Source organism: Tyto alba, unplaced genomic scaffold, assembly GCF_018691265.1.
Source record: "Tyto alba isolate M040663 unplaced genomic scaffold, T.alba_DEE_v4.0 Super-Scaffold_10, whole genome shotgun sequence".
Lineage (NCBI taxonomy): Eukaryota > Metazoa > Chordata > Aves > Strigiformes > Tytonidae > Tyto > Tyto alba.
In genome coordinates this window covers 20,387,685-20,459,621 of record NW_024881262.1, presented here as the reverse complement: position 1 = coordinate 20,459,621, position 71,937 = coordinate 20,387,685, and the positions used below count along the sequence as shown (strand labels likewise).

Sequence of the window (71,937 nt, the reverse complement as noted above, 5' to 3'; positions counted from 1 at the left end):
TATTCTATACAACTTTATCTATCTAATGGGGGAGTCTCCCTGAAACCCAACAGAAGAAAACCTGGAACAACAAAGAAGCTTTTCTCCTCAGTGCACTTACATCCATTGTTGATAGTAATAGAACAATAATATTGTCAGTTGCACTACCATGTCATTTTTATTTATTATTTATTTATTAATACCAGATGTTCAGTTCCTACATCTTCAGCTTTGATTGCATCCCCTTCCTTCCTCCATGACAGGGGAAAACACTGTAAAGGGCAGTAAAAAGTCCGGGGTGGGGAGGAGAGGAAATGAGTCACCTCTCCAGTAAGTGAGATGTTCCATACTGCTTCTTTCAGTTACTTACAATAGCAGTCTTCACTTAATAGCATGTGAGAAGACAATCCACTTCCTGGTTCTCTTCAGCAAAAATTCAGGATATTGTCCTATGTTTTTCATTTTCATTTCAGGCATTAAATAGGAGGTAAAAACCTGCCAGCACTACTACCAACATGTATTTGGAACTACTCAAGATCAACAGTAGACTCCTCCTAATCAAAAAAGTCTGTCTTCTATTCTTATGTGCATTAACACATATTTGGAGATACCCTATACCATGATTTGCTAGCTAACACTTCAGAGGCAGTATGATCATCATTCTTTAAACATTTAGTTTCTTTCCTTTTGGATTGGGCTTGATTATGTTTTACCCATAAGTTCTGAGACATCACAGCTGTTTTAAGTTAACCATATTATTTAAACTGTATTAAAACTGTCTATTATTTAGAAGATCCCTTGATTATTGCATGCAGATCCAGAAGGTAAATGGCCACATCTTATTTTCCCAATCGTAGAAGTCAATTCCTCGCAACTACAAAATTTCATAACATCACAGAAGTTCTGAAGAGAGATCATCATGCTGAAAATATTAGGAGCATCACATACAGCATTCGGTGTATTTAAGGTTACAGCTCAACACATGTCAGAAAACAGTTCTTCATTATGACACTCGCCTTTAAGGAAAAGCAACAGGGCAAGGAAGGCTGAGCCTCTGTGGGTGCAACCAAAACTACCTCCTTTAATTATGGTTTAACCAAAGACAGTAGTAATATACATCTTTTCAGCTCCTATGATGGATATGAACTGATGCAGAAATAATGTGCAAGGGAGGCTCAGTTGCAATGTACTAAGGTCTTTACAAAAAATGTTCGCATGGCAACTGAATCTCTGGATTCTGAACTGCATCTCAAAACCAGCATCTCCCTTCTTTACCTGCTTTGACATGAGTTCAGAACTTATTTCAAGACTGTTGAAGCACATTCCATTGGTTTCTTTACTACAAAAGCTTGCCTGCTTTAGAGTGTTCCAGCAGCAAGGGCTGTAGTCATTCCAGTGAAACTGTTGTCTCATTCAGAGAAAACTCTAAGCAGCACCAAACCTGTCCTGGGAATCCATCTACTACAATGCAGTATGGACAGCCACTAGAACAGAGCAGGTTTTAATAATATCACTCGGTCTTAAAGTTTCAGGCAATGTGAGGAGAACAGTCTGCAGAACTGACTAAGCAAAGCTCCATCAGCCTCTGAAAAGAGAGAAAAAAAGAAAAAAAAAGTCTTTGGCCTAGGACATGATCTTACCTCTTCTCGGCTGATATCCATGTTCCAAACAGCAATTCCCCCATCAGCTGAACAAGATACCAGCTGCCGTGTCAGCTGGATGTAACAGATAGCCTGCACCTTGTCACTGCAAAACAGGTAGAACACTATTTACCCATAGGTATTTAAACACAGCTTAGTTTCACAGCAAACCCTGATTTATCCTTAAAGCTATCTAAGAAGCCGAAACTTATTTCCAAACGCTTTGCTAAGTCTAAGTGAAACTATGAAGATGAGTGAACAGATGCTGTCACCTAAGCACTACCCTAGCATCAGGATGTTGCCTAGAACAGTCTTCTTACAGGCTGACCAGAATACCAGAGGTACAGTTCCCTGCTAACATTTGCTGTCAGTAAGCACTGACAGTCAGCTGAATGTCAACTGGCTCAGAGTGTGCGTGCAAATACTCTGTGTTGGCAAAGACAGCCAGTTATCAAAACACAGACAATGGGAAAAATGAAGAGAAATTTTTGTTTAAAGATACAACTAGGAAGCAGACAGAGCTTCCACATTTGCTAACAAATCATAGTAAGTCTGTAGCTGCAAAACAAAACATGCACTCACCAATAAGACAGTTTAATCCTAAATAAAGTCATGGCAAAATAAAAGTCTACCCTAAGAAATTAAACAAAAGATCTCAATGGTATTAGGCTGCTTTGAAACATCTAAATTGAATTTTAAAAGCCATTCTGCTTTCAGAAGAACTTACTTTCCCATTCAGTATGAAGTTTGATGCTAAGTGTGATGTTTGAAGAGAAACTAACAGTGTTATAAGTCTTCACCAGGACACATGATGCAGCAGTAACAGCAGTATAAAGTCCTCCAGTCACTGACTTCAGTTCCTTTTTTGTAACCAGTACTCTATTATTAGTTCTTTAGCCATAAAACTAAATCCTCAAGATTTAACAAGAGTTCTAGGGCTAAGGCTATCAGTCTTGATCAAAGGTGGATGGAGGCATCTATGGAATTAGACAAGAGGAGAATGCACTATACAAATACATCTTTAAACATAAACAAGATCTCTACTACCACCGCATTTCTAAGTAGAATATATCTTCAGTGGTGAACTGCCTATCAGACTGAATTAAGGCCCTAGATTTTAAAATGGCAGCTAGCGTTGTGTCTCTGTAAAAATAAAGAGTTGATTAAATATAACTAACTACCTAGTCCACAGAGCAGTGGAGATGTGACATGCTTTTCTGAAGTTGAGGGACCACCTCTGTAATTTAGCCAATCAGTTTATCATCTCACTGATAGAAAGAGACCGAGAACAGGAACATACTGAAGCTTATTCTACATAGGTGCACAAACATGCTTACACATTAGGTTTCTAGCCCCACCCTCAGTGGGTATTTACAGGCAACTCAGTGAAGTATTTACAATACAGAAGCATGCAACTTTTACATAAAGCCCAAGCAAGATGACTTAGGATTTTAACCCACCTCTTTCTATAGCCTACTTTTATGTTATGTTCTCAATACGCATGGTTTAGAAGTATCAAACATAAGCAAAAAAGATTAATCAGTAATGCTGATTATTCTTCTTCCCCCTCGAAGTCCTCAGGGTTCTGCAAAAAATTTTTCTCTCCAATACTCAAAGATTCAAATATCCTGCCATGGTACTTAGTCTTCCCGGGACTCTGTGTTCATTATAGAACATGTCAGAAAAATAAGACACCATTACGTACTGATGGCCTTGGAGCAGCAGTGTTCGCCCCTTTCTTCCACCAATATCCCACATGATAATGCTGTGATCAGAGGCACCTGAGAAGAGCAGTCGTTGAACAGGATCCCACCACAGGGAAGTAATACTTCCTAGGAAAGAATATTCTGCAGTTAGATCTAAGGGAGCCACTTCAACACAGTGATGCTCTTCTGGGTCATTAAAGCAAAACCTGAGGTACTCCCTTTCTACAGTAATAGATATTGAAAGCCTTAAGGCAAAGGACAGCGTGCAACAGCAAGATACAGTCCTGCTAGAGAGGCAAAGAGCATTTGACAACAGAACAAAACATCCCTAAGATTAGATAGAAAGCATAAGCCAGAAAGTTCCAGTTGCTAGCTTTCTGCCCCTTGTATTTAGGGAGTTGGTAGGCTGCTATGCAATCTTTGGAAGATGAAAAGTACCCAAACTTGCCAAGCATAAACTAGTATCTACAATACAATAAGGTGGTTGGTCAGTGGTTGCAGAACAGCACACAGTATTCACAGGTAAACCAACTCCTTTACATAACAGTTTACAACCTTAAAATAGTTGGAATAAGAAACTATGTGACAGTTTCACTGCTGTTAGCAAATCTGGCCACTACATACTAAATTACAAAACTGGATTTCAGAAGGTCCAACCTGGCTTTGCACCTCATTAGTCACATATAGAAAGAAATGAGTCATCTGGCAGTAGCAGTCTTATACTAAACCCCTATGCATGGTAACGTAAGCAGAAGACTAAAGAAGTAATTTTGTCATTCGTGCCGCCTATAGTTTTGAAGTTACAGGAATATTTTATTCCCTTACAGACATCCTTCTCTTTAAAGCATCCTTCCATTGCCCAGTTGTCATTAAAAGCCTTGTTAGACTGAAAGCAAGATGGATGGTAATTACAGCACAAATCAGTTCTTTCCAGCTCTCTGGAGAGCAGTGAGCATCTGCACCATAAAAGGTAGTTCAAGTATTATCTCAGCATTACTCAGAGTAGGCTGTTAAATATGGAGAATTCTGGAAGCTGACTGTTGAAGGACAAGCTCTGAAACCATCTAAACTGCAGAGCAAACACTGCTTGCTTATGAAGCCGCAGTAAAGCAGGAGCTAGAAAGGAAACAAGATGAAGTCACACTTTTGAAGTCTGGCAAACACAGCTGCACAGAGAAGAACTAGATGCCATTAATGTTTAGAGTTACCAGGACTTAAGAATATTACACAACTACTGTGGAGGAAAAAAGGTTACACATCATCTGTCTTGTTTTTAAAAAGAAAAAGGGGGGGGGGGGGGGGGAGAAATATGAAGTAGCTACTATTACACCAACTGAAGAAAAACTGTTTCTGCCCCTCAGATTTAATCATCTTTTATACTAGATCAATTCTTGTTTTGAGGATCACAATCCCCTTAGGGAACTTTTATATAAGTTAAAGTTGTCTGCTATGCAAATGCTCAGCACTGCTGAAGTCGGTGCTCAACAGATAGAATCCACACTATGTAGTGCTGTGTCGAGATGTACTGCTTTCAGACTAACAATAATATATACCAAGGAGTTGCATTTGAACAGACTAGTGAAAAAGCACACAGGGGTAAAGGAGTCTCTAGGCCCTTAAAAATTATTTTGCTCTTAACTGAAACAATCTCTAATTCTGCTTGAAAGCAGAAGTAGCATTTATCATTTGAAAATCTCAACTTGCCTCCTGCATTTGAGACCAGCTTTATCATTTTACAGTCATCTGTAAATCAGGAGTCTACCCAGCTTTAACCAAGTCTACTCTATACTTACAGCTATTAAGCAAGTTAGCCTTTTCCAGTGGGTCAGACACTCATAACCCAGTAACTCACTCCTACCCAAACACAAACTAGTAAGCTGATTTGAAAGCTGCCAGTACCACATGGGAACAGGTATTAAGTTTTGTTTATTTCTCTCAGCATGTTATTAAATTACAGAGTCTTCTGTGATTTGCATTCTTGCCTTACTCATTACAGCAGACAGTGGCTCCATATCATGTTACAGACTATTTGATTCTTCATCTGATATAAGGACTTCAGCTATACTACAGAGGATGAAGCATTTGTCTTTGACTAGATGGTTTTGATTCTAAAAGGCTCTCTAGATTTCTTGCAAACAGCTCAGTTCCAGCTACACATAGGAAACTGAACTAGAGACTTATAAAGACTAATCAGAACAGCAAAGTCTCCATCAGGAAGAATTAAATGGCTTTTTGGAATCTAGACTGGGGGTTGCTAAATGTTCTTTAGTTATTATTATAGTACTACCAGGTGTCCAGAACAAACAAAAAGGCAAACCAAAACAAAAAACCCCCACAGTCTCATCCTTTCTTTTTGATGTTAAGGAGACTAAAGTTTTCAAAGGTGGCCATCTAGTGGCTAACTTGTGTTTAATCAAATGCATATGTTTATTTTTCATCTGTAATAAAAATACCTGTCAGTATTTATAATGCTAAGATTTCCCCTCAGCAAGAATGCATCTGATGTTCAAGAGATAGTAATATGCACAGCTCTGCACAGCTTTTGATAACTACTATCATGCACTACTTGTTTAGCTAACATATATCCTTAAGAGGTTGATATCCAACTGAATGTCTTACCTCGATTTACAAAGAGGTACTATAGTCTGGGTCAGCTGGAATTAAGAGGAAGAGTTACTTTACCTTCATGCCCTTTGAGTGTTGTGATAACTGAGCATGTATTCTGCTCAAGCTTCAGGAGAGTGATCTGTCCAGAATAATCACCAACAAATGCATGTCGAGTTTCATGATCATATCTGAATGCCAGTCAAGGAGAAGCCTCATTCGCTCTTAAGAGTATTTTATGGGACTGAAACAGATAGCACAACTGTCAGCTACAGAGTCTGAACAAATTGGAAAAAAACATTTTAATATGTCAGATAAATATTTACATAACTGCTTCTAAGGGGGGTTGGAGACTGCAACCGTTAAACCTTTTTCATTCCTCTTTTCCTCACACTTCCCCTACATATGCAAGTAAAACAGTATGGAAAATAAGTGAGAAAAGTTTTAGAAAGCCACTGGAGAAGCCATGAGATAATCCATTCCCTAGTTTAAGGCAAGCCAAGTAGATTTAGACCGTATCTAGCGGATATTTACAGCACATGCTCATGATCTACAAGAGATGCCAGAACTCCTCAGGCTACTTGCTGCAGTGCAGAGCTACCATTAGGAGCACCTCACTGGACGGCATTCACTCTTACCTAGTATCTGCTCCTACCAATTCTTAGTTTTCTAGCATGTTATACTAGTTGATGCCCCCAGGATAGGAAACTAAGATTGAAGGATGGTGACTCTCCACAGCTAGTTTACCTTATAGTGGAAGTATACTCTCAATGTTTTAGCTACTGAGAAGGTGAGACCATCTAATTTCTTATTCTGTTTTCTGCACTTTCAACTCTATTGATGCAGGTCCTTGAGTGTGGTATTGCAGACCAAACTGTATTTCAGAAAGGATTCTGTCATTTAACACTGACATAAAAGCCACACCACATCCTAAAATGTGATCTATGGTGGCATTTTTGGCAAAAGCATTATATAACAGTTTTCTGATATTCAGTTTTTGTCACCATGTTAACTACTGTCTCCAGAAATTAAAGCATAGCAAGCTAGGTGGGACTACGTCATTTGCCACCTTTATATGACTTTTGATATTCAGGATATAAGCAAGAGCTATGAAAAACCCATACAGCTGATACCACATAATCCAAGAGTTGTGTATAAACTCACCTGTTCTCCTGGAGTCACACACCACCACAAAGAGCAGCTAGGCAAAGTAGCCTATTCTATGCAATTGAAAAGACTAACTTTAAAACATCAGTGTACCAAAAAGCCCACCACATTAAGTGAAAAAGCAGAAATTTTATCATCTGATGACATTCTGGAATCTCTTAAGCCTTCAGAATCTTGAGATAAACACTTCACTTTCAACAAATCCACTACGTCCCTGAACACGTGATACTTTCTTCATCTTGGAAGTTCAGGCTAGCATTAGCCTCATTAATCCAGTAAAGAATAGGCACTCTGCTGTGTTTTTCAGAAGCTTACACATAGGATCATTAACAAATAACTCCTAAGGAACCTCCTGATAGGGAGACCAAGCACCTAGTACACACACCAGAAAGCTAGTTCTTCCAAACACACGTCCAAAGGCAGGATCAATTACAATGCATTTTCAAATGCCATGGTATTCAGTGGAAATGTATTTTTATCTTGATATAAAAGGTCACCATCTTTTCTCCACTTTCATAATAAACTATTTCATTATTTGCAAGTGTTAGATATAGAACTCAATGAATTCAAATAGTGAGGCTCAGATGCACCAGACTGTTCTGTGAGCTAGTCTCCTAACACACACCCCCCAGTATTAACCCAGTTCTGTGCTGCATTCAGCTGAGGTGAGCTGTACATGAAATGCTTTGTGGTACACAATGCCCCTGAACTCTAAAACAAGGATAGCAAGAAAGAGCAACGGTACAACAATGCAAACCCATCTGCTCTTCAGTCAGTAAGGCAGGGTCTGCATAGATGGGAGACCTCAGAAAGTTAGACAGGCTGCTGGCAACCAAGCAGTTAGCTTTCCTCCCAGTTTCTTAGCGCTGCACAGCTATATAGCAATTCTAGAGAAGTCTTTATTTTTTTCAAGAGATGCAGTTGACCTCTTTCTGGTTTTGAATCATGCCACTTCTACAACATTACTGCCATTAATTCTCATACACCAACCAGTACCTCCAATTACTGTCCAGGCAAATCCGAACTGCCATCATTAACAAGTGCTAAAAAAAACAGTTTTAGAATTTAAAGTATTTAACTCATGCTCAAAATATTTTATATATGAACTACATTTTAAGCTACTGGGTAAGTCTTTTACATAGGATAAAGAATGCCCTGAAATACTAACAGCTGAATAGACAACCAGAGGTCTTAAGCTACAAATGCTACAGTTAAATGCAGTTTGCAGGAAAGCAAATTGCACACAAACAAAATACTAGTAGTAATGAATAAAGTTTCAGTGTACCCCATAGCTTAAAGATAGAAAAGATTAACATGAGCAAAGACGAAAAATTAAAGCAGTTCAAAGGGTTTTCATGATGTTTTATGCTCTAGGACTCAAATGCACACTGGCATCTGTTGAATAAAGTGACTTGCCTAGGAAGTATACAGGCCAGGTTATAGATACAGTTACTAGTCCCTTCCACAAGATGTTACAGACAAACACCTCAAAATTAGAAACTAGTACACACTGCAATTTCTGTAAGTCAAGGTTACAACATCCCCTTCTACTACCTAATAACAGCTATCTGAAACAAAAGTAGTCAACACCTAATCAGAATAAGGGTTTGCAGACTTGCAAGACACCTCAACTCTAGATTTTTACATGAAAAGGAGGAAACAAGTTGAGCTAAAGGAACAAAGTACTCTTCTAGTTTCAGGGTAGCAATCATTTTTCAAAGGATACTGTAGACATGAAGCCCAAGAGGTGAAATAATGTCTCCCCAGCATACTCCCGCTCCTGGTGCACATCCAGCTGATACACTTGTCATGACCAGTGCTGATGACCCACTCTGATGTCAGGCAGAAAGTAATAGCAGATACTCGATTCTGATGAGCTGTGGGAAGAAAAAGATTGTGGCTAGTTCTTCCTAAAAATCAAAGTGATGTGTTCTTATGTTCTAATTCAGAAACACAGGTTGAAGAGGATATCTAAGCAATTCCCCAGGGAGACGTTTTTACCATATTATTATACTTGCCTCTAGGCTGAACTAAAAGGTTACCATTGTTCAGTTTGGAGTTTGCCTTCTGAATACCTTTAGTGAAACAAACATGTTAGCTAATTTAAGCCTTTCTCCCACAGAGAGAGAAGTGAGGTCAGCCCAGATATCCAAGATGCTCCAGTTAAGGAGCAAGCAAACCCTCAGCTTCCTCTAGTTAGGCCAGGACTTCTGGGGAGTAATGTAACACATCTGAAAACTTTAATTGCTTTCTTTAAGTGCCTACTTTCCTGACCCCAGGAGAGCTATGCTCAGATTCGTGCTTTTAAGCACCTGGAAGTGTATCTAGTCCACAGCATTCAAACTGCTACCTGTGACAGCAACCAAACCCCACTCAGCTTTGTTTAGAATGCTTCCACTAAGCAAGAAGTTACATGAGCATTAGAAAGAAGCCCCATCTGTCACCCAAGATGCAAGTACTTCCCTTGACTGAGTTGTCAAATAATCTTCCTTAAGATACAGGGGTGTTTTGTTGCTTTAAGAACAAGGTCTTTTTCTTCTAAGCAAGAACGTTGCTTCTATCAGTGTCAGGGAGTCCTAAGACAAAATGCACTTTGTTTTGCTACATAATCTGTAGTCTTTAAGAGTCTCCTTCAGGCCTTTCACATTAATATTCCATTTTTTACCAGCAATTGAGTTCCGTATTTCTTTTAAGAATCTGCAGACAAATGCTGAAATTCGCATCTCCATAAATATTAGAACAATTCCTATTCCCTATGTACCCAAAAAATAAGAATTTTTTTCATCCCTATTGCTCTCCTAAGATGACAGCGAAGGCAAGGACTCTTACCTTCATCTAGAAGTAACCAAGCCAAGTGATTACAGAAAGTAAGGATGGATATTACCAATACCAAAGTGCATCTTTAGAAAGCTCTTACCCTAACATTCATGCACTCTAACTACTCCACTTGAAGAGCAAAATCCGAACTCACTAGTTCTGGCTCATTACACTCGCAGGCTGATGATGTGCTGAACTTAATGATAATGACTGCAACTCAGACTCAGCTGACTGAGGATTACTCAATAACACAACATTTATCTTAGGGCAGTTATCCCCAACTAAGTGACAACTAGAAGGTCAGTCAGATTTAAAGCATATTTGGACTTGATTAATCTGTGATGGTGTCCAGTTTCCCAAGCTTTTTAGATGCCTCCCCTTCACACAAATGTTAGTGTAGACACTGGTTAACAGTTTACCTGGATAGGTCTTCACAAAGTTCATCTTATTAAAGTCCTCTGAAATATGAAACTCCTAAAAGCAAAAGGGAACCATTAGAAAAGATACTGCAGTGACATATGCAATATTGATACCCAAAAAGGAGCAGTAATCTCACAGGTCAAAATTTGCATAGCAGCAAAATATCTCACTAAAAACTCAGGTTCTCAGGCTAGAGCACAGCACACTGACACACCAGTTGTAAATTAAAGTTATTAGCTACATTTTCAACAGGGAGCTTCCTTTCAGAACCAAGTTTGCTGAAGGGAGATTATTGGAAGAGGTATGATCTCATTTGTCCCCAGCAGGAACAAAAAAAACTACCTTGTAGTATTTAGGATTTAAGGATCTGAGACTTCATAGTGGACAGATACTTAAATAAGAGTACTCTCTATTTGATCCATCAAGCTTACTGAAATTTTAAAAGTCTCAACTTACAATTTCAAGTAGTTATCACTAGAATCATTATTCTGTGTAGTTTTGTGTAGGCTATTAACAGTAATTATCAGTAGAATCACTATTTGTGACACTCATGCAGTACCCTAGCTCCTTATAGGACTGTGATTATTTTGACCTTATTTTCACACAGAAAGAAGACCATTAAACATCTGAGAGTCACAAGATTCACCTCCTTTGCCAAGAAAAGAGGGGAAGAAGACAGACCCACTTTTTGTTTTGCCGTATGTATCTGCCCTCCAGGAAAGTGAGAGCAGTTACAACAAGAGTATTGAAAGAGAGAAGGAAGACCAACCCTGCCTCTTGTAATTTTAGAGTTAGTGTTGACATTTCCATATCATAAAAAGATCTGCAGCAAGAAAATTCAGACATGTGCATGGCAAGGTACAGGCAGATCTGTATTTCTGGCCAGATACAAACCAGCTGCAGTTCACCACCCCTGTCAGTGCACTGCCATGGCACTCTGCCCAGTTTCACATACTCCTCAAAATAATTCCTTGACGAAGTATAATTGTTTGGGCCCACTGCTACATTAATGGCTCAATGACTTCTTGAGGCTTGCTGGCTCACATCTAGCCAGAAGAACCATTGTTTATTTGCAGTCCTCCCATGTACATCTCAGGTGAACTGCCAAGAAGTTCAGCCATTTAATATTAGTTGCATTCCAAAAAGAAGGGAAAGAAAACAGATTATCAACTGCCAACAATACCTGGTGCTCACACACAATCTAAGCAATTCTAATATACATTCTGAAGAAAAGTCACAGCAACTTACCATGATAGCTCCATTATCCTGGCCTACAAATATTCGTCTGCTGTCATGATGATAAGCCATGGCTGAACATGGTGCTGTCAAAAAAAGCAAGTACATTACAGCTATTGAAATAGAAGTATGAGGATACTCATGACTTCTATTAAAACCAATTCTTTCACTCAGAACAGAAAGCTGTTTAGAATTAAGTAGATCGCTAGAAATTAGTCTCCATAGATAACATCCCCAGTAAGACAGTTAAATTCCCATATGTGAAGCTGAGGAAAGGTACCCCAGATATAGCACTATGAACCACATGCAAGCATGACTTCCTGCCACAAGGTGCAACTCATTAAGAGGAATTTTACACAGACTGTAAGCCTAGCTAACAGCAAAAGCACATGCAACTAGTCACATTTAAGAACTTGAGCTCACTAAAATTATCTCAAATGGAGCCTTGAGTTGTATACAAGAACAGTGTTCTGTTCTTTACATGAGGACTGTATCAGAGAGAGCAAGTTGCTAGACAGAAATATGTAATTGCATGTCAACTTCATATGGAATCCTGTCTCAACATATGCAACTTCAAGGAGACTCCTGTTTGAGATTACATACAATCTCTTTTAGCAGAAAACCTCTAAAGACCTACATCCCTTTTTGAAATTAAGAGGTAAAACAGATGTGAAAAGCAATGACAGCAAAATTACAATAAACTGTCATAATGAAAACTTTGCAAAAAAATTTCACTGAAGAATGTACTCATTAAACTTGCGGATTACTAGAATAAGAAGGATACAGTGTTCTAGACTAGTGCTGCCTTCTCCAAAACGCTCAGAAATTGTGGCCTTGAAGGTGTGTTTAAAAATTTAAAGCCAGATGGGACAGTTTGGAATATTACAGTGGTCATACTGCATAAAGACAAGTCCATCCCTTGAAACTACCTACAGGTACACTTAATTTTGTATAAACCTTTTCAGAGCACAATCTGAATAGTCTGTTTATAAAACTGATAAATGGAGTAACTGCTGTAATTTAGACCAACTGTTAGGAAAAAGAAGAAGATTACAGTTGGCGTTTCTAATCTAGATCGTAGGCTATTCAGCCTGCAGCTGAAAAAACAGAACATCAAGAAGTCCAATTCTTTGGTCTTCATTTAACATTTGTATTCAAATTATTGCAGAAATTGTCATTCCAAAGACAATACTTTGTACAACATTTTATTTTGTTGTTGTATTCCCTCTTTTTATATGTGGTATGTGTCTGTAGCAACTCTACACTAAAGAAGTTACAAAGCATCCAGGTTGAGTGATGTTTCAAAACCAAAAAAGCACACTGACACTGAAGATCTACTCCACAATGAAGCTGCTACTCAGTATTGCTTTCTTAGTAATCTAAATGCTGGGAAAAAAAAAAAAAATAAGAAAAAAAATGCACACCTTGGAAAGCAGAGAATATTCTTATCTCTGAACTTTCAGCTAGTGGTTTGAAAAGCTCACTTATTCAGCAGAGAAGTTATTTGCCAGCATTTGAGACATCTACAGATGCAGATCCACATGGTGATTTACATGCTGAAGGATCTGGTTCGGACAGAATGCTGCCTTAGATCTTATCCACTATGCAGCTAGTTTCAAATTAAAGTCTGAGCCTCAGTTGCTGCAAAGTTCCCAAATTTAAGATCAAGTAAATCCAGCACTTGAGGAAACAGGAAGGAGGTATTTCCACCCACAGCACAGATACAAAACTTGGCCATCATTTACCATCTCCAGCAGTGTACTTACATGACATGGTGTGATAGATGCTGGGCCAGTATTGTCCACTGTCTCTCTTCAGCCATACTCGTATTGTTCTGTGTTGTGGGAAGAGCGGGAAGAAGACAGTTTTAAGTGCATCATCCTTTCCATCTGAACCAGTTCATTGCTTATGTATCAGCTACAATCCTCTTAGCTTTTGCACTACTCAAACATAATAGAGGAACAACCTCTAAATAATTGTACTCCAACAGCACTTTAACATAGCAAGAATAATAGTACTAAGAATAGCCACCCTTGGATTCTGAAGAGTTTTCTTCAAAACTAATTATACGTTGAGTTTCAGTATGTATGAAATGCAAATACTATTTCAGCTCACCTCAGAAATTGCTACATCTAATTCCCTCTCCTTGGCTCTGGCTAATTTAAGTCAAATTCAAGTTGCAGGAACTTTCCAGCTTTGACAAAGCAAACCACAGTTTGTTTTACAGCAGATTGTTTGATGTGTTTTTTAGAAAAAAAAAAAATTGCAAATCATATCATTATGGAAGTCTGAACTTTTTTACAGCTTCACTGTACAACTCATCTTCAGCAAGACAGATACTGAATATTAGTAACAGAAGCACTCCATCCTCCAGACCAGCACATGACTGACATCTCCATCCCCAAATATCGATGTATGGATCCACAGAGGATATCATACCTAGTTCAGTATTATTTCCCCTAAGCCATGCCTCTACTCCTCACGTACAAATGCAAAGCACAGACATTAGTAGCACTGTTACTTTGCACTGCTCCTCTGGCCTAAATATGAGCAGGATTGATTAGCTAGTCAAATGGGAATTGAAAGAAGTTGACAGCTTGGACAGCATGCTAAGGCTTTCTGTAAAACAGTTTTTAGTTTGTAACCTTCCAGAATCAGGCCTTGGAAGGAAAGGAAAAACAGTCTTGAGAACATCTAGCATTATACCACTCCCATGACTGTCAAATCCTGGGAGGAGGGATATAAGAGAATCGGCAAGGAAGTGGAAAGTTATTGTCAATTAAAAACATTCCTAGGACAGGCACGTTTGAAGGGAAACTACATCAAAAAGTTAAGAGCACACATGTAGACAGTGCAAAGGTTATTTTAAGTCTACTTGAAATTTCCTCTCCAAACCATTGTTTGCCTTCTTGTTACTGTTTGAATCCAACTTCCTCATTCCTAAATGGAAACCTAAATGATCTGTAAATATGTGTACCTAGAAACACTGTCAAGAGACTTTGTTAAGATGTTTTGTTCTATTTACTTTTAGCTAAAAAAAGGCCTGGTATTTAGAATTGTTTAAGAAAAAAACCTATTGGATAGGTTTGCTAAACTTCATTGACAACAAGAGTTTAACAAAAAAGAGCACAGGAGGGGACTGGTATCTCGTATTAGAACTAGAACTTTTCAGGTTGAAAACATAAAGGCACACTCTAATTTTGTAATCCATTTAAGGGCTTCTCTTTAGAAGATCACTCAAAAATAAAAGCAGACAACACTCACCCTTTATGCATTACTTTTCTAAAACTTTAAATCAATATAGCTGAGTACACATTGCCTCAAAACAATGATTTTCAGCTTCTGAGTCAAGTCACTTTTCCACTGGTTCAGAGGCAAATAAATGCACATTACTCCAATCAATTAAATATTTTGCATTAAGACTGTCTCTTAAAAGCTATCATTTCCTCTTTACAATAATCAAAACTTTCTGACCATGAGGCAGAGTGAACAATTCAGAAGAGCAGTCGCTATTTCTTGGTAACATGAGGAAAGGAAAAAAACAATGCTTCCAAGTCATTCCTATGATGAAAATGCCAATGATAGCATGTGTTATCACCTATGCATTTTTAACGGCTTTTTAATCTGCTTTATAAAGCAGCTCCATCATATTCAAACTGTTCTAAGCATCTCAGATGGTAGCTTCCACCCTCACTAATTCAACTCTTTCCCTGCTAGCCAGAACCACATAATTATTTTTGATATAAAAAGACTAGGAGTTATCGTAGTGATTGAGATCATGCACTGCTGATTTTTCCAAAGTAGACTGTTTCCTCTCAGTATTCTGATCAATTACACTAAACTATGAATTAATATAGAAGAAGCAAAAGATTTGCAGCTTCTCAGCAAATTATTTCCTGGAAGTGTAATTTGTGCACTGATCATCAACAATACAGTCCCTCACTAAAGTTGAGAGTCTAAGCAAATAGCTGCAAGAGTTAGCAAAATTAACTTCTGAAAGCTTCTTATTTTGGTTTAAGTAAGATTTAGGCTTTGTTAACCTTATACTTGCAAAGATAAACTGTTAGACAGCTTTATATCTAATTACACAAAGCTCTGACTGATCAAAATTTGAAGAGATTGTTTCACAGTAGTTAGCAAATAACCCATGCCAAAATCCCACTACTCCTCATTTTTCTCTTCTACAGACCTGTTGTTGTGGTGCATCTCCTTTTGTTAGACAACTTAATTTGTGAAATTCCAGTTCTATCTTAAAGGGCTGAAAAAGTCCTCCAGTAATGCTGCTTCCACAGTCATCTCCCACCATTAAACTGTTTTTTTATATGAACCACCATATCAACCCTAGAGTCTTTAGCCCTCTTCTCAAAACTCTGTCTTTATTTATTTAATGAAGAGGCCTGTGCTCAGTACCTGAGAAGAGCTGGTTACCACTCACCTTTCCTTAAGCATTCCCTGTTAAGGGCCTAGAAAGACACAGGTTGGTTTGACAGCAGTCTCAGTAAGGATGTACAAATATTAAAACTCATTAAGGAGCACTCAGAGACAGATACACAATTTTTAAATTACAGTAGGCTCAGATATCTGAGAGTGGCAGGAAGAAGTAAAACAAGATTTAAAAAGACCTCCAAACTTCCCTAACATTGAGTTTTGAACCAGAAGCTGCTTTCAGCTGGAAAGCATGCACATTTATAGACAAGTGAGTCAAAGGGGGTTTTTTGGTGCCTTTTTTTTTTTTTTTTTTTACATAATATAAAGAAACACATACAAAAGCCATCTGTAAGCAATATTGTGTAGCCTTACCAATTTCTATCTATTTTCATTGTTTTCAATTGATGTTTCTTTTACAGAGTAGCACCCAACAGTAATGGAGAAAAAATCTGGAGTTTGAGAGCAAAGAAAATCCTTCAGTGTTCCAATAGTATTTGTACTCATGCCACATAAGCTGCCCTCTAAAAGCCAAATGCACATATCTCAGGGATAAAGAAGTAATGGAAGATTAGCAGGCAAATCCAAACTTATTAAAATACAGGTACTGCACAGTTACACTAGTCCTGTTCCAAGAACTGGATTTTCCTAACACCTTCAAACCACTAACTTTCCCATCCGAAATCAATCACTACTAACTGTTTTCCTAGCAAGAACAGAAGACTATTTTTCTGGTAGTCAAAATAAAACAGAAGTATTTAGACTGGTATTGACCATGTTCCCAAAACAGCATTACAAATCTGGTTTAATCACAGTGCAATGCAAGCTCAAGGACACAGCTTGCAGTTGATGCTTTTTACTGTATTTCTGCTTACTAAAACATTAGTTTTGACCAATATTTAAGTTCCATAACCGAAAAAAAATAAATATCCTAATATCACAACTTTTGTAGCAATTCTAATAAAATGACAGCTGCTGATGGTCACATTCAGATGCACCAGTAACTCCAGAGATCCTATGGTAAATATAATTTCTTCACCTTGCATTTAGGGTCTTGTACACTATCATCCTTCAGCAACCCCAACTACAGATGGGAAACACTCATCTTTACTTAGTTATTTGTCTGCTGAAAACAAGGATAATAAGGCAAAGTGCAGAGATGTGACTGTATCACAGATCTGTGCAGCCCATACTGGCCTATCTCAGCTCTGAGAAAACACAAGCCAGCCTTGAGCAGACAGATCCAACTCACAGCTGGTACCCGAGCCGGCTGCCCAGGCTGAGGGACACACTGCAACAATTCCAAACACTGTCTTGGAGTCAGAGTCAGGCAAGATGCCCACAGGGACATGGAGTTAATCATCCTTTCTAGGTAAGTTCTGAGAAAGCTTCACAGATGGCAAGTAACCTGCTGAAAAATCAGATTGGGAAAAATAATTCCTGCAGGTATTCTTCCTTTTTTGGTTTCAAATCTTAAAAAAAAAAAAACAACCCTAGATTTTTAATGGTATTCACAGATCTACTATGGCATTTTTTGTATCCTCAAAAAAAAAAAAAAAAACAACAAAACAACCAAACATAAAAACAACCTTTACTTCTCATTCTAGGAAATAAAATTTAAAATAGAAAGAACTACAACTCTTCTAACAAGAGGATAAGCTACAACATTCCTGGAGAATGTTTGTGCACCAATGTTTTTCTCACTACTTAACTTGTAAACACATTCCTCTGACTGGTTATTATGAAATACTTGATAGCCTTAGCTTTATTAAGATGCAATAAAAAATACTTTGGCCCTCCTGTTTTAGTGTACACAGCAGCTCCTTTGCTTCTTGAACTCCGTACTTCTCTTGCTGCTAGCAGCAAAATCAATTCTGCAGTATTAACACCTACACCCCATTTTTAGTAAACAGGAGAGCAGTAAGTTTGGTAACATGTTAAACTGTAGGTGAAGGATCCATGAGTGAGTAGGCTTTGATGTACTGTAGGAGGTATCGCAGATTAAACTTTCAGAAATTGTTGCACTGTATTATCTCTAAAGCTCTAATTGAACTCCCAGAGTAAGGCAGGCTACCCAAATTTAGCCTGGAGTCCAAAGCTTCTCTTAGAAATTTATACACACCAAAGGTGGGTAACAGCCCCTGCTCTCCTTGCACAGGTCTGTATCTGACATCAAAACTTGTCCAGATGAAGATGCAGCTGCACCTTTGGCTCTTATCAACACAGCCTAAGCATGCAGAATGCTAACCTTCAGCATGAAACTAAGGTTAAAGGCTGCCTCTGTCCGCTACAGGCAAGCCTTTACCATGACATGCTGTTCAGGTTTAACTCAAATATGAACTCTTAAAAATTGCCATTTCCTCTTCTGTCCTTCAGGAAGGCACATCAAAACAAACTGAACACAAACACATTAAGATTCAGCCCACACCTGCACCCAAAAAGCCAACTTCATCCTGCACAATACTAAGATACCAGAACAACCACACATAAGAGTGGAATAAAAAGGAAGCTGCTCAGACCCATCCAAAACCTGTTACCTGACATGTACTACAGAAAGTCATTTCCACAGGAAGGGAAGAGACCAACCAAGTCCATCTTTTGATCAAAGCCAGAAAGCATACCTAATACATCCAAGCGTCAGTTTGCTGCAAGCTAGGTACAATTACTACCATGGTTCAACAAGGAGCAGTGTGTACTACTGCTTCAAAGGGTCAAGATTTAAATCCTGCTGCTTTTACACAGGTGTTAGGACAGTGAAGGAAGCTGTTTACCTCTTTACCAGGCAGGAAATTGCATTTTAAACTCCAAGAAACCTAAGTTGCAAAATCAAGCTTTGAAGAGCCAGATGCTGTTCTGTGAAGTCACAAAACTCTTTCCCTCTGTTAGCCAACTTTCAGTGCAAACATTGCACTGCATGATGTCCAGCAATCTAAGAGCATGAAAATATTTAATATGTCAATAGTTAATACTACAGTTTGAGAAGCACATGTGCCTTTTATCTGCTGACCCTGCTAACACAGTAATGAAGGCTTCCAGCACCCTAAACTCCAGCATTCTGGAAGCTGGGATGGAAGACAAAGGTATCTGCCACATGCTAGAAGTTGATGGTATAACCCTTATGATAATACTAACACACTTAGAACACTTCTTTGATGGCCTATTACAACAGGTACCCAATCTGATGACTGCAGAAAATATTTTTGAGAAATAGAAGCCTGACTCCAAGTGTTTCAGAAAAATATTTTCAAATAGCCTTTAAGCAACATAGGGAAATCTTTACCTTCAGTTACCCCAAACTTACAGCATATGTACTTTAGGCTTTTAGAATTCAGTGATGAGTTTTTACTCCAATGCCAATAATTGATGGCTCATCTAAGAATTAAGTGTGCTAATCTTCAGAGAAAAAAAAAAAGGGGGGGAGGGAAGGGGCACAGGGAGGTGGAATTCAATTAGCCACTTTCGAGGACTACTTATCAAGTCTTCCTCTTCCAAATTCAACTACTTCTACTACCTGTTTCCTAAAGAGTTCAACTGGTACTTGAAAACAATTGTTAGCATGCCAATGAACAACAAATTCTTACCACCTCTCCACAGGAAGTGAAGATAGACTAGCACTTTCTGATTTCTCAGAAGTGCTGATAATCAGAGCCAATAAGCGCAGCTGTATCTTCACATTTTTTAATATCAGGTTTATGCTGCCAGGCCACTGAGAAGAATGACAAATTTGAGTGTTTCTACCTGATCTGCATCAAAGCATCATGACACATCCTATAAAATTTTTGTTGTTTCAAAAAAATAAATCTCTGATAAACTTCACTTAAACCAGGACAAGTTCACATCCTTTGCACGTGATCTACTGTCCTCTCCCCCAACGCTTGAATGCCTTGGCTAACAGTAAGATTATAAAGTTAGCATGTGCCGTTGCTAACTGGTCTGTTTGCTCTTTTTGACCTCAAAATAAATGCCAGAAAACCTAGTTTACCTGTTGAGGTAACACCACAGCTCAGATGATTTTCAGCACTCCTACTCTACTGTTTCTCACAAGGTTGGGCTTTTCAAATGAGAATTCATGCAAAAAATTAATACAAATTCTGTTTTAAAAGTTTTATAATATAACAAGAAAATCATCCCCCCACCAAGCTACATTTCAAAGAATGCACTTTCATACTTTAACATGCTTTGAAACACTGACACAGCTTCTGAACAGGAGCTCTTAGGAAGCATCTCCTACTCCTCTTGACATTTAAAAGTCACTTTCCACATAGTACAGGAAATTCCAGCTCTCATCACTACACTGCAGACCCCTCACCTCTCTCCTAGCCAACAGCCCTCTGTGCTATTTGCTTCATCATTTCCACTTTTATTTCATCTGAATAACTGCTTAATGACATTACCAGCTTTTGTGACAATGTTTCACGTGCTATGTGAGCCAGTGCTGAGGAACAGAATTAGTCTCTGAAGACATTTTCCCTTCCAAACAGAAACCACTGTCTTCAGAAGCTCACCACCTCTCCCCGCAGATCTGCCAACTCACTCCCTGAACTGTTTCAGCCAGAATGAAGCAGGTTTGAGACCTTCAAACTGAGCCCCGAGAATGGGCTTGATTTGCCCGAAGCAGCTCGGGGAGCTCCAGCTCTCCTGAGAGACAGGGGAAGCAGTAACCTACCCGCGAGTGATTCAGCCAGCACAGCCGAAGGCAACGGAAAACATATTCCCACATTTTCGGTTCTGCTCACGACCCCTGCAGAACCATTTTGCACACACAAATGAGCTGTACTTTTCCATCTCCTTCGCAGGGGCTGGAAAGCGCGCACTAAGTACAACAGCTCTTCCCCAGCCGCGGGGGAACGCTGCCAGCCCCGCTCCCCGCTGCAGCCGGGCGGGCTGAGCCGCTGCCTCCCTCCAAGAGCGGGACGCCGGCTCACGTTATTTTTCCTCCCTCGAACTGCAACTTCGGTTATTTCCTCATGGCTGCGGGCAGAGACTCACGGCTGCGTGCCTCCTGGCAAAGTTACCGTGTAAAACCCGATTTCCCCCCACCCACCCACCCACCGCTACTCCTCCCCGGCTCAGCCACCTCCCGCCGGGACAGCGCCGCCGCGGCTCCGGGGGGCTCAGCCGCAGCCCCGCACGGAGCGGGGGCCGCCGCGGGAGGGGGGGAGGGCCCTGCCCGGGCCAGCCCCGCGCCGAGCCCCCGCCGGGGGAGCGGGCCCTAAGGGGCCTCACCGCGGCCGGCGACCTCCCCTTACCTGTCCTCGCTGGCCGTGATGACCCCGTCCTCCTTGGGGATGAGGAGCGCGGCGCTCACCACGTCCTGGTGCCCCTCGACCTTGCTGAGGAGGACGGGCCGGCTGCTCTGCGGCCGCGAGTGGATCTCGGCCGCCATGTTGCCGCGGGCCCGGCCCGGCGCCCATCAGCTGACGGCGCGGGGGAAGCCCGCCGGCCGCCGTAACGCTGCGAGTAGCGGCGCAACCACAACCGCAGCCGCGCGCTGACGTCGGCTCCGGCCTGGGGCGGGGCCGGGCGTATTCTCTAGAAGAGCAGAGCCCCCGCGCCCCATTTCGCGGGGGAAGGGGGAATGGCGGAGCGGTGGGGCGCCGGCGCTGCCCGTGGGGGATCACCCGGCCTGGCTGTGGCTTCCCGGGGAGGCGGCAGCGGCCTCGGTCTCCCGCAAACGTGCCTGTGCCTCTGCCCTCCCGCACGCCAAACCCGCGGCGCTGCTGTTAAACGCAGTTACTGCCACGACCCCGGGGAGCCCCCCGCCCCCGGCCGGCCTGCGGCCGCACCAGCACGGCAAAGAAAAGGATAATCCCCCCGGAGTAATTAAGGGAGGGATAGGGACCAAGGAAGAAGGGGTAGTCACGGGAAATAAGTTAGCTCCTTCCTTTATGTCTTTTAAATTAGAAGCAGCTGTAAGCCGTTATCCTTTAAGTTCTTAAGCAGCTGGATTGCGCACGAGCAGTGTCCACTGGTCTCCCTGTGCTTGCAAACATCAGTGCAGTGCTTAGCCCAGCAGACATACCCATCATCAGAACTAATAATTCTCTCCTACTCCAGGCAGCCACCAAAAGGCAAGTTGTTGCCAGTGCTGCTTTTTTAGCTCAGCCTTGTACATACCTAGTCCTCTGCTTTTTAAACCTGACCTGCCTAGCTCATGCCAGTTCTCTGCGCGAAGAGGAGAGGAAGACAGCGCTGTCCCCCTAGGCAGGCTTAACAGCAGGGACTCTGTTCGAACATGCAGCTAGAGAATGACATATCCAGGGAAATGTTTTCAAGAACAACCCTCTAAAAACTTCATCTGATGACTAGCAGTTACGAGGTTTTTTTAACCTTCCTCTTATCGTGGTAGGCATTCCCTCTGGCCTCATCATCCGGTACTCATCATCCTGCTGACCTTGATTTAGGGTTGTGGTGGAAATACATTTTGATGCAGAGCTACATTCTTCTACTAGCTCTTCCATCTCCTTCACAGGAGCAGGGGATATGAAAATACCTCGTGTTTTCCACCTCCTGAATCACAGCCTACTGGATCCTCCTCATGAAGACCTTCATCCTCCTCTTCCTCTTCTCCAGCTTGCTTCCCATACAGTCACAAAATACAGCACTCATTTCTCCCCTCCCTCCTGTGCTTCTACAAATCACTTGTGCCAACAAATGGTCAGCCTAGTTTTAAGGCATATTGTTCCAGGTAAATAACGCCACAGCCACGTGGCACTTTGCACTCAAGCAAGAAATCCAGCAAAAGCTCTTCTTTTGTCAATAAAAGCCATTCCCTGAGCAGACCACATCTGTATTGCTCCTTACCTGTGCTGGCCCTTGCTCTTCCTCCTGCCTCTCCAGAGGAGCATGGCACAGCACATTTCATCTCTTTTGCCTTTAGCAGGAGCACATCTTACCCAGGCAGGTCTTTGCCAGTGCAACCTCCATACCAGCCTCTGTTGAGAGGAAGCGGCTTTATTTTCCAGCCCCTTTTGACAGGTGAAGCCAGGTTAACGCTCCACAGCTTTCCTAGTTAAACCAGTCACAGTTAGCACAGCATCAGGCATCCGGGAAAACAAGATGGGAAGGAAGACCCCAAAAATCGACTGCCCGTCTCCTCCGTGTGCCCCATCATACCGGAGTCCCACAGGGGACCAACACGGGTGGTAAGGCAGTGACAGGGGCCACAAGAACCCGGGAATGGGAATGCAGCCTAATGCAGGAACGGGGAGAGCAAGCAGGCAAGGGCTTTCCTGGGGGGGGATCCTGGCCATTGGCACCCACCTGCAGGGCTTCTTGCTCAAGCTGCCTGCCAGGGGATGAGGGAGCCCTGGTCTGAGCTCACAGGGAGGAGGAAGCCCTCCCAAAATAGCCGAAAAAGCAACCCTGTGGCCTGGGAAGAGCAGGAGCTGAGGGAACAGCTCGGAGCATCCCCCCAGCAGGCAGCAAAAGCGCTCCAAGGTGCTACTCAGACTCCACAAGGCTCGATAACTCCGGTTTAAGGAAAGAGCCTTTTATTAAAAAGGCAAGATGCGAGTGTGTGTTCAAGGCTCGGCCGCGAGAGGGTACTGCGGCCCCACCGTGCCCGGGGAACCGCGGGCACAGCACCTCCTGTCACTGCACAGGTCCTGGTAAGGCAGGGGACGTGAAATATGGGACTTTCACCCGTTCAGCCTCTCTTTCAAGAACCAGGGTCGAGTAAACATCCTTAAGAGCTCCCACCAGAAGAAATGTAACAGAAAAAAACAGAGCAAAACTATTCCAATTCCATCATTTCCCCTCAGAACGTTTTTTTTTAAAGTACAGAGAGGCACACTGAGGGTGGCATTGCTTCTCAAAGGGACAGATGCTGCCCCTGGTCCACCAGAAGCCCCGTGATACCTGCCAAGGCCAGCAGCCAGCCCTGGCCAGGGCAAGGGGTGTTCAGCAAGAAGGGCCAGAGGTGACATGGGTCTGGGTTTCCTCACCTACCAGTGAGGCCTTGAACAGGCCAACAGCAGCAATATCATCACCTCAAACATTTTGGGAACGTGGAAGAGCCCAGCTTGGTCAGAAACAGCACAAGTTACAGCACTGCCTTCCCCACTCTCCAGCACCTGCTCAGATCCCAAACCAGCCAGCGCAAATTAATCTGGAAGTGAACCAAGGACACATACCCAGCCCTTTGGTCTAGGGCAGGGTGGCTCACAGCCATTATAATTAACTGATGGCCACAGGCTCCAGGTGGAAAAGCATCTGATGCATTCCCCCTATTGCACAAATGCCCTTCAGGAGCTAGTACACTTAATTACAGGGAACTTGGTGCATTAGGAGCCCAGATCCAATGTTCCAGAGATGCCATAGTTTAGCAGCCAGGAAAGGCTTGGGAAAGTTAATCCTTGGCACAGGACTAATCGTGCATTGGAAATGCCAGCATGTTAATGCACATACATGTTACATACACCTCAGACAGGGTCCAGTCTTCCAGACTGTAACAGTTATCCCCACCATGACCTTGAAAACAAAAATGGCATCCCTGGGAACTTCAGGGTGATCTGAAGGACAGAGGACTGAAGGCAACACAGCACTGAGATAGCTGTGTTACTGTGAGCTAGCAGCATCCACACAGCATGGCTCCATGTCCCTGCAGCACACAGAAAGCACCATTAGTCAAGAGCTCATGGAAAATTGTTTCCTGGCAAGTGAACAGCGCCCACTTGGCTGTAGTAGCAAGCCTAGTAAACCAAGAGCAAGGAGACCTGCAGTCTGTCAACAGCTTCAGCACCAGGTTCCGGGGGAGGAGGGCAGACTGCATCACCCTCTCCATGGCTCTGCCTTCAGGTTCCTTTACTGCCTTTGGTGGGGTCTTGTCTCCTCCCAGGTGTCACAACCAGCACATGAGACTATCGCAGCCTCCTGGCACCACAGTAATAATGGAAATTGTTAGTGTTAGACAGGTTTCAGCCACGACAGGTAGTAGTAGCAGTAATTAGCATTATTAATAAATACATGCAGTTTAAATAGATGGGGCTAAGCTAAAGGGCTTTCTCTTTCTTTGAAGCATAAGGGAGAGTTTTCAGAACATGGCTTATGAAGAGGTATTTGAATTTTTCCTTTTCATCTTTATTAACCTGCTCTGCTGCTGGGAGGCAATGCAGCTGTGTTTTTAAACAAGAGGCTGCTGTCAGAAGAGGGTTGCTGGCAGGGAATTCTGTGTGATGCCGAGGGATGAACAGCACTTATCCCTTTAGAAGGGCTCCAAGGATGTGACCCCTCCCTACCCTCGCCACTTTATCCAGCAAAAAAAGATATGAAAACTACAAAGTGTTAATGAAATATGGAAGTTGTAAAAGAAAAGCAGCCTTTTTAGAGCTCTCTGAAGTTATGAAAACAAAGTTAAGACACAGTTAAGTAGATTAATAGCCTGTTATTTTTCCTGTTAATTACTTCATGGATAACCACTTTCTTCATTACAAATCTGGCTCAGGAAATGTATGACAAGTTTTACCAAACTTTTCCTTCTTAGTCTCTAGGCTAAAGCAATTGTAACTACAAGCATTTTCCAAAATCATTATCTGCCCAGGGCTTCAGCCTCATATTACTGAAGAACTAAGTCTTTCTGGGCTTTCCACCTCGGAGAAGTTTACAAAGGTGTCCTGGGTTGAGTGAGTGGTGGAGTTTTTTTGGTAGCAGGGGAGGTGGCTATCGGGGCAGCCCCGCTGTGGGAAGCTTCTCAAAGCTCCCCCAGCTCCACTTCTGTTTGGAAAACTGAGCCCATCAGCCGCGCCTCTGCGATAACGTATTTAAGAAGGGACGTGGTGACGAGCAGTGGGACTTGTGAGGAGGAGTTGCTGCAGCTGCGTGAACACCAAGGTCAGTGGAGGAACGGAGGAAGAAAGGAGGGGGGAGGTGTGCCGGAGCAGAGACCCCCTGTATCCTGTGGGGAGATGGCAGGGTGGCCCCCCCTGCCACCCATGAAGATCTACGGTGGAGCAGACATTGATTTACGGCCTGCAGCTTCTGCTTGCCTGATCAAGGTTTTGTGCCCGAAGAAGGCCGGGGTCTCATGGGAAAAGGCAGCCCCGCTGCTGTAATTCAGCGCTGGGAGGATTGCAGCATGCGGGGGAGTCCCACGCCGGAGCAGCTCGGGAAGGGCTGCAGCCGTGGGAGGGAATCCAGTCAGAGAAAGTTAGTGACCCATGACGGAGCAGTGTGGGGAACGCTGCGGCCCATGGGAGGAATTCACGTCAGAGAAAGTTTGTGGAGGACTGTCTCCTGTGAGAGGGGGACCACGATGGAGCAGGAGGAACAAGTTCCGGACACTCCCCTCACCGAATATGAAGAAAGTGGCAACGCTGACTGCACCCCCCCTTCCCTGCCCCTGCGCCAGTGGGGGAGGAGGTAGAGATATCGGGAGCAGAGCTGAGCCCGGGAAGAAGGGAGGGGTGGGGGGAAGGTGTTCTCAAGATGTGACAATGCTTCTCACTGTCCTACTCTGTTATGTGTTGTTAGTGTCTGTAATAAATGTATGTTCTTTTTTTCTTCCCCTAATGAGTCTGCCTTTTGCTCATGATCATAAAGGGGAATTTTTCCCCATCCCAGTCCTATCTCGAACCCCAAGCCTGGCTCTCTGTCCCTTCTCATTGCCGGAGGGGAAGGGAGAGAGAGGTGCTGCATTGTGGTTGGCTGCCAACCAGGCCCAAACCACGACAAAAGGATACGTCACCTCCACTTTTAAAGGCGGAGAAACTGAGGCATACCTAGGGAAAGCAGTAGCAGCAGAGAGAAAATGAGATCTGAGCTGCAATTCTGCATAGTTACACTTCTGCTTGAAGTTACCAATCCATCATTAAGTTACAAACTTTACACAGTCAGTCTCACCATCTCTGTTCCTCCTTTAGGACAACTCTACCCCAGCCCTCCTCCTACCCTCAAGAAAGCTGCATGGCTGTCTGTATCACAGGGATCCGGGGCCCAAACCTACCTTGGCTTTTCCATAGAGTAAAGAAAGTTCAACTGCAAAGCAGTTGGGAGTAAAGGAGAAATAGATCGAAGCAGACCCAACCAGTATAAGCATTCACCTGATGTTTGATATTCCTGAAAATTAAAAAAAAAAAAAAAACAGACAGCCTCTGCAGATTGCAAGCAGGTTCTCTAAAGCCTTTCAAGAGCAACTAACAGACTTCTACATTAAGGGTTAAGAAGACTACAGTAAACACAGGCCTAACACTAAAACATCATGCTGAACTCTAGTTGCTCTGTTGAGCAGGACTGGAAATTTGATATGAATCAACTCCCAAGACTGAAGAGCCCAGACAGTGTTTTTACAGCATTATTAAAAAGGAAGTTTTTAGCATCTAACCTAACCCTCTCCTTCCCAAGCTCTTATTTCACTTCCCTTCATCCTAATCTCCTTTACCCAGTTTATAGGCAAATACTATCAGCATCTTAGTTCAAACCTGATTTTGTTAAATTTGTCTTTCCCAGCACTGAAAAAACCCAACTGCTTAGGAGTATCAAAAGTGGCAGAGCTGAAATAAAAAAAAACAAACTTTTTCTGAGAAGTGATGTATTTCACCCATGTACTGCAGAATCTTGAAGCTCCCAAGTAGCTGCTATGTGTGACATTCCCCATCAGTTTGCTCAGAGCTCAGCTTAGGCAGGTTGTCCCAGCCCCATCAGGCTGAAGAAACCCATTCACATTTGCCAAGCCACACTCTTCCTTGTCCAGCTATGGCCTGCTTGGGGGAAAAAAGAAAATAGCCAGTTACTCTTTGTTCAGCACTCTAAGCAGTCATCTTATTTTGCAAGTTATTTCAGGACTAACAGAAGGGACCAACAGTTGTTTACAGAGAAACTGTGCTAAGGCAAACCTGAAAACTTATGTCACTGCATTTTTTTTCCTTGCTCAACTCTAATCCCAAACCTGCTTGCTGCACAGAGCACACACTGCTGCTGTGTGCAAGCCCTAGGGGAGTTCAGTTTGAATGTCAACCCCTTCATATTTGAATTCTTACCACAAACAAATAGAAGCAACTGGAAAACTAATTCTTATATTGTAATTTTATTTTGATATCAAAATAGCAATAGTGTTACTCTGAAATACAATTCCATACTGCTCCAGAGGCCTAAGGCATCACCTTTTACCTCAGTAGTTACTTCTCACATACATCATGCCTTCTGAAGTTCAGCTCTGGTCCTAACTGCATAGTTTCTGCGAGGCAACATTTCTCTATTTCTGTAGGAAGAACCATACCCAAGCTAGATGCAAGACAAACCAATGGAAGTGTCTCTATAATTGTATAAAACTTGGTAACAACTCTGTTAGTACTTTTGCTCCTTACCTCCATGAGATGAAAGGACTTGAAGGCAAGCCTAGCTTGGCTAGCCAGGAGAGCTTTCCCACTCAGCACCAGGACCTTTAGTTACATCAGTCACATACTTAGTTTGAGGGTTTTTTTGTTGGAGGTTTGTTTTTTCTACCTCCATGTCTGACTTTTTCTTCAATGAGACAGGAAAACAACTAGATCATGTTAGTTTCTTCATGCACCTCTTTGAATTTGAGTGCAGACCTAGCTCTCATCATGCAACCACACAAGAAGTGATGCAGCAGGAGCACTCTTCTCCCAGTTTATGAGAATCTGGTAGTAGGCAACTAATACATCACATAAGATAGCCAGATTTATTCTTCTTGATGCTTGCAGTAATCAACTCAAGCAGGAAAAGAGAGGCCAGCAGTCCAAGCCAGACATTCTTCCCATAGAGCTGTTTTGTTATTCCTCTCACCCTTACTTAGTACTTGTACATTATCTGTGGGAGTAGATTGAGATCTCATCCTGGGTTTTGTACTGGGTTAAGAACGGCCATCCATGACACATTCAGGTATTTTCTGCTGGAGATATTTTCACCTGACAAAGAGGTTCAACACTCCTTCATCCTCCAGCTTGTGGATACATGCAACAGTCATCTATTTACACCAGGGCTGAGTCCATCAAACACTGCAGGAATTTCTCCCCGCAGACCACCATCAGCCAGCCTCCTCTCACTGCAAGTGTGCCCTTAAGAGAAGCAGCTAATATCAAAGATACACCTTCCCCATCCAAATCCCTCAGTTGCCACAGGAGCAGTACAACATGCTTACAAACAAAGAACCATCTGTGACAAGCCAAAGAGATTTACTGCTTATCTTTTGAAATTTTGCACTTAGGAGTGTCCAGCAAGGGACTGAAGACATGCAAATGTGTGTATAATCTACACCATAGGGATCAGGAGGAAAGGCCCCAAAGGTGCACTGGGATGTCCTCGCATAGCAGTTTTAGCAGTAACTTAGGCATAGCAAATACAAACAGTATTCTCTTCAGATACTGTACTATTGGTAATTAATTAATCCACAGCAGAAAAGGTAATCAGCAGACAGTAAAAAAAAAAAGAAAACAACGTCCACACAACAACAACAAAAAGATCTCAAACCACACTTCACCTTCCATAGAAGTCTCAAACAAGTACTTCACAGGGCCCTGTACCCAAATACGCATCAGCATATCCATGATCCACAAGACAGTCTGTTCATAATGCAGTTTTATTTTTCCTTTGTACAAAAACAAATATAAAATTTAAATCCAATAGAAAGTGTATACTAGCAATGACAAGTTTACATTACAATAAGACAGGACAATGCGATGTGTATTTAACACCACATTAGTTTTAAAACTCTCAGTGATACATGCATTATATAAAATAAAAATTGCTAGAACTTTTAATCTATTTCTACCAAGAATATCCAGGTATCAAGATACTCAAGAACCAAAAGTAATCTTGATAGGTGGTATCTACAAAATTAGACCTTTTCCACACACAAGAAACCAACATTAATAGAAATGTTTTTCATTCTTTGTTAAAATCCTCTCACAAAAGCCATACATAAAATTCTTAGTAGATACAGAAAAAGCTCAAAAGTTTGTTAGCATAGGTAACCATTCAGTAGTTTAAAGAATCTTTTAGACATTTTGAAGAGATACTGTAGTTTTCAATCTGTAATTTTCCCCACAAAGCCAGAACTACATCGACTCCTGTTTCAAAACCTAGTCATTGGTTAAAACTAGCTCTTGAGTGAAGTCAAAGAGTAGTGTACAAAATATTTAACAGAACAGGGGTGTGTCACATCAGTCTGTTTACTTCTTGAAGAAGTCTTTTCCACATTCAAGGTTTGTTTATTTGTCCCATAAACAAGATTGTACCTGAGGGATGAAATGAAAACAAGGATTACCATAGTCTATAAATACAGTTAAACTTTTCCATGAAAGCGTAAAGTCCACAGAGCACAGCTGAGCCACCTCAGTGTCTTGTCTAGCATCCCTCAAGTTTGTGAGCCCAGGGAAGCGTATGTCTGGATAGGTGGCCAGCTCATACTTCTAGACACACACAGTTCTGTTGATGCTCTGTGGAGCCTTGGGATGGGGACTGCTGCCAGGAGCTTACTCTTCCCCCGGTGCTGGCAGCTGCATCTTGTTTCCTACTGACTAGCATATCTATCATCCACATGTCACTGCAAGAAGTACATGAGTTATTCAAAGTAACTGGGGCAGCTCTGCTCTAGGAGAGTCAACCCATACTGCAAAGAAACCACGACCACTATGTTGAACACTCACTTCCGTTCACAGTAGGGCTGGGGCAACAACCCAGATCCCTGAAGCCCCTATTCTAACCTTTACCCTGGCACTATTTTACTGTCCATCAGAAAGCTGGGTTCTATTCACCAATCCACTATCAGTGACAAGAGATTTCCTCTCCACTCAGGGGAACTATGAGTATTAGACTCTTCTTTCAGACCCATGAACCTACCATGCTTTTTTCTGTTAACTTGGCAGACAATACTTATATTTTCTCATGTTCTCAGTTGCATTCCAAATAAAATAATCTAATATTAAAGGCATAAAGATATACTTGCAGGATTTTTTTTAAAGCAAGATAGTTATTTACTAGCTCCAGACTTCGTCTCCATTACATAACCAATATTCAACTTCTAAGCAAAAAAGTACATTCAAATGCTGCTTACCTGTAGGATTGTGCCGGATGAAAAATACAAACGGCCTGTCTACTATGAACCAAGGTGGGGATGACCTGGCTATTAAAATTGCAGCTTGCAAGAAAGATAAAGTTTAAAGTTAAACAAAGCAAATACAACACATTATATACTCTATCAAAGTAAAGTTTCCTAGTGTATACTAGAAGCTTGCACAGGTAGAGATAAATGCCTAAAACCTACTAACTCTGATATTTAAAGCTGCACAGGTCACACGTTATTCTTATAGGAACCATTATTTAAAAGATAACACAAAACCCATAAAAAGCTGGAAGTCTTGGGTTGTCACCCAAAGGATGTAGTAGCTTAGTCCTCTTCACCACCTGGATAGCCAGGAACATGACATTGGTGGCCAAAGTGTTAGCTATTAGGAGATACTTCTCTAGAAGTAAGCTTGTTTATATTTTTTGGAGTATAACAATGGTCTGATCAATACTGGTAAACTGGGATTTTCCTGAGAAATGACATAAAATCCATTAACTGATCTGAAATCGGAGCACATTTCTGCAATGGTCTCAGAGTAGGCTATCTTTGCTTAGTGGTATAGCCTCCTAATAGTTTTCCTGAGTCTGACAGTTATCAATACAGTTGCTTACTTGTTGCTGCAGAAGCTTTGGTTCCATCTTCACTAACTTCAATTTTTGTCTTTTGCAGAACATGAGATACATGAAGACCTTCTGTTCCTGAAAAACCCAAGGGGAGCAGCATTTTCAGTAGAACTAAGTGCAAGAGTCCTGAAGTACCTTGTAGCTAGCAGCTATGCCAGCATGGCTAAGAATAATAAAGGCTGCTACAATCCTCCTGAAATCCTGAAGTTAATGAAGAACACTAGTGGTAATATCTTTGAATATTATCACTAAGTAATTACAAAAAATAGGGAATAACCTATCTTAATCCTCCCTCCTCCCCGTTTACTAGGTTTTCTTATTTGATGGTTTATGTTGGAAGTGTTTGCTTGCATTTTTAGTTTTAATTAAACAAATGACTGAAAAAAAAGTGCTATCTGAATTTGTTAAACTCCCATTTATTTCAGAGTTGGGGGGGAAAAAAAAGCACTTAGTGAAACACCTTGCTTTCAGTGAAATGCAGGAATTTGCCTTCCAATTAAGCCAGCACAAGGCAGACTTTTTTGTTAGATCTCTCTGTAGAAGATAATCAAGATTTTAATGGCAGCAGAGAACAGAAATAAGATGACATTTTAGAGCCATGAGTTCAAAAATTGCTAGACTCCATTTTCAGATACTAATATTTACAGCTCTGATTTGGTCCAGTTCCTTAAACTAGGAATTTAGTTCTTGAGTTTTCCTACAGCTCAAGAAAAATGTAATTATATATATACTTAAAGGAAAAAAGTTAAATACTGCAGTTGCAGTATTTGTTACAGTCAAGGCATGGTATTGTTACAAGTCCTGCCCTAGATTAAGACAATGCTTGAGACCCTCCAGTTGTAATATCAAGTCTTAAGGTGACCAACATGATTTACTGCTGTAATGCAAGACAAGGGGGGGAAAAACCCACTGCAGCATTCAGTAGAAGCAAGCAGCCATGCTTGACTGACTACAAAATAGAACTTAACTCTAATGTCATGGTAACACTTATCCAAGACAAAACAGACAACGGCCTTAGTTAAACAGCACTTTATTCAGTGCCAGAAACCATGAATAAGAACCATCATAGATTCAAGTAAATAACTTACTTGTTATTTTTGCAAAGTTTGCCTTTGACTGGTCAAACATATCTGTAATACCAAGCGCTTTCAGGGGGTCCTTTAAGTCTGTTTCTGCTACTGCTGTAAATCTAGTTAAAAAAACAGAAAAGAAAGCATCAGTATTGTGCAGGAAAGTTACCCAAGTGCTCTGTTTCTCCTGATCACAGGAGGTATACATATATGACCCCCCAAAACAGACCCTGAAGGAGAAATTTATTATATTAGTACTTACTTAGGTAAAATAACCTGCACTCTTTTTGCTACCATGGTTGTCATCCAGCTTCCTATTGTTTTTGTGCTGATGTGGGGAATGATAGCAGAGAGCGGTGTTGTGCTTTCAGTAGGCAGAGCAATCAACATGCTTATCATTTCACCATGGTACGGCAATTCAATGATATTATACCACAGCTCATTTGGAGTACTTGTAGTGCCTAAAAAAAATAAGCAAAGCTAATGAGCCATAATTCTTACAGCCTTCAATCTCTATTTTACCTTTAGACAACTACTGCTATAAGAGTCTGCTACAAAAGCTTTGCCCGCATCTTAAAACTGATTCTAGAGTCACAGACTGCCTGCCTTCTTGCTAGGCAACCCTTTAAAAGTGGCATGGGCTGTACAGATGCTAGTTTGACAAAAAGCACAGACAGGATGACACCATGAAGCAGAGTATGATACGCATACTGTTTCCCAGACAAACCTCATCAGCCCAGAGTAGCAAGCCAGCTATGTTAGAGTCACCAGGTCTGTGAATCAGCTGGGTTTCTACTTCAGATCTTAGCTGTACCAGAACCAACTGAGCACTGAGGGGAAAAAAAAAAAAAAAAAAAAAGGCAAGAAAAAGCAGCAGACTATCTTTCCAAATTGAAGAGATTTGTAGACAAGCACTTTTTTCCTCCAAGAAAGAAGAGTTACTGGAAGAGCTCCTGTTTGAAGTAGTCTGCTGCATTTACTTCATTTTCTTGCTCAATAAGGATCTCATTAGGGAGCAGTCTTAAGTCCCTCAAGATAGTGGAGAGCAGCCACTCTGAGGCAGTTCAGGAGGCCAATTAGACGAGGAGTGAGATACATAGCAATGTGTCTCAGATACAGCAAGTGCTGGGAAGATTGTCTTCGAGCAACCCTCTCTTCCTCCAAGTTCCCTTTGGTTCCTGTCAGATTTCTGGCATCTGACTGGGAATCAAATGTGTTTTATAGGAGTTTCAAGTGAAAACTTGTCAGTTTAACCACAGACAGGGTTTATGGGAAAGTTTCTGGATAGCAATAAGATCTTATTATCATTCCCCTTTCTTCATGTAGCTCTGCACTTGTCAGACCAAGCTGAACATCAACATCTTCGTTAGAAATTGCTCAAAAACTGGCAGTATTGAACTTACTTTGCATTAAATGTGTCAAGTTTGGCAGTTTGATTATTTCCTTTTATTATGACATGGTTCTCAGACTAAGGCCTACAGATCAAAATACAGATTGCATAAATCAGCTATAGGTCAGTAACAAAAGGTAAACTATCCAACAGAGAAGTACTGCTTTCCTGATCTACTACATACTATCATTACTACTGAGGCATATCTAACAGGAATGGAATTTACCTTCACAGTCAACTGATGGGATTTAATATGCTTAAGAAATTTCAACTTTTAAAGATACTTTTGCAAGCATAAGATATAAGCCCAGTGTCAAGATATCCAGAGATACCAACCTAAAACACGTCCTTTACTCAGCAGTATTTGTCTTGTTCCTTTCTAGCCTCAATAGCTTTTCTAACACAGGCCAACATAATGGAGTTTTTAACCAGCATCAGAAGCAAAAGTGAAAAGACTTTAAGGTAACAGTCTTGCTAAAGCCCATCGTAAGTTGTGAACTTATTTCAAACTCCACAGATAAGCAGTATACACTGCAGTAGCCTCTCACCTCCCAGCTCACACTTGCAGCAGTTATCTCAAACTATTACATTACATCTGCTGCAATACATGGGTTTGGGACAGTTACAGCTGTTCACTTTAACACGAATCTACTAATATTAGTTGAACACTACTGACAGTAAAACTAGGCATTTAAAAGACCAGTGGGTCTTGTTTTTTGGATTTATAGCAAGCTGTATTCTCAGGCCTATTTCTTAGACAATATTTAGCACACATGGAAGTGAGTTCCAGGCCGCACTGCTCTCTTTGAAGAATGAAACAAAAGACATTTTTACCAGAGATGCAGTCTTACTTTGACCAATAAAATCCCCACAGGGCTGCAGTGCTGAAGCTCTCAAGTACATTGCCAGTCACATGGAGCTGCCTATGTCATCTGAGAGTCCCAGATGGAGGTCTGGCTGAACCTGCTGAACTTCACTTGTGACTCAATTTGAATTTGAAGAGCAGCTTCACACCTTGAGTCACATAGCTTGTGCTCCTCTGGCTCCCACAGGACTGAGGACTGTGCAAGTCCCATTTCTTTATTATACAGTGAAACATAGATGGATTCTACTCCAATCTTTCTTTCATACACAGCTCATCACCAGATAAACCTCAGGGTTCTGTTTCTATTAGCAGTTTTCCTTTGTTCTCACTCCTTACAAAATAAGTTTTTCTTCTTACTGCGATGCTTAAGTAAAATGCAAAGTTCTCAGTTTGGATACTTCAGATTTTCCCTTTTAAAGACCAGAGGATAAGGCAAGTGCTTTGTGTCCTGGGTTGAGTGAATGGTGGGGTTTTTTTGGTGGCAGGGGAGGGGGCTATCGGGGCGGACCCCCTGTGGGAAGCTTCTCGAAGCTCCCCCAGCTCCAAGTCAGCTCCACTTCTGTTTGGAAAACTGAGCCCATCAGCTGCGCCTCTGCGATAATGTATTTAAGAAGGGACGTGGTGACGAGCAGTGGGACTTGTAAGGAGGAGTTGCAGCAGCTGCATGAACACCAAGGTCAGTGGAGGAACGGAGGAAGAAAGGAGGGGGGAGGTGTGCCGGAGCAGAGACCCCCCTGTATCCTGTGGGGAGATGGCAGGGGGGCCCCCCCTGCCACCCGTGAAGATCTACGGTGGAGCAGACATTGATTTACAGCCTGCGGCTTCTGCTTGCCTGATCAAGGTTTTGTGCCCGAAGAAGGCCGGGGTCTCATGGGAAAAGGCAGCCCCGCTGCTGTAATTCAGTGCTGGGAGGATTGCAGCATGCGGGGGAGTCCCACGCCGGAGCAGCTCGGGAAGGGCTGCAGCCGTGGGAGGGAATCCAGTCGGAGGAAGTTAGTGACCCATGACGGAGCAGTGTGGGGAACGCTGCGGCCCATGGGAGGAACTCATGTTGGAGAAAGTTTGTGGAGGACTGTCTCCTGTGAGAGGGGGACCACGATGGAGCAGGAAGAACAAGCTCCAGAAACTCCCCCCACCGAAGTTGGAAGAAGTGGCAGCACAGACTGCACCCCCCATTCCCTGCCCCTGCGCCAGTGGGGGAGGAGGTAGAGATATCGGGAGCAGAGCTGAGCCCGGGAAGAAGGGAGGGGTGGGGGGAAGGTGTTCTCAAGATGTGACAATGCTTCTCACTGTCCTACTCTGTTATGTGTTGTTAGTGTCTGTAATAAATATTCTTTTTTTCTTCCCCTAACGAGTCTGCCTTTTGCTCGCGATCAAAAAGACGGATTTTTCCCCATCCCAGTCCTATCTCGAACCCCAAGCCTGGCTCTCTGTCCCTTCTTATTGCCAGAAGAGAGGGGAGAGAGAGTGGCTGCGCGGTGGTTGGCTACCAACCAGGCTCAAACCACGACACTTTGGCAGAGTACTCAACCTCAAGCAACTGTTAAATACCTTGCACAGCAAACTCATCCACACCTCAGCATTATAAGATGTTTCTTTAACACAAAACCTTCCACATCAGCTACAATGAGAAATACCATTAAACACCCTGTGCACAGCAAGCTCTTGTTTCAGTTTGAAGGAAAAGAGAAAATTGTACAGCCTTTGGTGGTGGTAGTGGGAGTTACTGAGCTTACCACAGCGGAAAATGGATAATTGGGACAGCATAGGAACTTGGTAGGTCTTCCCATCAGCTCCATAAAATGGACGTTTCTTTGTATTTTCAGGTCGAAATCGTGACTTCCATAAGCCCTTGAAATACACAGCATTTACTAGAACCAGTCTGGTCAAACTGCCATCAATATCATCTGGAGCTACAACCTGATCGATCATACCTATAGGAAATAAAGAGTCTGAGTATTTGCTGTCATAACACTGGCCAACTGTTCGTTAAGCACATACTACTTTAGGCCTCTTGATCTGCAAGTGTGCCAACTACTCGTGGGGCAATACATTTTAGGTTTATAAAGCCAAAGATATTCTTTGCCAAAAAGTAAACCTTTGGGAAAATTAGAAAGCAAAGGTATCTTGTTAATCAATCGATTGATGTTACAAGTACCAGGTCCTTACCCTTTCCAGTATATGAGCAGATTTAAGCCTATGTTACAGTGTCAATAGTTTCAGCTGAAGCACTTCTCCATTTACACACTGCTTGCAACACTGCTATGCAAAACTGGTGATGTGGTAGAGAAAGAATCTGGCAGCCTCATTTCACAAATACCACATCCAACATCGTTAACACTCCTCACGTCCAGGAGACACTGGTTTTAACTTTGAAATACCAAACATGTAGTTCACCTAGGCTATGAATATGTTGCAAAAATCTCTGGCTTTAGCATATGTAAGCTTGACAACTAGATGCCAAGACGTTTGACCCCTGAGGAATTCTGTCAAGGCAGAATTAATTAAAAGTCCTCACTAAACATGACTCCTAAAAACATGGCCATATCTTGCAAGAGTTTAGAGCAGTAAGAACAGAAGCTGAACAGCACTACAGCTTTCCACAAGGCTGGTTTACTGAGTAAAACTGAGTTGCTTGAAAGCACCCTTTATGTTTGAGAAAGCATAGTTCCAAGAGAACTCTGCTTGGATTTCTCACCAGTTGTATGAAGGCAAAGAAAAGTAGAAGCTTCCCTGATTCCATAGGTAGATGGGTACACACACTATACACATCCATCAAGGCCAGACAGGCACATCTGCTGGGGCAGCAAAACTGCAGATTTCTTACCCACCAGCTCTAACACATCGCACTAACACCAGCTTAATGACAGTTTTCAGCTGCAAGGCAGACCTTTTTCTACCTCCCCATCTTTCCCCAATATTTCCATCCAAATCTGAGATGTCTCAGACACCAGAGTGCCATGCACAAAAAGCACTCGCCAATACTTACCCCTTGTTTCATTTTTCACCCACTGGTTGATGGAATCACATGCTGCATTTGGGTCCTCAAAGTCCACGCTCTTGACACTGCACTGAAACACCTCTTTGTTCCTTGTAACAAAAGGCACTTCCATTTTAAAGCCACTCTTTGCAAACACTGCATTAGCAATTGTAACAATGTCTTTATTCTTTTTTGAGACTATGAGCCTGTTTATCTTCTTTAAGGCTTTACCAACTCCTAGTTGGAAAGAACAGCAAGTTTAATTTAGAATAAGACGATGAACATACAGTTACTTTATATGCAACTATTAATGACATGAAAGGTCAGACATTAAATGCTGGACTAGAAAAGGAGACCAAAGCAGGCATTCTGAGACACCTTCCAAAATAACCACTTCTGATCTTTCATCTGAAGAGCACTGTTTCCCAGCAAAAACCATGACCTTCACTGTGATGCCTCCTGCCCTTCTAGCTGCCGGCTCAGAATGCTACAGACAGTGCTGGGGATAATATTGAGTCTTAGTATGGAGCTACTAACCATTCTTCCACAGAACAGACTGTTCCAAAAATGTATTTTATATCAAAGTCCAGGTCACCTGTCAGTTCTGCAACAGTGACAAAGAAAGTCAAGGACTCAGTCTGCTCACTTGGAACCAACAGGTCTGCAGGATTATGCAGGTGGTCCTGAACTTCTGAGTGCAAAAGTTGTTTTCTCACCATCCTTTTCCATTTACTGGAGAATACAGAAATCTTGACAGCTTCCTTTAATAAGGTTCAAGTCAAGTCTTAGTTTCCTTAAAGACTAGGTCCTGGCCTAAATCAGCTACAAGCAGGATTCAATTCCTTAACACATGAGCTTGCCTTTAAAAAAGGGAAAAGGGAAAGCAGTAGGTTCCAGTGCTTACAGTCAAGATCCTTAGGACTTGAAAGCAGCTCATATTAAGTGCTTGCTAGCTCCTTTACTGTATATGAGAGAAGGCATATGGCAGCACAGAAGAACTGCTATGTTCACCATACCCAGTTCTCCCTGTTGTTATGGCTTATAAACGAATGCTTGTCTACACAGGGAAGCTATTGCCATGCAAACAACTTCATGTTCAACCATGATATTGAACAGAATCCTTGGGTGGCTGTTTTTATAGCCGTCATTAATGGGCTCCCTCTGCTTCCAAATACAATTTAGGCAGAAACATCTCCAGACTGCTTCCCTATGTAGACAAACTTGATATAAGAATGGAATAAATTAGTTCAGAGTTATTCTCTTAGCTGCATATAAGAAAAAGCATCAAATGGCTTTGCTGTTTCATGTATCGTGAATGCTTTAGCAGTACCACTTGTATGAATTCCTACATGTTCACTCTCCAATATTATGGGCAAATTCTTTTGGAGAACATACCATAACAGAGGTTCTCAAACTGTATTCTGTGGACCACTGGTGGTCCACGGAGCACTTGCTGGTGGTCCGGGGAGAGCTGGCTGGTCTCATGATGCTGGCTCTCCTCTTTGCTTCCAGCTGCTAAATTGCATTAAAAGACAGCTAAAGATAAATTAAATACTTTCCAACTATTACCTTTCTGAAGAAGCAGTTGCTGTAGTTGCCAAAGGACTATAAGGCAATCATGACCAAGAGCAGAGGAGAACTGTGCGAAGAGATAGGTAGCATCCTGTAACAAGTCTCTGTAACAAGGTAGTGGCTACCTTTTAAGGAGTTTGAGAACCTCTGTCTCACAGTTAGGATTAGAAAGTCCGCAGGCCAAATAAAACCAGTTGATATAATGCTTCAGAATTTTTGCAAGGACTTATATTTTGAGCATTCAAATGTTCCCAAAGTTTATTATCCCATGAAGAGATTTCAGTCTACGAGATTTAGATCTTAAGCTGACAAATCATTTTGCTGTACTTTAAACCCAGAACCAAAACAGCAAAGCAAATGAAGACAGAACAACACATTATATGACAATACTGCTCAAGATTTAAATGTGCACTTACCTCTTGGAGTGTTTCCTACTCCTGGAAGGAAAGCAGAATGCTGGCACTAAGACGTTAAGTCTTGCTGGCAAACACTCACAAAAATACTCAGCATGCAAAGTAAAGCAGCAAGAACCTTCAGCCTACACCCTCTTGAGGGGCAGACATTGGCAGAGGAATATAAACACAGATGCATGCAGTGTCAGGCACAGAGAGAAGCAGAAACGGCTGTTTCAAGAGGAGGGCACTACAAGAACTACAGATTGAGGGATCCTGACAGCAGAAACACAAATGAACAAAGTTGAAGAGCATCAAACCGAAAGTATCAATTGTATGGCTAGAGTCTGCATTGGTTTCAACGTGGTGATGAGAAATACTCTCTTGCCCTGTTATCTAAGGAGTGGCACATTAAGGGCTGTTCAGTACCTCCTGAAATAGGGTACTGCAGCCTTTCTGCATAGTGCTGGCACTGGACTGCCATCCACACTGTTCTGGGAAATCAATTTTGCAAGGGCAAAGGCAGTTTTAACCATGGCCCTGAAGTCATTAACAAAGCTGCTTATAAGCCAGTTCAAGTATATGTACAGGTCTGTACTCAAATTGCCAATTAACTTCAAGCATGTCCATTTTGTGCTTTGGTAAACATAGTTAATTGGTGTATGATGCAATCTACCACACTTTAAGAACCATCTCAAAACAGCATGAAGATTCTAACAAAACACACCCAAAACCACCTTAGGAATCACTGACCATTTACACTGTATCTCATCATAGTTGTCAGCTGCTTCTTCGTCTTGCCATCAGCACCCAGCTGCAACACCCCCAGGACTGATGCAATCCCATGAGGAGAAACAACAACATTGTCCTGAGGCTTAGCTTTCACTATCTGATTGAAGACCTGGATTCCAACATCAGAGCTAAGTTCCTCCAGAGGATAAAAACTGAACTGGGAACATACAGATGCTAAAGTCCCAAGAGCAAAGAGAAGTGGGAAGTGCCAGTTCATGATTTCTAGTTGGAGATACCTGTAAGAGAACAAGACGGGAAAGTTACGTCAGCTTTCACAAGTACAGCATTTTTATTTTCAACTTAAATTCTTATTTATCAAAAGAGCAGGGAAGTCTAGTGCATGGAGCATGTGCAATTCACATAGCTCTGGCAACAGGACTCACACCTGCATTTTACTGCTATCAGTCTAGGAGTTTCCAGAAGCAGAGAACCATATAATAGCTAGATATCAATGACTATATAGCAGAACAAAAGCCACCATGTAGGGAGACTACCTCCCACAACACATAAGTTCAGTTAGCTTTCTGTTTCAGTTAAACGGAGTCTTGGCATTCTGTTTAACCTGCCCTTCAGGATAAATTAGTGCCAAGAAGCCTTGTGGTATGGTCTAGCGCCCACTAAGATGTGATGCACAGTATATTTTATAGATCACTTTCTGCAGTGAACAGAAGCATATATACATACGCAAACAGACCTTCTGTTGGGCGAATTTACACCTGCCTAGAATAATAAGTTAGCTGCATAACTGTCATTCTCCATTATGGGAATACAGAAGAAGACTTAATCTTGCATTTTAAAATCTTAAGTTTGGATTTTAGCTTGCACTTTTCCGTCTAAGAAAATTCAGCAGCTAATGAGTACAGAAGGAAGTTCACATTCAAAATGGGCCAATCTTCATCTGCAGATCTAACACGTAACAGAATTCAGTATCATTACACCCATGACCTCCTAGGAACTGAGGCACAAGCAGCAGCAACAGTTCTTGCAGGACCTCTCAGCAACTTACTAAAGAACCAAGCCCAAATCTTAAATACAGGGTTCTGTAACTACAAGGCTGTATTTCTTCCCTCATGGAAGTGTATTCAATCCCTTTTTTAATATGACAAACAGATACCTAGAGGAAGAGTCATGCAATAATATTTATTTTGTGAAATTAGGTTCCCCGGTCAACTTTGAGAAGTTCAATCACAACATTTTTATTTTAAGTCATTTCAGTTGCACAGTTCAAGAGTCCTGACTTCCATTTTCAGCCCAACAAGCCAGAATGTTCCCCCACTGAGCTAGCTGACTTTGGTGCTCTAAGGTCACGCTTGAATGTCAGTCTCAAACACACTGAGGAGTCAACTAGTTCCCTAGTTCACCAAAGGCTAATCAGGCTGTAGAAGGCATACAACTGATTAAAATGTCATTTGCATACCACATGCAAAACCCAAAAACTAGGTGCCTCCTCCCCTTGAGCCCTCTGCTCAGCATTGCACACTTGCTCTTCTGGCTCCAGCAGCCCCGGAGCTGGAGGCCAGCCGAGCCACAGCATCCAGGTGGGGGGAGCGTTTCGGCTGAGGCGTTATTCACAGCCACCTCCCACGCACCCGAAAGGGCGTACTGCACCCAGGAGCTCTGCCATTGCACAGCCTACCTACGCTGCAAGTTCAAACCATGCTGGAGCACTTATTACCAGAAAACCAGCTGGTGTTTGTACAGATTCATTTAATCATCTTTTAATAGCATGTACTTTAACTGTGCTAAAACACTTGAAAGTAACAAATACAGCATTTCCACTTTCTTCTACACCATTTCAGGGGATAGAATTGGCTGTGTCAAAGTTTGCTGTTGCAGGACAGAATAAACCAACTGTGAAACGTGAAATAACACAGGAGTTGAGACATCCTTCTCCCCCCAACCCAACTGTTAGTATAGCTGTGACCAGAGGAACCTGTCAGACTGATTTAAGTTATGCAAGAAAAAGTGAAAATGATGTCCTACAAAGCAGGTTAGCAGCCCGCCCACTAATTAAGCCTTTCTCATCAACCTGCTAGTGCCCCAAGCAGTTCTGTAGTCACTGAGGTACAATTCCCTCCAAAGGAACTCCTTACTGGCCATCAGCTGGCACTACTCAAGCTTAGTCTGAAAACCAGACTGGATTTGGCGGGCCACAGCTGGGACCTGCGGGAAGAAAACCCAAACACCATCTGACCCCCCTGAAGCAGGTTCCATGAGTCACTTCCTAGATTTGTCCTGCATCCCACACCACTGGCTAGAGCAGGAAGCAGGCGTGGGGAGGACCAGCAGCCTGACACCGAAAAGTGAACTTGTACTTTTTAAAATTCAAAGTGTTAAGGAATATTCTTAAGTGCTCTCTCATACTGGCACAAACCAACCACCTGAAATCTCTAGTTTTGTTCTTGTGAGACGGGTCCCCTCTCTCCCTGGCAGCAGCTCGACACGGATGGCAATGCTGCCTTACAGGAGGCAAGTGTGGCTTGCCCCTCCGAGAGAAGCTAGGCTTTGGGTTTAAGGGTTTTCTTTAGTGGTTTGGTGACCACCTCTTCTCCCTACCTGGAGATCCAAGGGACAGTTTACATAAAAATTCCTAATCCCAATATTAATAAGACTTTTACCTTTACCTCATACCTTGGCCAAAATAAAAAAAAAAAAAAAAAAAAACCAAACCACACAACAAAAAACCCCCACAGCTATCAGAGATTCTTAGTAGATGCACTTACAAGCAAGCAGTTAATGTTGGTGCAATACAGCCTGTCCCATGTACTGATGGAGACCAGGGATAGTGACAGACAATGCAATCACAGAGCACAATTTGAGCTGTAATTTGAAAACCCTGCTTTTGATTGAGGCAGCTTTACCTGATCCAGCTGGAAAACCAGAAGAGATTGGGCTATTTTGAGAGTATCTACCCTCGACACATTACATCGCCTGGAGTGTATTAAGAGGGCAGAGACAGGAGTGACTTCTTTGAAACCAAATAAAACAATGTTTCATTGTCATTTATGTACTGCATCTGCACAAGCCTAACTGAAGTTTGACGTTTCTGTCTTTGCCTTTACCCCAATATACTGCAAGTCCAAAATTTTCTACTGCTCTGGTGACAGCCCCTGCCAGACTCAGGGTGACAGCTACCAAGAAAGAGCCTTGCATTTCCCCCATGACATGTGTGAAGCCTTGTCAAAACAACACGACTCTGCTTCCAAGGCCACCACTGCAGGGTTTTGGGATTGCTTTTTTTGTTTCAGGGAAAACTTATCTCCTGTACCTGGTTTCCCCAGAAGCCTCCATGCCTGCCTAACCTCTCCTTCCTCCTACACCATTAAGGCAGGCAGGTCTCCATTTTGGAGTATAATTTCTAGCAGATACCTACTCAGTAAGTACAACGAAGTTGTGCAGTGCTCTGAGCACAGGAAAAAAGTAAAACCACTTTTCAGCATTAGTTACAGAGCAGTCACTTCTTGGCCCTGCCATGCCCATTGCGTAGCTTAGCCAGCTAACCGAGGAGCTAATTTAATCTTCAAGTACAAGTGGCATTCATGTTATTAATGCTTCTGGCATAGATTTCAGTATATTCAACTTCTATGCAGTTCAGTAACAAGTGCATTTGCATATCCTGAAAGAAACAGCTTAAGTACAGTGCAAGGAGAAAAAATCCAAAATGATGTAGGATGTGTAGGATGGAAAACAGTTGACCTGCTATACAGAATACCAACAAGCTTTCAACAAGCTTTCATAATGCTGATAATTAAATGTGAATCTAATGCTTCAGAAAGCCAAACAAAAATACAAGCTAGGCATTTCTTTGCCTATGACCTTTATATTTTTACAAAGTTAACTGAGGAGGAAGGTGTATAAGCAAATTCATTTACATAAATGTGGGCTTTTGAAAGATGTTGGACTAAAAAACCAAAAATCCCTCTTCAAGGTAGGCTGCCCACTTCTTAGATTGAGAACTTACAGGAAGAACAACATCCTACAACTTAAACTTCTAAACAGACAACAGAAACACTGATACTGACCCAAAGAAATGCATCTACAGAATAATAAAAACCAAAAAACCCCCATATTTAATTTGTTACGTGAATCCAGTTCTTAACCCTAATGCTGAAGTTTCTGAACAAAACAGGTAAGTGTCATGGATTCAGCTACATGAGGAATGCCTTACCCACAGCAAGCATACAGAGAACTCCATTACTCTACCTGACTCACTCAGTAGCACCATACTAAGTCATGTACACCGTACTAAATTAGTAGTTACTACCTATATCTAACTGCAGAGCCTAGTTTAAGCCACGGTGTATTTTTTAAAAAGTTGTCCAGCTGGGTACAGAGCTCTGGGAAAGGCAGGAGAGGAACAGCACAGTATGCCATATCTGCACTGGTAGTTTTGTTTCATGACAGATGATGAAATGTCTTCAGGCTACCAATCTCTGGATGACCTCAGCCTCTAGCCCGTGTTGCAAACACTAACCCTCATACATACTAGGCAGCATACTCAACTCTCACTAGGCTCAGTTATTCAGATCACCCACATAATGCATAGTTTTAAGTTTCTGGCTGAAGTTATTGTGGAAGTATTTATGTCAACAAAGAGGACATGATGCTTTTGGCCTGCATTTACAGAATGCTTGGTACAATATGGACTGTTTGATCTGGGTCTAGAAAAGCATTTGGTGGAGCAGGAAGAAGTTATGTCTTCAACCCCAGGCACAAAAAAGCTGCTGAGCATGGAGATCCTCCTACAGGAAAAAAATAGCTTAGGAAGGACTTAATTTTCAGAGAGCCAGACCAAGCTGCCGCATTCTTCCCAAGAGGAAGAGGTTAGTTTGGTTCAAGATCAGAGGCAAAAAATGAGCTGGAGAAATACCCAGATTTAAAATTACCTGTCCCAGAGAGCCTGAAGAACACTTTAATGTGAATTGAGGAAGAAATAGTGAAATGTACATAGGTTTTTAGGTATCTGTACCAACTGCACTAAGTACTATATGTATGTTAGTATCCTATGAGACACCTCCAAGTGTTTATTTTGATGCCTGACTTCAACAGCAATAAGGTATAACCAAAAAGGCTCATTCTTGCAGCTGCAAAATAGATTCTGTCTTTAAAGACATATCAAGCATAAGGAAGTTTAGACATCAGACCTCACTTCTGTGACTAGCTGCCACCAAAACAGTAGGAAGCTCAGATAAACAGTGTAAAACTGAAAAGCAGAGTCTTACAACATTTCTGGTCTCACTGTACTGAGCCCAAAAAGCTCAGAGCCCCTGTGCCCACGTGGCAGGCACTGGGCAGCCTGTGTGCCCAGAGAAACTCAGCCTGGGACAAATGTTTAGGGACTTCTTCAAGTTTGAGATGTTGATGTTTCCTTGTCAGTGCCATCTGTGCTACTAATTTAAAAGTCTTATTTCAACTGACATGTGAGCTCAAAGAAAGCAGTTTCACTTCAGGCATTTAACTAACTCTCTCCAGCAGGACTGAATAAATACTCAACCAAACTTGTTAACAGTCATTTAAGGAGCTGGCTGAGCACACAGCAATTGTTTCTCCAAAGCAATGAGACCACTCTGGTTGCAATGGGAAGGACACATGCTGGGTCTTGTTTTTCAGATGATGTACTATTGGCAGCATATTAACATACTCAAGCCTGTTGGTAGGCTTCTCTCCCTCTCAGGGGTGTTTGCAATTTCCCTTCTGCCTAAGCCTCTTATATCCCAAAGCCTTCAGCTTCAGTATCCTCTCCTGCCATGCTGCTTGGCCTCTGCTACATCTAAACCTGTTTTCAGGTTCAGAGCAGCAGGACCCACAGTCTGAATGCAGGTGAGTTCAGAAGTAGCTTCTTCCACACAACAGAACTGTGAAACGTTTAATCTTCCTCCAGATTTTCTGGTACAGCCTGAACATTGGCTCTTCGCTTTCATCTAACAACTTTCTAGTGCTTCCTGCTTTAAAGTAGTAAGGAAAAACTCCACAGAAAAAAATAGAAGCCATGTTACACCAACATGTCAGGTCACATGAAAAATATCTAATACAAAGAAACAGATTTTTATTACTCAATACCTAGAAGCTTTAGTGTATGCAGAGCATTACTAAGAAAGGATGATTGCTAGCTCTTAAACACCTTCAAACAGCTCAGTACTTGCATTGCTCAGAAAATAAGTTACTGTCAACATGAGATAAACTACTTCTACACAGAGACAAGCGGGAAGTGTTGTTTTTTTAAAAAAATTTTGTACATGAAGATCATGGTCTGACTTCAGGCACTACAGCCCACATTGCACACAACTGCAAAAAGCATGGTACTGGGTCTGATGTTTTCCTCTCAACCTTAATCCTTTCTCTGCTATTTATAATTCTCTCAGTTTGTTAGCGCATTTGTGTTTGTTTCAAGATGGACCATCTCCATCTGGAACACCTCCCTTTCAGCTGTATCCAACCAGCCTCCCCTGCCAAGGGGGAATTTCCCAGCAGAGCACCAGCTCGTAAAACTGGCTGGCCCCAGATAGGAACCATCTCTTTGTCCAAGCACAGCTCCCCCATGAGCAGAAAGTTAGCGCTTCTTTATGAAGAGTCCTGAACACCGCTTCTTGCGAGTTTCTGTTTATCATGAAGGACAGAGACAAGCTCCATTTAAAACTTTCTGTGGCCTCACAGCTAATGTCTCCAGTTCATAAGCCGGACTGATTTTCTCCCCAGTATGTCTTCCACAGCGTTTGGTGGTAGTGGTTCATGGTAGTTCACTGCATGATGTGAAATTGGTCTTTGTAAAGTTGACCAGTGACAGCATTTGATTTCACCACTCAGTTGTAACTATACTACAACTACACAAGCAGCATTCAGAGTTTCAAGAACAAAAACAGCCATTTATGTAGCTTGCTTTTACTTCCATCCAACCATACATAAGTTTAAAAACCCAACTTTAGCTCTGCTTCATGAAGCAAATACACATTTTGCTAATATCACAGGCCAGGGGCCTTATGGAGACAATTCTGGGACTTTACAGTTCTACCACCGTTTCCAAATTTTATCCGTGTTCTCTCATTACAGTAAGCTCAACAACTATTGTTAAAGTACCTATGTGTTATTTACTCCTATATTTATAGCAGAGTTTCCACAGCCATCTTAGAGATCTATTATCAAGTCTGACAGTATCAGGAAGATTAAAGAGAATTATGTTTTTAATTTACTGGTATCCCTTTAATAAAGAAGTAGTTTTGTTGATCTTAAGTTCTTTATGCAATGTGGTTATTTTAACATAATGAAGAAACAGCATGGGACAGTCAGCCCATCATGACTAATGCTGCAGAACCAGTTTCCCAAAAAGATGCAGCACAGCAGTGTTTCACAACATAGCAGTGAAGCTATACCCTCTTGCTCTGGATTTACCCCAGTAGAGGGAATGATGGTTCCATGATTAAAGCATTTGCCTAAATCTTAACAGCAGGTCCATAACCCAAGCTCCCATTTTACGTTTTTGTGGAAATGCCTCGTCGAACCACAGTTCCCACATTTACTATACATTTACAGTGTTCACTATGCAAGTACAGGCTCAATAAGAGCCAAAGGCAAACCTACAGGATTGTAAGCGCCCATTAATAAGATACAGGGTGTTAACTCTTTAGTAATGGGCTGCCTAAGAACAGATTTATGAAGTAACTCCACAAGGTGCTAGACTAACAATGGCTGGTATCCTACCAGGTACCTCACCATCACCTTTACCTTAACCCTCACTTTTGCTACAGTATTTGATCTTCTGTTCTTCCTTGAAGAATATTAAAAGGAAACCCAGTACTCTTATTCATTTTCACTTGTTGCAAGAGTTGCCCGACACCAGGGCTCTCACACCTCTGCACCCCTACAGAGCAAACTGAAACTTGCTCCTTCTCTCCACAGGTAAATTTTAATCTGCTGGACAGTAACACATGCCCCATCTCTTACACACACCAGGATGAGAGAATATAAATAGCCTTGTGAAGATGGCTCCATGGCCACTTTCAAACTGCGTGGAGAGCTGTACTTGGAGAAGACTGAACACAGAGAACTTCTCAGTACATATCCTTCTTCAGAAAGGTTAAGATACTAGTATCTGTAACACTCAGACCTAGACAGCTATCAAGCAAAGAAAAAAGTTTTGTAAAAAATGAAAAAAGCTAGAGATGTAGAATTGAGTCCTCAAACCAATAGTGAAGATTTCAGTAGAGCTTTGACTTTGACAGGGTATGCGAGCTGCTGCAGAGTAGAAGATAGATGATTGTCTGCCTTCAGATTCTACACCTTTTAGATTTAGTTTACTCTACAAAAGAAGTACTTGTATTTCCTATGAAACACCCTGTTAAGCTCAGTTTCCATCATTCCACACCCTACGGTTCAGTCTGGGTTTACAGCACAACTGAAAATGGTGTTTTCTATGTAGCAATAACATATTTATACTCCTGGGAAGAGAAATGGCAGGATGTATCAGCCACATAATATCTATGCATGCTTTGGTTAGAGATGCCCAACTGGTACCAAGTAAGAGACAGGCTTTAAGTCTTCCAAGTGGCCTTTAAGAAACCCCACTTAAAATAATGCAAGTAATTCAATATTATGAAGTTATAACTTACTCTTCCTCTTACAAGAGGTAAGGCTATGGTAATAACAGTGTTGGCAGCTCTATAAGGTTACACAGTTGTATTTGATACACTAATTTCACCACAAAAATAAATTGGAGCAACTCCAGTATTCTCTGTTTGTAATAAGAACTTTTATAAGAACTTGCACTTACACAACTCACTGATATCCAAGACCTGAAACTTAAAGCATTTGTATCTAGGGAACGCTAACATCTTACAGAACATACTTTGAGAGATCAGGAATGCTGTTCTAACCATTTATTTCACTTGTGGTTGGAGATCTGCAGAGTGATAGGTGACTAGCCTTTTATTTATTAATCATGCTGTACAACATTAATAATCAACCGCTTCCTATTTGCATGTGATTTTTAGAAATCCTGTTCTCATCTGAAATATTAGATAACAAGTAACACTTAAAGGGTGATGTAGCCAATGATTAAAGTCATTAATATTTAAGATTAAAAAAAATAATATTTATTCTCTGTCTCTAGGACAGCATCACTGAAACATACTTAAGCTCACAGAAACATCAGCTACTAGTTTTCTAGTGGCCTTTTCCCAACCATTTCAGAACTAGCTTAAAGGTTACCCAAAAAGGATAAGGATATTTACATTTTTCTTTACAGCATATAGACATTTACTTCTATTGACCTTTCCCCCCACCCCACCCAACTTCAAAAGCAGAACCAGACAACCACAAAAACATCAGAAGTCACAGATGCTGTAAGGATGCAGGAATGAAGCATTGTGCTGGGAATCCCCACAGTATACTCAGATAGACACCTTCTCAGTCATCTACAAGAAGACTTACATTAATCAGTTAAGAGAATTAACAGCTATTTAGAAGACCTGTATTTAATAAAACATGCTCTTGATTAATCTGACATCACTCCTAATTAATCCCACTGGCTTTACGAGAGGTTTCTGGAGAGGCAAGACTTAAATTTCAACAGAAAAAAGGGACAACTGAGTAGGAACTATGCACAAGAATCCTGCAAGAGCAGGTCATGACCTGGTATATTAAACCATCTGATTCAGTTCAGATTGAAAGTTTGTAGGCTGAGTTGTGAGCTGCATTGGCTGAGAAGCCTCCGCACAGTCCACTGCTATTTCTGTAACACAGATGACGAACCTCAGCAGAGGAAGTAGGCAATTAGCTGGGAAAGCAGCCTCTTAAACTGAGCTGCCAGAGCAGCTGGAGGCCTCAAGCTTGCTTCACTGCTGAGAAAGCTACATGAACTACTCCTTCTGGAAGAGGAAAGCATATAGCAAGATGGAGACATATAGCTAACAGATAAATTCACCAACTTCTGCATAGGATTTGATAGATTGCTTAAGGATGTAAAGTAAGAAGATTGCAGAATAGAAGAAGAAGAGTTAGAGGTATGTCCCGTTCTCCTTTTGGTTTTGTACCTGTAACGTGTCAGAGCCAATGATAGAAACTTCTCCTTTCCTAGTAAAACAAATCAAGAAACCTCATAAACCACTCACCACCTTTGGCCAACAGAAGCTTGCACTTCAGATCAGATGACACAAACATCTCAGAAGCAGTGAGGACCATCACTAAATAACACAACATGCCCTTCTGCAGGAATAGATGTTTAAAGATCAAATTGTTAAATAATAAGAAAAGCACTTAAGAATAAAACAAAGCTTGGTCAAAGCTACGTAGCTGACAAACATGAATTCATATCATCTGCAGATCAGCTGAGCTAAGAGCTAAGATGTACCAACATTTCTCAATACTGCTGGTGGAGACCCCAGTGGGATTTACAACTGTAGCTTACAGTCTGTTGGTAACAGATATTTCCCACAAACAGATTCCACCTGCATGCCGAGGCCACTACATACACACAGCCTTGAGCTGGGGTCTTCACAACTCTCTGGTAATCAGTCTTGATGCCTTCCATAACTGTTATCATAGTCCCAAGATACCAAGAACTTCAGGCCACTGGTTCAAAGCTCAGGAAGAGAACAGGAGGCTGCCTGAAGCACGTGGTTTACATCATGTTGCTGAGTATGGTCAGCAAATACTGCTATTTCCACCGTGGGGAGATCAGTCCACATGATGAATATGCTTTCATACTTCAGCCACTTTGTGGCATATTTATCAGATCCCAACATGAGTCACCTCCTGATTTCAGCCTGGGAATATAAGCAAAAGCATCTTGCTGGCCATTAAAGGTGAACACCAGACCACAGACAAGATACAGTAGCTGCCAAAAAACTCATGTTTCCACCGACACTGCTCAAGAAGAGGTGCTAAAGAATAAATAAAGCATTTCAGTTAGCACTTCAGTGTATTTCAAGGCCATAACAAATAACTCAAGAAACTATGGCTCATACTAGCATTGCCACCAAAATTGCCCCATCTTCTTCCTGTCCATGATCACCATCTCCAACTTCAGTGACATCTCCTGTGCTTGCAGAAGTGTTCATGTAGTTTAGTGAACTAGACTCTAGTACTAAAGAAGAGACAGGAAAAAGCACAACACAGGACAGCTTTTTTCCACAGCATGCCAGCCTAAACATTTGTGTAGCTACAGCTGTAAAATGCTACCATCTTTTTTCATCTCTTTTTGGTCTTCTCCCACTCCATCATTTTAATCATCAGAGAAGAGACACACCTGAACGTGTACATGGTTGCACATATTCAGCCTTCTTGTATTTTCACACAGGAGGTATTTAATAAAAAAACTTTATTTTTTCATAGTTCTCTAATTTACAGTTAATCTTTAAATTCCTACATAGGTGATTGGCTACTCCATGCTACCTGCTCTCCAAGGCTAAAAAGCAATTATTTATACCACTCTGCTTATTCAGAAGTTGTTTATTGTTAGTATAGGTGCACCGAATTGCATGGTACTTAGACTAGTACTTTGCTGTAAAACATGATTTTTAAGTTATGTCACAAGCAATTGGGAGAATGCCCAGAGGCACGCAACCAGCATCCAGCAACACTTTAGTGATGATTAATCCCTCTTTCCTATCTTCCCATGTATAAAACCTTTGACCCTAAAGAACAGTAGAATCCAGTTAACAGACCAACCAACTGGGAGTGTTTTGATGATTAGGCTGGATTTCCCCCCAATTAATATTACAAAAGCATGCTCTCTCATGCCTGCTTGTGATTAAGCAATCCAAGCGGTCCAGACAACCCTAACTCCAGCTTCGAAGAAAACCCTTCCACTGATCCTCAGCTTTTTCAAGCACAAGCACCACAGCTGCCTAGCAAGAACCAAAAGCTACAACCAGATGCACAAGCCAGGTAGACACTGAGCCCGCTACCAGCAAAGCAACACAAATCTCTAGCCAGAGTTCCCTCTGAACTGCTCCCTTACCGATCTACATAAATTTATATGCATCTCCATTTTCAACTCATAGCAATAAGGTGAGGTGATTAAGTATCTATACCTAAATACACACTTCAATCTGGTCTAAAAATGCTTAGTGCAACTTACTGGGCTCACTGCTTGACATTTTTCTGCCTAACAGTACGCTGTTAAGAAGCTTTAGGACTGGAACATGTTTCTGGCTGTGCAATTTAGAGGCCCACACTAAAAGTCTCCACATGCCACCAAGACATGCTATTCTCCTGGTTGTCAATGACAACACCAAACAGAAGCTTCAATGCTTCTATATACACCTTGAAGCAAAATCCACTGCAGATCTCTTTGTACTAACATGAGTTTATAATCACCTCCCACATGAGGTACAGAGCTACATATATACAGCTGCCTATACTCATGGCCATATCAACATCTGAAGCAAAGAGGAGTTTTTATAACATCCCAATATCTAGGTAGCAGATGCAAGGGCTATGTTCAGATGAGCAGCTTTTCAGCATCTTAAGAACACTGATCAAAATCTACTGGCAGCTTGTCCAACATACAATTTGTCCATAACTAAAGAAGCTGTGGGCTAGCATTCAATAGCCAAAGTTTGCTCCTGTGCCAAACCGCTGCTACTGTCACAGGTTTAATCACACCCCATAAAATGCTGAAGTTTCAAGCTAGCACATCTTATACATATTCGAATCAATCTATTTAATCATGCCTCCTTTTTATTTGCATTGGTCTTCACCTCACACACATTAAAAGTCTCACCCAATCACTCAGCAGGCATGCAGCTGCTTTTCACTCTGCTCATGGATTTCTGCAGCTTCTCCCCTTTTTCAAAGCTACACAACAGTACAGCTGCTTACACTTACGTACGTTTTGTGAATAGTCCCTGCAAAACCAGGTTTCTAATGGATTCCTGCGGAGAGCAGGGGGTAAGATGTTACTAAATGCTCACTCAAGAGAAATCAAATGGAAAAGAAGCCATTTTTCAGTGCAGTGAAAAAAATAATCAGTCTACCAGGTTTCTCTTTCAGGAAGTTGCCCAAGAATGCAATTAAAACCACAAAAACGAAACCACGTTTCAGAATCATATGCAGGCATGAGAAAGGGAGAGAGAAATAAATCACATTAAGGCCTCTAATCCATAAACAGATATTCCCAAATTTTAAGGGAAATCTGACATTGTAACACCTATTTGTTAGCACAGTGGTACCTCCGAAGGTTTTATTGCTCTGTGAAGATCTTCCTGCATTGCAAAACACTGAGCCAAGATATTGAACACCATTTTAACTAGGAGACAAAAGACTCTCTCCTGAGGTGTACTTTGCATTTCCAAATCCTCCCAAAACTCCGTACATGAAGCATGCTCCCACATTAATCAAAAAGGAGGCAAGGTACAAGTTTTTGCTAACCAGTTCTCTGCTTCAACACACAATTTGATGTTCCCAACACTATCCAAATCCTGTTTCAGTAACAGGCTACAGATACCCCTTCCCCCCCAAACTGCAGTGACTAAAAATACTTCTCTCCCTTCTCTATCGCACAATACGGAAAGAAAATTTCAGTTACTTATTATGGGGCTTTGTTAGTACGCGAAAAGCAAGTGCCCTCTCGCAGCAGACGGGAGACAGTAACGAAGTGAGCAACTTCCAGTTTTCAAGCTCTTACCACGAAGCCGATGCTCGGGCAGTGCCCCCTCTCTAGCACCCGGGAGGGGAGCGGGCTCCCGCGGCGGCACGGATGGGGCCGGCGCTCCCCACCCGGCGCGCAGGGCTACCAGCCTGGAAACCACCTCTCCTGGTGGGGGGGGGCGGAAAAAAAATACCTCCTGGCTTTCAAAAAAAAAAAAAAAATAACAAAAGAAAAAAACCAAAAAGCCAGCAAGAAAGAACTCACCGCGCTAGAAGCGCCCACTCTCGCCACAGCGCCCACGCATCCGGCACTGGGAAACTTGCGGGAGCAGGTTAACAGGGGAAGCCGCACCGAGGAGCCCGCCGGCACCCTGGATAACGCGTCCGGATCGCCCATTTGCGGCCGGCGGCCCCCGGGCTGTCAGCGGGGAAACTTTGGTTCCCTCCCCGCCGAGCCCGCACACCGCCCCGGCCCCGCTCCCGCTCCTCCTCCGGGCGCCGAGCGGCTGCCCCGGGCCCGTCAGCCCGCCCCGGGCCCGTCAGCCCGCCCCGGGCCGCCCTCGCCCTCCACCCCGGCGGCGGCGGCAGGAGCCGGCCGGCCCTCGCTCACCTCCCCTCGGCGGCTCGCAGCCCGGTCCCGCCGCGGCAGCCGCTGCACCGCACCGCTCGGCCGGAGCGCGGCGGCGCCCGGCGTTTATAGGGGCCCGCGGCCCGCCCCGCCCCGCCCGCCCGCCCTCCGCCGAGCCCCGCGGCGGCCCGCCTCGGGGCAGAGCGGCCCGCCTCGGGGCAGAGCTGCCCGCCTCGGGGCAGAGCTGCCCGCCTCGGGGCAGAGCTGCCCGCCTCGGGGCAGAGCTGCCCGCGGCCGCGGCCCCCGAGCGGGGCAGGGGGGCAGTGTGTGCCGGCCCGACCCCCCGCCCGCCGCAGGGAGCGCCCCCCCCGGCCTGCCCGCGGTGTGCCGGGCCGCAGGCCGTCGGCGCGGCGGTGCCCGGTGGCGCCTGTGGCACCGCAGGACCCGGCGTGCTGGGCACAGCTGGCTGCATCCCTTCGCCCCAGCGTACCTGTGCCCCGGCCGCCCCGGGGTCCCTCCCGAGCCCCACCGGCAGCTCGCTCTGCCTGGGGAAAGGCACCAGCCGTGTCGGGGAGAAGGAAGGGGAAGCGGAGGCAGCTGTTGGGGTGCCCGGGGGGGCAAGGCCCAGCCTGGCAGGACCGCTGACGAAGCGAGGGGACAGCGACCACGGAGGCCAAAGGCTGCAACACCCCCCAACACCATGAGGCCCCTTCCTGGCAGCGACAACACGGGAGACTCAAGGATTTCAGCTGAAGGGACACTTCCCCTCACCACCCCGGCCTTCTTGCGCTCTCCCCATGGCTGGGACGGCTGCACCCACGTCCTGTAGCAGCGGGGATGAGGGAACGTGTGCCAGTGGCCAAGGACCTCAATCCCTCGTATGGCACTGGGGTTTTGCTCTTCACAACCTGCGCAAGGAGGGACCTGAGGGAGGTGAACTGCTGCTCCAGCATAGTGGCACAGGCACAGCAGTGTGACAGGACAGAAGTGTAATCCTGGGAAAACACTTGTGAATACTGACAGCCCTGGACTCCTCAGCTGACAAAGCACAAGAGGGAAATTCCACTATTCAGACCAAAACAGTACTGCTGACAACCCCAGAGAAACAGGCAGTGCACTGGTCCAGCAGAGGACAACACTGCCTTGTTAAGTCATCCTTCCTGCGCTTGATTTCCAAAAAATTTCTCATGCATGGCACAGTAGAGCTTTGAAGAAACAGGACAAGTATGCAATAAACCACATTTCTTCCCTCAGGAGTTTGGACTCTTCTGGATGAAAAAAACCCAACATCTCCTGGCACAAGCTGGAGCAGCAGTGGTGGTGGCTGCTGTTGGTCTTTAAGATAGAGACCCTCATGTCCACCGAGGTGGGCTCTCTCTGTGGAGAGCCCCTGTGCGAAACCAAAACGCTGGCAGGCAGGATGAGGGAGGTGGCACAGCATGGCGGCGTGTGGAGGCGAGAAGCTCGGCCTCAACCAGGGCAAGGGGAATTTGGCTGAGACAAGGTGCTGGCACCAGCAGGCAGGGGTGTCAAGGAACAGTTTCTTCATGGGCAGTGCCAGATGGGGTGGACATTTCTTAGGCTATTTACCAGCTAGCCACTTGCTAACTAGCTTGATTTTGCTATTTTAATTAAAAAATGTCTTCTTTTCCTCTTCCCAAAATGCTTCATACCATCATTTCTACAAACATAAGTCCATTTCTGAGTTGAGAATAGAGATGAATTAAGAGCAACAAAAAACCCCACCTTGTACATCATTTTTTATCTTAGCAGGGACAACCTTTGAATATCCCTTTTCTCTCATGGATGAAGACAGAAAGCTATGTAGATCATGTCAGATCTCCTGCCCAACTGCTTAACATCATGAAAACCACATGCAAAAATGTTATTGAGTGGTTTTAGGAGCCTTTTGGTACAATCTGGCCTATGGAAAGGAGGCCAAAGAGACAGACCATGACTAGCCAGCTGCACCCAGATCTTGGGGCGAGAATCCTGGCTCTGGTCTGAAAGGCTAGAGACCTAAGTCAACAGCCAAGCCCCAAAATGCCCTCAGCTTAGAGCCAAACCCAGCCTTTGCAGGTGCAAACTTTGTAGTCTGTCTTCAGTAGAAAAAGAACAGGGATAAGGAAAGTTACGTTCCAAATAAACTACTGTAAAATAGGTTCAGTTTAGATTACACCCAGTTTGGACAGCAGAGTTCCAACCCAGTGAAACTGAAGCTAAAGAGTTGCAGCCAGAAGGTATTGCTGTTCCTGCCCTTTTTCGTTGCCATGTAGCCCACAGCTAGAAGCTGAAGTAGCTGTGGGCAACCATCTCTCACGCAGGCAAGAAATCACTGTTTTTCCTCATTAGCACATGGTTTAAGTGATCAAACTTGTGCCCATTAAACAGTTAACTAGCCACACTTCTTGGAAAGAGTGAGGCATCACACCTATTAAGTACTTAGCATCAGCAAAGGACTCATTTGTGGAAATAGAAGCATCAGGCAAAAATAGTTGAAGTCAAGAGGAGTTTGGGGTGAAGGTACATGAGATTGGCCCACCCAGCCAAACAGCTGCCAAAAAGTGAGTACTACCGTCCCCTCCTTTTCCCCCTACCCCTCTGAGGGTCTCAGAGCCTCAGTAGCTCTGCTGATTGCCAGACCCTCGTGTGACTCATCTCATCCTGGCAGAGAAAAAACCCAACACTGAGCTGTTCTGAATTTATCCTCTGAAGGAGCCTTCTTAGGGGCTTGATGAATGTTGCAGCCACTGGAACAACAAAGCAGCCAGGCCCATGGCAGCCAGGAGCGAGACTGACTTAAATTGCTGGAGAAACTCAGCCACAGGAGACATTGCAAGATCTAGTGTAGATTCCTTTAGGTGGGTGCACGTGGGATACACTTGGTTGCTACTGGAATTAATTGCATAGATAAGTACCTATGCACAGAGATTAAACATGAGTACATGAAAGCAAAATTCACTGACAAGTTGCATGTGCTATGAGGCAATACTTAAAAGCACAGAGGTTTTTCAGATCGTATCTCACCTTAGAAAGGGCAGATTTCAAACTGTACACCAAGTTGCTAATGAGGATACAGGAAATCTCATCCATTTTTTCCACTTGAAGTAAAACATCTCTTCCCACAGAGGGAAATGTTGATGTTTCCCTGTATGATTTAGGCTTAAAGAGGAAGCTGACAGGCAGAAAGTCACAGTGAAACAGAAAAACTGGCTCCAACATAAACAAGCCTAAGCTTGACAAAATAGGCTGTAGTTTTAACAAGCAGTTTAGGAGAAGACTAAGGCGGAGGCCCTTAATGAAAACTACTGACTTTTGAGGCCAAAAACTTTAGAGCACTGTTTCTCAAGCAGTTCAGATTGGAAATCCTATATAAAAGTAAAAGAAAATTCACAGTTCCCATACATGTTTTATAAAGCTAAAGTAAAAAATTATGGTAAAAGTGATAAGCCTCTAGAATTTATTGGTTCGTGTATGGTTTTGACAGGTTGCCAAGAGAATGGTGCTGCTCTATGGAGGGTGGAAGAAATGACATTTTCTTTGCTTTAGATTGTTATAAAATTTTCAGTGCTTTACAAGCCCCCAGATGGTTTTTATAACCCCTTCAGGGGTTGCAACATATTGACTGAGAAATACTGATTTATATAGCAAACCCCAGTCTCTTCTCATTGCTGGCAAAAATTACTGCTTTGTATATGTGCATACACGCAGTGGCTGAATATAAATAAAAGCCCAACAAATAATGAGATCTGAGGCAAAATCCACCACCTGGCGGTACATTAACTCGAATGAAATTTCTCTAAATTTACACTGGTGTAAATAAGAGGAATATTTGGCCCTAAATCTTTTAGGTGAGGTCTGGATTGAGGATTAAGAAGTTTGTACTCTGTTTCACCTTGCAAACACAGCAGATTGCTGGCTGCTTTTATTGGTGGCAGGAGCAGGGAAACATTTCCAGTCAACAATTCTCTTATTTATTTATTGGCTTTCACTGTGTTCCTCTGAAGTGATTTAGCTACAAAGTGTCAGTGACTTGGGTCATAGCAAGCCTGCAATGGAAACACCACAGCAGGTGTATCTTAGCACTTTGGGAGGAGCCATTCTGGAATACTTCGCCTGTAATGAATAGACAATGGGAATAAACAGCATGTCCAGGTTTTATTTTATTTTTGGAAGACCACTAGATTCTTCTGTATTTTGTACAGTCAGTTGGGTATAAGACAATTCTTACTGAACGGTGGCTTTCTGAAATGTGTTGAAATCCAGCAGCGGACCACGAAGAGCTCATATGCCTTAGGTGACTAAACCTGCGCTTCAGCTCTTGCCCACAGGTCCTGCACAGTCAGGCTTCTGTGTGGCTCGCTGGGTGACCCGCCTGGTCACCGCTGAGGCCGCCTGAGTACAACATGCTGCGGTACCTGGTGCTGCACTCCACCACACAGCCGGGAAGGAGGTAACACTCCACTCATCCTGTACCTCAGGTGGGCACTCAGAACATGGGGAGTGCAATTTTAAATCCTCAAAAGGTAGGAGAGTTGCTGGTGTTCCCAGGAGAGGTCTTCAGCCACCCTGTCTGAGGCTTTTATTGGTGCCTTCCTACTTTGCATTAAAGAATTAAAAATGCATTTGATCAGCTAGAAGGAGGAAAGAGCATGGCACCATAGCTTCATATTTAAGTCATCCTTTGGGAGAGTGGAGACTGCTGTTGCACTCCCTGCTTGCAAGGCAGAATGCTTTTGTATTTTACATTAATCAGCCAGTGGATAAAATACATGAACAACCCGTAGGCTGGGCAGAAAAAACTACGTGATAGCCTTGTGCTCAGCATCTCTTCTGCTCTTTTGCATTGCGGTACCTTTGTCACCTCTTGGAACTGGTCTTTAACCTGTGCCCTGTCCCTCTGCACAGGTAAAAGCAGAACTACCGCACTAAACTTTCTGGCAGTTTTCAATATGCAGATTATAACACCTTTAGATCACAAACTTTCTCTGATAAGGCACGCACACTGCTCCCAGTTCCTTCAGACCTCATCTCAACTGAAGCCTCCTGACACTAATATTAAAGAGAAGGCAGTGAGCTGTTTCCAGATTACCTTGGATTTTTGTGGATCTGGGGCTAAGCCCCACCAGCGAAGCTGCTGATTAAGCTTTTGCACACTGTATTTAAGTTGTAGGACCCAAGTGACCAGAGCTGGCAATGTTGTATTGTTGGTTCAACTATTTCTGCTCACTTGGACAGCTGTAAAAAGTGCAGGCAGCAGAACAGCTCCAGACCTGAAAGAAGGCAGCAAAGGAGACTTGGCAGACAGAAAAAGGCACGGGCAAGTCAGCTGGCTCGGGGGAGGCAAGTCAGAGGAAAGAGCCCAAAGCACAAACAAAGCGAATGGCAGCTTTGAGGCTGGCCCAGGCCCTGGCAGGGCAGAGCTGAGCCACCAGCCAAGGCATGGCCTGGTTCCCAAGGCCGAGAGAGGCGTATGTCAGCAATGGGGTCAGCAGAGGGGGATGATGTGAATGAATGCCACTTCTTTTTTTGGCTGAAATTTGCCTGTTACTCCAGGCTGGGAATGCTACCATTTGCTATTGTAAATATCTTATTCTAAAACACGGGCTCTTGGCATTTTGCTGAAGGACGAAAGATCTCATCTGCAACTCCTCAGCACTAGGAAAATCCAGTACTGCTATGTCAAGCCTAAATTACCTTCCCTGGGTGTGGGCAGGATGCAGTGCTTAAGCTCCTTTGACATGCCTTTCCTAGAGATGAATGGCAAATCCCTCTGTGCCCCATCATTTACTATCTACATAAAAGCAGAAGGAGATGATTAGAGTGGGGAACTGCCCTGCTCTTGCTATATATAGTGCCCTGTCTGCTCAGCCTATAACATTTTGCTATTCAGTTGTAAATAACACTCTAAGGAGGGGAATAAAATGGGGAATAAAATGAAAATCAAACTCAGAACGCACATGAATAAGCCTTCTACTTGGGCTTAAAAGCAGAAGGCAGTGTTAGTGGAGCACATCCCACTGCCTGCCCCGCTGTTTGGAGTACTGTGGGGCTGCAGCCTTTGGGGTCTGCCAGAAGAAAGCCGAATAAATCAGTTCTTCTGGCTGGCTCCTTCTGCCTGGCACCTGCCAGTACAGTCTGACGTGAAGGCTTCCAGCATTATACCTAAAGGAATTCTCACATTTATATTTCAAAGAGTGCTGGGAGGCCACACATGCTTCTTTTACATGTACATATTTAAATCTATTCAAATTTGTTCCTCTTATGAATCATTGTATCATCATGAATCATCATCAGGACTTATTAGCTTAAACTCTACACAGTACACACTTGTAAAGAAATATAGAATATATATATACGCCATGAATATTCCAGTGGTAGTTGGGTGTCTTGAAGCAATAAATGGATTTTCTAGCAACAGCCTTGTGAGGAAAAGTGGAATTATTCCCATTTTACAGAATAGTAGTAGAGGTGAAATGGTCAGTCCATGGCTATTCAGGGAGTCTGTGGAAATGACCCCAGATCTCTAGTATTTCAACATAATTTCTAACCCATGGGACCAGCTTTTTCTAAAACCAGATGGAAAAGCAATGCATAAAGGAAAAAGAACAAAGAAGGGGGTTTGGTTTGTTGCCAGTGAAGAGTAAAAGAAGAAAGCCATTAAGAAAGCCTTTTCCCGTATGATTCAAATTATGGCTGAAGACAATTGTGCTTTTTTCTTTTTCAGTGATATTTTCAAATTTGGGAAAGTTTTGTTGTTGTTTTGCGATTCAACATAAATAAGTTGAGTTTGGTTCCACCACGAGAATGACTCACTGCCCTAAAGAAATTCAGAACATCCCCAATAGAGGAAACACATTACAAAATTTTAAATCCGAGCCACATCAGTACAGATTTTTCTGTGCTGGGAAACAATTTCTCTACAGTCTGGAGGAAGTGCTCTCTAACATGAAAAATGAATTCTGTATTGCAAACCCCATTAAGTTCACTGTGTTTTTTTTTCATGAGTAAGGAATGAGTGAAAACAAACAAACAAATCTTTTTGGACATGAGCCAAAAAGAGGCATAAAACACTAGCTGGGCTTTTAGCCATAACCTACTGGGAGATCTATGGTCTTAGTGAGTTTTTGGTCATGCTTTTCAGGAAATACACAATACACAGTTTATTCAAGATAACTTAATGATAACAACTCGAGGCATTTTGGTTACTAGCTGTAGGTTTCTTTCTTACTGACACATTCTTCTGGAAACCTGGACTTGGCTCTGAATTCTGCGCGAGACAGGATTTTTTAGATTTTAGTTTCTTCAGTTCTTTCAAACTGAAAAAGAAGAAAAGAGGTTATATGGAATATTAAAACCAAAAAATGAAATCAACACACAACAATTTCAATCTTGACATCTCTTCACTGTTTTAGGGCTTGTTTTATCTGAAAATTTATTAAATTCAATTTATAAAATAAATACTTATGAACAAGCATTTGCAAAATGTGCCTTCCTGTCAGCTCTAATGAATGCTTTCTGATTTTTCCAAGACTACCTGGGTGTTTTAGTACTCTCAGCTCATAATACAATAAAATGAATTGCCTTCTCCAAGAGTGGTCAGCTCACGCTCTGACATAGCATCACACAAAGGCACCTTGCATTTGGCTGGACAGAGTCTGGATCTGTTCTGTTCCATACGTTGAATTCTGGGATATGCTTGCATAATCTCTTTGCAGGAGTAAAGCAAAGAATTTAGAAGGGACATTTGTTGTGATAAATAATGGGAAGTTGTAGAGGTGGGGCTGTTAGGACTATTTCCTGCATTTTACTGATAGGGAAACAATAAAAAGCTAATATTATCCCCAGAGATTTACAGATTAAGACGTCAGATTTTTTTTTTTTCTGTTGTTTTTTTCCACCCATTTAAGTGACTTTTGGGGCAATAAGTACCTTGCATCCTCTGAAGATAAGGTCTAAAGAGAAATTCTGTATTTAGCCCAAGTATATTAAATCAATTTAGATTACTATTCTCTTTCAGAGGCCTGTAGAGACTAACAAGGTTCAGGGTTTTGATTTCAACTTGCCTGAATGACAGAAGTTTCTGCTAAGCCTGTCTAAGTGAGCACACTACTGGCCTGCTGAACCCATGGTAAATATCTAAAGTACAAAGGTAAGAGTCCGGAAGAGACAAGCTATGGCTTTGATTCCCCAAAGGTTCAAACCACTGTCTGAAATAATTAGCAGCTGTAATCACTTGCCATTCAGGCAGGAAGGAAACAGAGCAGCAGGCAGACAAGGTGCAATACAAATGTACCTTGCTCCTGCCTGTCTGAGCTAACCTGGCTTCCCCTTTTTGCGTGAGGCTAAGCACAACAGATAGCCCCAAAAAGCGAGCCTTCCAGCTTCCTACAGGAACATGCTGCCCTCATCACAAGTCAGCTAGACCTGACACCATAGCTAAACTTCAGCATCGTAAGTTCGCTTGCCTTTTCCCAAAACAAAGGATAACTTCTGAGTTCACAAGCTGGGGTAATACTCACAGGAAATCTTTCTTTGCTCATTTTGCCAAAATGATGTAGAACATGGCAGATCAGGCAGTCTTTGGCTAAAAATAAAGGTTTCTTGCCTTTCAACTAATTAACATACTTCAGGTCTTGCTTTGAAAACCCTGTTATTTCTTAGCAAGATATTTCATACTTTCCTTCTGGTCTCTTTTTTTCCTGTCTGCATTTAAACTCTGATCACGCTAATGATCTTCAGCCTCTGTTGCTTCTGTTATGCTTTTCATGACCTCTCTAGGTCTCTAGGTGTTAGCAATTAAACACTTAGCTCTGGTTAGGGTGACATTTTGTACATTTTATATATAAAGTGCCTATGACTATATTGATAAACATTCTTTTTCTATTTTCCCAATTTATTTCTCCACCCACCACCTCCATTTGGTGTGTTTGATGCCTCAGTGTCCTGGGTTTGCCCACCCCCCTTCTGCATTCTAGCACCAGCTTTTTCCAGGACTGATATCCTCTCTGCTTGGTAAGAGAGATTTGTTTTCACTTTTCTTGCCTATAGTTTAGTCCAGACACCCCCTTGAGTCAGTTTGTGCTGCAACAATAAAGACAGGATTAACTGGTTCAAAGCTTTAAGAATTAAGGCATATCATGATAATTTTATTGGAAAGGTCCTTTCCGTTGTCCCCTTCACAGAGCTGAAGTTCAGACTAACAATTTCTTAAGTCATAGTTTCTGAAGTTTTTGAAGTTTCAGCTTCTGAAGGCAGTAGTAGACTGAATGGTTCACAGTTCCAACCCATTCTTTCAGGAAAGGGTAGGTTTGTTTTTAATAACACCAGGCTAATTTGTGAATTAGTTAATCAATTTTCTGAGGTGAAAGAGCAGTCTGCTTTGGAGGACTGGCTGACAGGATGTAGCAAAAAAAAAAAAAAAAGAGATGAAGACGAATGTAATTCTTTAGATTTAGTCACTACTGTCCATTAGGACTAAAGTGTCAGCTACCCACTATCAGTCTATAGCAAATATTTCATATATGTTCAATACCTGGTGAATATATATAAAAGCATATATGACTTTTTTATTATTATTAAAAGCAAAAACCAGTAGCACTGTGGGAGACAGATACTCTTTAAAAAAAAAAATAAAACAGTAAGATTCAGGAAAAAAATTTTACAACTGCCGATAACAGAACAAGCACCTTTAATCACAAAAGGCATTGCCTTTTAGTACACACAGATAGGTAAACTTTTGAGCAGAAACATCTCTGTCCTTATTCACAGAGAGGTATCCAAGAAAGCTCTAGAAGTCTCCTTGTACAACTAAACAGCTGCCAAAGCACGAAACCACATTTGCGCTCAAATTATTCTTATGCAACTGCAGCCACTGACCTAAATGGGGCTTTTTTGGCTGAAACCTTGGGCTGCACGTCGGTAACAGCAAGACCAAGGGAAGGCACTGAAGCCTTGCCTCTGGTGAATGCAGTGTGTACTGCCCCACACCATGCCTCTGCCCTCAAGTCTACAGGGCCCTTTTGCATCACACTGCTGCTAGTAAGTAAAAATATAAGTTTGGAGATTAAGAGGAGGGTGAAAATAGTAGTCTGAGAGAAGCAGTTTAGGTACTGCTGTAGCCAAATTTAAGTAAGCCCTGACTGAAGCTTAAATACATTACATCTGCTCAGGACAGTGCTCGCAGGGAATGATACCACAAGGAGAAAGACAGGGAAGCAGGGGACAGACAGGCTGTCGAACTGCTTCCAGGCGTCAGCAGGGCCGTGCCCCTGGTACGTGGGCGTTGCGGACAGATGCAGCCCATGCTCTTGCCCTGTGGTTAGCCTTCACCACAACTTCCCATCCGCTTTATTTATTTATGGTCCTTTTGGTGGCAGTGCCAGGTCATGCCCTGGCCGGATGGCCCCTTCCCTGCTGCACCAGCACAAGCTCCATCCCTGAGGCTTCAGCAGATGGATCTGCCCATGAATCCTGGCATCACTAGGAAAGCTAAGGAAGCTGTTCATACTGTCCCAGGCTGGGAACCTTTTGCGATGACAGAAGTTAGGGGGCTATACAGTTATACCAGCCGATGGCTCCATCTACAAGCAGTTAAGCACACTGAAGTCATCTTGTGGGTCTGAAGAACTCTGTCAGAGCATATTTACCTCCCAGGCCTGGACCTTTGACTGGAGCCTGAGCACCATGAGTGCCCTTTCCTGAACAGAAGACGCTGCCGCAGCGATCTGTCTTGCTGTAGCTTTGCACACATTTCCACAGCTATCATAACAGTGCTTGGGGATATGCTTCTATCTTCAAGCCATGTCCACTGTCTGCATTTTGAAACCACATGTAAGCTGGTGGGCTCGTGGACTAGCCTAACAAAACCTCAGCTCTGCACCAAAGTCTCTCTCTCAGGATCTTCCTTGGGTCAGCACCTTTTCACCTCAAACACACATAGCCTGGCAGACCACAGATCAAAGCTACTCCTTAACCAAGACAGGACACAACAAACCTGAGATTGTCTCATGTCACCTCCTTCTAAAGGGAAAACAAACATGACTTTTTCTTTTTTTTGTGCTGGGCAGACAGCTCTGCGTTCCCCACCACATTTCATTGTCATAAGAGGGGACATAAATCAATGTCCAAGCCTGCTCTGTGCCCATCACTGTATAGACTTCCCCTGGCCACACAGGAGTCATTTGTTCTTTTTTTTTGTTTGGTTGGTTGGTTGTTTTTTTTTTGTTTGGTTGGGTTTTTTTCGTTTGTTTGGTTGGTTGTTTTTTTAACTGGGCTGAGATGATCTAGACTTTATTTGCAGCTTTTGTTTTGTTCTAGTCTTGGCTTGCCTCCATCCACTTTTTTCAGCTAGAGTTTTTCTGCATTATTTTCCAGTCGTGCCATTTGAGCCCAGTGGATAAGCTTTTAAGTCAGAAAGCTAGCACGCTGGCAGCAGCATCCCCAGCTCAGACTGGCTCTGCCCCATTGGGCTTGGCAATACTTCAGAAATGATTGATGCTGTAGCCCCAGTGCCTTCCCTTGAGATGACAGTACTCAGGAAAGCTGTCAGTGCTGGAGGAGAAAGGATCACCACAGAAATGCTGTCTTGTTTCAGCTTATCTCCAGAGTTAGTTACTCAAAGATCATAAATACATGGATTAAGATTTCTAACTTCACAAGTTCCTGGACTGTTGACATCAAGAGCTGTGTTTCTATAGTAAAATGTGGATGTACATCCCTCTAGTCACAATGCCTTGAAGCAGCCAATATCTATAATTCATTTGGTGCAGTGTGATTCAGAACTCATGGAGAACCATGTATATCATCCACCCATCTTAAAATGACTGCAGTTAAGTCCCCTCATAGATGATTCTTCTAATTATGCCCTAGGAGGGAAGGGACAAAAGGTGTGTGAAGCAACAGGAGGCATACACATTGGCATTGGCGTTATGTTATCTGTTCCCATGCCCTATGGTATCAGATGAAGCTAGTTTTGGCAGTTCACCTGTTATCAAGAAGGTCCAGGGAGGTAATCCAGATGGCAATGAGCTGCATAAAGCAACTTCAACTTTTCTGAGGAACTTCCGACTTGGTTCATAGACTATTCCAAAGGTAGCAATCTCGCCTGATGCCTTTATGCCTGCCCTCTGTGGTTGGTATTTGTTCAAGCTGAACAATCATTTGAGTTGAATAAATGGCATACATCAAACCACTGTTTCTAGTAACTTGTAAGAGAAAGGCCAGGAATTAGTCTCAAAGTAGTTTTGAGACAGCTCAAAGCACCAGCCTCTCATATCCATCCATTTCTTCTAAGAGCACTTCAAATTCCCTTTGCTTCCAGAGAAACTATTTCTCACTGTCACTTCTGGCCAACCCAGTCCACAGAGGTGCTCTGGGCTCTGCTTTCTTAGGGTGGTTATTTCTATCACAGAATTCCTGGTAGCTTGTCACAGTTTATCTCAATAAATCTTCACATACCCAGTTTTTATAAGCTTTTTTTCATGTCAAGTGTTGAGCAATTTAATATTACATCATTTGTACTGAGTGTTCACTGTCATCAAGAGCATAGAACTGCCTACTGCATGTGATTTCCTTTCAGAGGTGAAACAAAGGCATTTTTACTAAGCCTGAGTGTTTCAGTCAAATACAGTGACTGACTGCAGCCTTCCACACACATGTAGAACCAGTGTCAGGCCACCAAACACCACAGAGCTCCCCCACCTTTCAGAATTGCTTTGTTCAGCCTAGCAGAGCAATGCAGAATGACTGAATTCCAGTTCAAAAGCATTTAGAGTCCAGTCTCCATAGGAATAAATAGTTACCTGAGGATCAAAGGCAGACAACTGGAGCTTAGTAGCCATATACAGTATTCAAAATGAATGGAACACGTGAGGACAAACTATTGCAGGTCTCTTGTTGTAATCTTTAGGACTGACTCATTCTAAAATGCTATTATTAAACAGATTCAAGGTGAATTACATCTCCGGTAATAACCATAATACCTTAAAGATTAGATTTTTGACTTATCTGTTTGCTTATGTGCCGGTACAAATTGTTCATGCCACATCTCTTGGCACTAACATAGCAACTGTGTGCACAAAAGTGGCATCTGTGCACTCACGTGGCCAACCAGCCACCAGGCTGGGCTTGGACTAAAAACCCAGGTTGGACATACAGATCCCTCAGAGCAGTTGGCTCCTACTTTTATTAAGTTACTGTCAAAACAGTGCAGATAATAGAGCAGCAGAAGCTAAAAGCCAGTTCCAAACAATGTAGACAAAACGGAGCTCAGGTATCACTCGAGCAGTGCCAGCAGCTCCTTCCATTTTGCATCCATCTTTCCTAAACACACTGCATTCAGCAATTCACACCTCACACCTCAGGTGTGATCACACCTCAGGTTAAAACATTTCTTCTTTTGTACTACACTCTTGCCAATTATCCTTTTATATTTTATTACCAATGCCTATTATTGGGATTAAGTTACTTCCTTTGTATGACTGGCTACCTCCCAGCTGCTTCTGAAAGCAGCAGTGATGAAGTGGGGGAAACAAAAGCAGCAGATGCTCTTCCTTCAGTCCCCACCACCCTCACTACAATGCAGCACTCAGCACTCCTTCCCCAGACCTCTGTCCTCTCTCCAGCCCTTGATTTCTGGAGCTACGGAGGGGGAGAACTGCCACTGATGGCAAGTGGGATGGTGATAAAATGCCATTTTCCTCTTACTTCTTTATAATAATCTCTGTCAGAACGTTTCAAAAATAACCCCCAAAAAAACCCAACCACAAACCCAACCACTCAAATTCCATTGTCCTCAACAAATTCCCTTGCCCTGAGGCTCTTCACTTTTTGTCTTTTGGTACCCATTTAACATAGACTTCCTCAACACTGGCAATTATCATAAATTTTGCTGTGTCTGACTGAAAATCTCTAAGCATTCATTCCAATATTGGGCACTGTAAGATACATCATGACAACACCATCTCTATTCACACTTCTCCAATATGCCCTTGATAAATCATCTACTATATTTTCAACTCCTTTTCTGGATTGGCATTCAAACCTTCACTTGGTATTTCTGGAGTGTTAACAGCTGTCTCCCTATTCCTGGTGAATACTTAGTGAAGGTTCTTGAAAATAATCTCAAACACCTAGTGATCTGTTTCTAGGTCTGCTCAAGTTTTCCATAGATGCACTAGTGGAGGCCATTAGGAGCACTACTCCTGCAATCACCCCTTGTGACACTGGTATCGCAATTCGCTAAATGCTGCTTGAGATTAGAGATACACTTACAAAAGACAATGCAGAGGTGGAATGGGAGATAAGTTGCAACATAAAAAGAGCAGATGAGGAACTGAGGCATACTTGGCTTTCAACCAAATATGCAGTGCATGCTCCATATAAACACACGAGGGAACAAGGAGGTGGCACATGAAAGCTCTTAAATCTGTCAAAGGAGAAAAGAATAACAATTCTGGATTATTAACAGTGACCCATTTCACAATTCAGAAAAAAATACTCCAGTGGCTTCAAATTTAGCTAGTTCTTTGGGGACTTGTGTTCGGTCCCTGACCTGCCAACAAACTCTCAGTGTAACCCTTAGAAAATTGCTTTATTTCTTTTGATCTACCTCCCTGTCTGTAAAATGGGAATACTGGCATTTCTTCACTGTAGTTCCAGAAAACAGAAGTTTGGAGCATGGAGGTGCTTAGGTGCCATAGAGTCTAGTATTGCTCCTCAAAAATTGAATATTCCCCATCTTATGGAGTGATTTTTGATGTGCATGTAACAGAAGGTAGCTAGCAAAATGAAGCAATTAGTTTCGTGACATTTTCAGCTGCCTAACGAGTTTCTCTTCTGCTTGTCACACAAGGATTTCAGAATTGGAGCTCATGTTACCAGTTCTCAATATTTTACGCTTTTTCAGGCTGCAATTCAACAGCTGTCTCAATATTGCAGTTGGAGCCAACACGTTCTGTATAGATTTTCCTCAATATGTTGCCATTTTTTTAAAACCTTTGCCATGCCTCTTTGCTATTCATGGCTTCATCATGGCTACCTTTTCATTAGAAATCTGGCACTGGACTCTTTCTTCTACAAATGTGTGAACTGAGGTTGTTTTAATGTCAGTGAGATTAATTTCTCTGAAAGCTCAGGTTTCTGTCCCAGCACTTTCCCCCCACTCTTCCAAGCTGCATATCATGTGCTTGTTAGTCAGTTCTCCACAAAAATGCCACAAATCTCATACAGAATACTACTTTTTCCAGCCTTTTTGTTTTGCTTTCTAGGTTCAAGAAGTTATTATATTTATCACCCATGTTATTGCAGTGCTTTTTGGTCCAGCTCCTGTTCCTTAGGGTTGGTCCACAAAAATTTGTTCTTATGACAGCTTGATATGCTATTGCTGTTGGTATTGTTCTCCACAAAATAATATACTGTATTGAGGATCAGCCTCCTTTTTACTCTTCCTGACACAGTAAAAATCCCTCTGGTGGAGAACTACACTGTGAAACTCTGGTCCTTCTCTCCTGTCCTTTGGCATGGTTAGAGCTGTACTAATCTCCCACTTAAGTTCTCTGTCTTGACTTCACCAGCCTCAATGCCAAAGGATGTAAGAGTTTTGCTTCGTGCAATTAAGAATCATTGCAAGTGCCTGTATTCACTTAAAAATTAAACTAACAGTATCTTTGGCACCTATACATAGATCGATATTCTTTGAAGCTTTGCATCCTACTGTTTTGCACATCCCCCTAGAAGGAGCCCCCTTCCATGTGGGAAGGAGTCTCTGCTGCAGATCCATCCCTGACCAGGGGTGGAACACGCCTGCAGATTATTATCTCTCAAAAGTTTTCAGTCATATACTTTGGACCACTTGAACCACAGGCTTTTTAAAAAATACGTTATATAGGAAAAAGGAAAATATACCTTTATATCTGATATTACTTAAAAGTACTATAATAGTATTGCATATATTTCTGGACTCAGACTTTATATAGGAACAAAAGTTTATTTAGTTTATTACTAGGACAAGAGGTATGTTGTCTTTTTATCCACCGTGCTTTTCATGCTGTCTACAAGTACATAGAGAACATCCAAGATCTCAGAACACCTATATTCTTCCATTTCAGTTATAACATTGCATTCTTTTGCCTTCTGAAAATAGTTTATGCAACTTGTCAAAATCTGCAAGTTCAGAACTATTTCTGAACTTCAGAATTATTTTTAGATCAATCATATACAGCTCAAGTATCATCTTTGTTTCTGTAGTTTAGGCAACTTTCTTAATTCACCATATATTACCAAAATCCACAAATAGTCCCCTGCCTTTTCTCCCAGGTATCACACCCATAAAAGCTATAACTATTTTGTGTGTCTTAAAATTCTTTGTCCTATGAGGAGTAACCTCATCAGTCTGTCCTCTGAGTATTTCCCTAGTTCTTAGCGCCACTCAGCTAAAATCATTGCCTCCATTCCTCATCCTCTTTCAGGCTCAATTTTCTCCATGGCACTTTGGGTAAGCCTTCCTCAGTCCATCCCTGTGGCATGGCTCCACCGGGGTGAAATCCTGAACTCATCTTTGGGATGGAGTGACTCGCTGAACCTCCAGCTCGATGTTCCCTGTGGGCAGTATCTCTGGGTACTCACTTTGCTTCAGCTCAGGCTTAGGGGAGCAGTGCAAGAGGACTCGAGCAGTGCTGCAGTGGTGATGGTGCTGCCGGGAGACCTGTGCAAGGCGGAGGAGACTCAGGGATACACTCGCCATGTCCTAGGTAAATAGTCCAGCCTTTAAACTGAGGGCTGAAGGGAGCAACAGCAACATCCACTGTGTGCTTTGAGTGCTTTCCCCTGCTCCCCGTTCTAAACAGCTAAGTGAAAGGTTTTGTTTCAAATAACATGAAGGAGCTCCTGGGCAAACTCAAACATAAAAAGGAAGCCTACAGAGGGTGGAAGCAAGAACAGATAGCCTGGGAGAAATACGGAGAAGCTATCCGAGTAGCCAGGGATCAAGTTAGGAAGGCCAAAGCCCTGATAATATTAAATTTGGACAGGGACATCTAGGACAACAAGAAAAGGTTTTACAGGTATGAGGGTGATAAAAGG

The 71,937-nt window shown here is 42.5% G+C and overlaps 2 protein-coding genes across 10 annotated transcripts in view; both read right to left on the bottom strand.

Moving 5' to 3' along the window:
* Window positions 1–21,451, bottom strand: part of WDFY1 (WD repeat and FYVE domain containing 1) — a 27,865-nt gene extending 6,414 nt beyond the window's left edge. Inside the window, exons 1-8 of the mRNA XM_042800438.1 lie at window positions 21,244–21,451; window positions 13,336–13,403; window positions 11,582–11,655; window positions 10,333–10,387; window positions 8,823–8,973; window positions 6,008–6,120; window positions 3,325–3,451; window positions 1,620–1,725 (exon numbers count right to left, since the gene is read on the bottom strand). Coding sequence (XP_042656372.1) covers window positions 1,620–1,725; window positions 3,325–3,451; window positions 6,008–6,120; window positions 8,823–8,973; window positions 10,333–10,387; window positions 11,582–11,655; window positions 13,336–13,403; window positions 21,244–21,380 — 831 coding nt within the window. The 5' untranslated portion in view covers window positions 21,381–21,451. The remainder of the gene's footprint in view (window positions 1–1,619; window positions 1,726–3,324; window positions 3,452–6,007; window positions 6,121–8,822; window positions 8,974–10,332; window positions 10,388–11,581; window positions 11,656–13,335; window positions 13,404–21,243) is intronic.
* An 8,061-nt stretch (window positions 21,452–29,512) lies between these two features.
* Window positions 29,513–54,989, bottom strand: SERPINE2 (serpin family E member 2). Of its 9 annotated transcripts, none has more exons than XM_033005398.2 (12): window positions 54,898–54,933; window positions 42,797–42,866; window positions 40,665–40,939; window positions 39,936–39,956; window positions 39,343–39,462; window positions 37,957–38,184; window positions 36,704–36,901; window positions 32,975–33,173; window positions 32,731–32,831; window positions 31,631–31,717; window positions 31,008–31,091; window positions 29,513–30,189 (listed from the first exon to the last, which is right to left on the bottom strand). In XM_033005398.2, the coding sequence occupies exons 3-12, from the start codon at window positions 40,918–40,920 to the stop codon at window positions 30,152–30,154; spliced, it is 1,332 nt and encodes a 443-aa protein (XP_032861289.1). In that variant the 5' UTR covers window positions 40,921–40,939; window positions 42,797–42,866; window positions 54,898–54,933; the 3' UTR covers window positions 29,513–30,151. The 9 variants fall into 9 exon arrangements, with proteins under 9 accessions (XP_032861289.1, XP_042656335.1, XP_032861288.1 ...); XM_042800401.1 differs by having other exon boundaries at window positions 39,343–39,459; XM_033005397.2 differs by lacking the exon at window positions 42,797–42,866 and having other exon boundaries at window positions 54,898–54,989.
* Window positions 54,990–71,937: the final 16,948 nt, after the last annotated feature.

Coding starts and splice junctions, on each gene's coding strand:
- SERPINE2 (XM_033005397.2), bottom strand. CDS start 40,920: ATGAACTGGCACTTCCCACTTCTCTTTGCTCTTGGGACTTTAGCATCT. Junction 33,174..36,703: donor ATTATCCATTTTCCGCTGTG/GTAAGCTCAGTA, acceptor TATTTTTTTTAG/GCACTACAAGTACTCCAAAT. Junction 31,092..31,630: donor CAAAGCTTCTGCAGCAACAA/GTAAGCAACTGT, acceptor CTTTCTTGCAAG/CTGCAATTTTAATAGCCAGG.